Genomic DNA, 70,180 nt, shown 5'->3' on the forward strand with positions numbered 1-70,180 from the left:
TTCCCCTCCTGCCTCCACTATCAACAATTAAAATCAAGTTCCTAACCCCAACCAACACATGGCCACCATGTGAAGCCCATGTTGAAAAGAAAAGAAAAGGCAGTAGATGTAAATAGTCTCTGTGACTCAGAAGGGGCTGGAAGCAGGTGAATCATAAGCCACCCAAACAGCCCCGAATAATCCAAACCCCAGATGTTCATTCCCATAGCAAACAAGGAGTTGGGGAAAAGGATCTTAAATGGTGGCATATTTAGGATTGCGGATCTCTAGCAGCTGCTCAGTGGTGCTAATGCCACTCTTGCTGCTGTCTCTAGATAGCTGGATTAAGTCCCTGCTGGGGACCTTCTTTTCTTACACAGAGTCTCCTGTGAAACAAAAACCTAAGGAATTGATTCAGCCCTGCAGACTTGTAGCCAAGCTGAGAAATGATACCTTATTTGGACTGAGAAGTTAATAAGACCTACAGAGAAAACTGTGCATGTGATTGTGTGATGTTAATGAAAATCATTCAAATTTATACCAATTGAAATATCATTATAATCAATGGTAACATAACACTGAATAAAAAGCAGCAAAAATGCCTGCACTTTCTTCGGGAGTTTGCAGCCCTTGTCTTTCCTCCAGCATTGGCCCCAAAGAAAGCAGAAAATTAACAATATACTGTACAAAATTGTAAACCAGCTCCAAAACAAACATACAGTGCAGGAACCAGATGCACAAAGTCCACTGACTCAGCTGTGATGCTGTTTTTGACATTCCCTACTTTCTATACCTTCCACAACTCTGTGCCTGATCTAAAAGTTGGCACTCTTTGATCCTGAGTCGAGTGGACATGCCAGAAAACTGGGAGTATCTAAGGCGTTAGTGTTTCTCAAGCAACAGGAAACTGTTAGAGCTCAGTTACAGATGGGGGGGAAAACCTTTTTTTAAAAAAAAAACAGGTTTACAATGTTTCAAATCAAATTTTAAAGTGCTGACTACATAACACACAGTGAAGTGCAGATTTATTTTGACAGGATGCATGTAGCTGTGCCCTTAAATAGTTTATTTGTTTAAGACTTCCTTGTTCTAAACATGGGCTGTTTATATCTGCGTTTGCCTCAGGTATGTAACACTGAAAGATCTGTGTGCCTAGAAGGATAATGTAAGAGGAGAAGTATTTACCACATTGTATGATTGTTACATTGAGTGATATCAGCATTACTGTGAGCCACTCCTCGACAACAATGGAGAGTCACAGACAACAACAAATTTCCAATTGCAGATCACCACACCCTATATTATAATACATAAGAAAAGGGCACTGAAAAGGAGAGGGAAATATCAGAGTACAGAATTAGGGGACCAAGGCTGAGTCCATCTGCCCCTTTCTCCTCTCCCAGCCACTCAAGATAAGAATGGAAGGACTTCAGCCTTCCATATGTTGCTGGATTGAAATTCTTATCAACCTGAGCCAACATAGCCAATAGCGATGGATGACAGGAGTTGTAGTACAAACTGATGGAGAACTACATCTTCTCCAATCCTGACTTAAGAGGTATCATTAGATGCTTCTATCTGAAAATGAAAGTGGAGCTGTAGGACAGAGAGCATTCCTGGCTTCCCAGATCAGGGACAGGATAATTTCTCTTGGCCTGCTATGGCACATCAAACAGGCTTTTTCCTCCTTTCCCTCCCCACAATTCAGAAACAGTTCTTCAGTTCTTTATCACTGAACCTTGGAAAATATTCTAAACATTGCATTCTTCAGCATGATGGTGTCCGTGCTTATCTCAGTTTCTCTTGCTCTTAGTTGCTTTTGGATCTGTGTTTGTTCCTTTCCTCCTTTTTTCCCATCATGGAAGGATGAGAGATGAGTATCCAGGGGGCCATGAAACCCTGAGAAGGGGCACATAACAGTGATCAAGCGAAGACCGTGGTCAATGTACTCTTCCACTGAGTAATTTAATTAGTTAGGGCATTCCCCAGACATGACACATGTAGAACAGAAGAACACAAATCAAGATATGTACTTAGATTTCATAATGAGTCCTCTGAATCTTGGATCTATGTATGCCGTCAGTGTTATGGCTTAATGATATTTTTGTATTCTAGAATAAATGTTGCTGCACTGTTTTTATGCACAGAAAGTAATTAAACCAAGGAGCGAATGCTCATGGGAGGGGGTTTATGGGAACTGTAGCCCAAGAAAGAGCTAGCTGGATAGCTCAGGAGTTTAGGTACCTGGTTACGAACCCAGAAAGTTTGGGAATTTGATTCCCTGCTGTGCCTCCATTGGTAGAGAAATAGTGCAACAATCAATGTGCTTAATTTGTATAAAGTGAAAAATCTGCTGTAATTAGCACACTGTGGAAATTTGTATCAAATTGGACTTCTTACTTAACATCTCTTTTGAGATTTGTTCCAAAGATTTAGCTGAGCTTTCTGCAGGAATTCTCTCTGTTCAGGGTGAGTGAGGAAATCGAGCTCAGGAATATCTCACACATTACACAAGGCAGTTGAGAAGAAAGAACATTTAATCCTAGCTCAACAAAGTATGTCCAATGCATGCACTTACATGCACACATTTGTCCACACTTTTTGAAAGGTGGTTCTCCTTGTAAAAGAGAGGCACCTCATGTATGGATGGTCCGTTTTGTATATACAGTATTAATGCATTCTGGCCATGTCAGCTATACTTAGAGCTCACCACTAGTCTGTCCTAGTAGCTAGAATCCTACTGGTGTTCACCAAGATTTCTATAACTTGCTGTGACCAATGGCAGTGTACTGACAAAGTGCCACAGCACATCTCAGCACCTCATTTGGTCACATGACCAGGCATGGAACCAAGACATGTCCCACCACCTTATCAGTTAGCTGCTATTAGCTCTGGAGAAGTATGCAAACCATACATAAGCCCCCATAAGATTCTGGTTACTGTAGGGTGTAGTCAGGGTGTTAAACCAGGACTTGCAAAATCTGGGTTCTAGTCCCCACTGAACCCAGAGATTCACAGGGTACTACTGGGCCAGTCACTGTTCCTCAGACTGATCTACCTTCCAGGATTGTTGTGAGGGTGATGGGGGGAGGAGGAGAGCCATGTATACCACCTTGAGCACTTTGACAGAAAAGCAGGATATAAATAGCAAATAAATAATATGATCAGGACTCCAGCAAGCATAATGCTGCCAGACAGAAATTTGAGCATTTAGGGTCAGACAGTGTCCGACTCTGTCCACAAGCATTAGAGGCTATTTAGGTAAAGGCATTTGTTTAATAAACCCATGAGCTACACACACACAGAAAGAGAGAGAGAGACAGACACAGACAGACAGACAGACAGACAGACAGAGACAGACAGACAGACAGACAGACAGACACACACACACACACACACACACACCCCAAACTTCACATTTGACATAATTATTTGCAAATCACTTGCCTTAAACAGGACATAGTTTAGGGACTCAGCATCAAGACCGCCATCTCCCGGTGGTGCAGTATTCATTTGGCATGCAAAATGAATCCCAGTTTCGGTCCCTTTTTTTCCTCCAGCTAGTCCTGGGAAGTATTCTTGTCTGTGATCCACGACTGTAGTTGCCACACAGTGTTGAAACTAGTCCAATAATGCTCTGTGGGATGAATCCATGACATGAGTCACTGTAAGAGAGCTTCTTGAGCTTCTGGCTAAATGCAAAATTAATCCACAGGGTTCCCAAAGAAAGTATAGTAGGGTACTATAGAAGCCCATAGTACCATCTTCGGTCATCAGGTGTCAGGCTTTCCCAACCACAGCATAGGTTTGCAGTCAATTAAGTTTGAAGCCAAAAGGGAGATGACCAGGGGAAAGAGCTATATGGCTGGAATCAATTCTTTACTGTGGCCATCTCTCTTCGTAGGCATGGAGTAGGAAAACTTCTTCCTCAGAGGGCTATAGAGATGGGCCATTAACAGTGACAATACTATGGCAAGACTCTGTATCAGTTACAATATGTTATTTTCACTTGTATATAATTTAGAGATGGTTGAAGAATCTAAAATGTTTCCATCACTGTGGAAAATGTACTCATGCCACCATAACAGAAAGATAATCACCCCAGGTTCAGTTGGGTACAGTGTTTCTGGAAAGTAACTCGATTTCTGAAAAAAAATAACAAATGAAACTGACATTGTCATGGTAATGTCAATGCTGGATACAATTTATAGCATGCTCTTCTGGGTCACTTTATACCAAAACACCTTCTGGAGTCAGAAGTCCCAGTTTAGCTCAGAGTGTGTTCTCTCTTTTGTACTAAATATAGATCCGTGTAAAACACACACTTGCAGCCTGAGCCTTGACCATACAAGGGGAGAAAGATTACGTGTTACACCATTGCTGTGTTTTCTTTCTTGGTTAAAAAAAAAAAAAGCTAGACAACATTATAAATTGTTTTATGGCAAATGGCTGCAAACAGCACTGTTTCAAAATCTGTGCTGTGGAAAACTGTAAATATGTAGATAATCCCTTTTTCAAAGTATCTTTAAATTATATAGGATTTCTTAATTTTTTTAAAAAGATACATATGTAGAGTACTTTGTAAATAGTGTATCTCAAGGCATTTTCACATATTAAAAGAAACAGCTAGGGCTTTTTCTTTTTCTTTACTTTTTTTGAAAGATCAAAAAGATGAAACACAATTTTGTAGAAATACGCAGTTTAGTAGAATTTGGATATTTCCACATTGCATACTTGTTTGTTTGTTTATTTGTTTGTTTGTTTGTTTGTATAGGTAAAATATCTATATATCACCTTTAGATCATAAATCTCCCAGACAACCCAAACACTGAAACAACAATCCTATTTGCATTTGCATCAGGTTTGCTTAACCTTAAATAGCTAATTGCAGCTAAACTCCAAGGTGCCAGGGCATATTTCAGCTGCACAGCTGGGTACATGACCAGGCATACAACTAAGATGAACCCTGGCACTTCTTCAATTAGCTACGATTAGCCACAGCAGGTTTTGCAGATCTTAAATGAGCACCATAGAATTCTGGGCAATAATACAGTACATTTTTAAGGGAAAAAAGGAAAAAATCAAAAGTGTTTTAGATTTTGATTTCTTTCCTATATGGGGGAGGCATCTTTAGTGGGTCTTAAATGCCATCAATGCAGGTGCTTCCACAAAGTACATCATCTGTCTGATCTGCGTGTGAAGAGGAACCAGTTAATACAGTTAAGCCTGGAAGTGAGCATCCCCTCGGTCGTGTTTTGTCTACCATACCCATGATGATTGAGAACTTGACACTAGGGGGAGGTCAGACATGGGAGGGGGGGAGAGAAAAGGTGGGAAAGGGACAATTAGTAGTAGTTTCTAGATGACAGGAGGGACAGAGGAAGAGGGGGGAGACATTGGGGTTCGGAGCAGTGGACCAGTCTAGAGAGGGAAGAGAAGGAGGAGAGGAGCATGGGACAAAACTAGGAGAAAGTTTGCGACCCATCTTTCTGCCTTGCAAAATGGAGCACAAGACAGCTGACAATAAAATAAAATAAATGCACCTGCAGTGCAAAACAGATTGCTTAAAACATCAGGCATATCAAAATCAATTAAAACATATCAATAAAAAAATACAGCAGTCAGTTTAAAACTACTTTGCAGCAACCCCTCTGAGGCTGTGGTCACACCAGGGAAATGTTATCCACTTCCAACAATACTTTTCACACCTTTGTTGTAATGCATTGCAGTCATGTGGTTGTATATACTTGGTTGTACATCCTAATGTGTTTTAATGTCACTGATTCATTTTCTTCTATTAGAATCATTATGGTTGGGTACACCATATTACCAATTTATTTTCTATCTTGGTTTATGGGGCACTGCAGGCCATTAACTTTATTTTTTAAAAAAAAATTAATGCTACATCGATATGTCGAGTAGTGTTTCATGATGGGTAGAATTTCCTCTGTTACACTGGCACCTCTGGAAGCAATTCATTGCTCTCAATGGACCCAGTACCCGCACCCAGGGCTCTGTCACTTGCCAGACAGTAGGCGGATTCATGCAACACCTACCAATGTCTTTAAAGCTGTTGATATAAGTTTACCAACATAAGTTGACACTCCAGCTATATATAGAAGGGCAGCCACGCAGCAGTAATGGTGGCCACCTTCCCTGGTGAATTTGCTTCGAAAAAGTATCAAAACGATTGTCTACACATCCCATACTGCTAAGGAATATATCTAAAGGGCACTGGAACCAAACACACACACACACACACACACACACACACACACAGCTTCCCAGTGAGTGGGAATTAAATCACAGTTATACCACTAGTGGGTAAAATGAATCACTAATGGCCATGCAATATGTGACCACAAAATTAAACTACAATCTGACTTGGGCATAAGTAGGGAAAAATTCCATGGTGTGGCCGCACTCTTAATTATCATGGTGCCTGAATAAAGGCCGGACCTTGATAAAAAAAAAAAGTAAAGGTTCCCCTTGACAAATTGTCCAGTTGTGTCTGACTCTAGGCGGCGGTGCTCATCTCTGACTGGCAAAAGAACAAGAGGGAGGGGACCAAGCTAGCCTTCTTTGGTAATAAAAGCTTGAATGCACTCTCCCCTGTTGGCTGGAGAACTGACCGCAATGCATATTCCCCATCCAACTGTCAGGGATGTCTGTTTGCTCCCCAAACAAACATCCCATGCAAGCTTCGCCGTTTCCTTTCAGGAGTAAGTAGAGCAAATAGTGGCCACTCATTTACATGGGGCAGAGGAAACAATTTGACTTGGGGGGGGGTTGTGGGGGGGGTTGTGAATATACAGATGCTTTCATAGGGAAGCCGAGAGCAGACCTGTCAATAGTTCTTAAGAGAATTCCAAACAAACTGAAATGTACTTCCAGAATAGGCAGATCATTGTAACTGAATGGTGCAACTCCAACATCAACAGCACATTCTTTTTTTCCTTTTCTTTTAAAAAAGTTCTTTATTTTAGAAATCCGTTCAAAACCACATAACAGAACAATACCTATTGTATTACAGTAATAGTAAATTTCTTATTCATAAACTCTTATACATTCACATATACACACTGTTCACATTATCTCTTTATCTTTTCACATAATCTCTTCCTTGGCTCATTACTGCATTTTTTATGTCTAGCTAATACCACTTAGAATAACCAAAAGTCTAACTCATTATCCACTTGGTTTACTTTATTTTTTGATCTCTTGTTGGATTACAACAGGGGGAGCCATATCTCCATTAAGTTATTTTTTTAAATCACCCTTCTGCATAATCTGATTCCATTAGTCAATTTCTCCATCAGCTCCACTGCCCATATTTTATTCACATATCTATGCAAAGTAAGGTCCTGAGCATCTTTCCAACATCAGGCAATTTTGTTCTGCAAAACTATGAGTTGCCACCTATTCTTTATTTGATAAGTTTTCATTTCCTCCAGTGAATAGAGAGAGTAATAATAAAGTTTCATTTGGAACATTTTTTTTTATTTGTTATTTTTTTCTAGCCAATTAATTACCTCCTACCAGAATATCTCTACTTTTGGGCAATCTAACCACATGTTCTAACGTTCTTTTATGGCCACACTTTCTCCAACACAATTCTGATATTGCTCTATTAATTTTATATAGTTTGGTAGGACAGAAGTGCCACCTATGAACAATGTTTAACCGTTGGTCCAGATAGGCGGGATAAAAATCAAATAAATAAATAATTTATTTAGCCTTTCCTGATACCGATTTGTATGGTTGAGAATCCCATATTTTTCCCCAAATATTTTCTGGTCTGTTGGTGTTTAAATTTATTTCCCATGCTAACCTTGGTCCTATGCTGCTACCATATTCTTTGTCCAGGATGCTTTTATAAATTAATGAAATTAGTCCGTTTTTTCCTTTTATTATCCCTATCCATACAGTAATTTTCTAGCTCTGTCAATGATCTATTAGGTCCTGACTTCTTACAGAGTTGAGTTACAACATTTCTTATCTGTTCTAGTTGAAACCAGTTAGTTATTTCTGTGGCTTTTTCTTGTAACTCTCTGATTGTAATTAGTTTTCCTAGTACAAATAGATTTTTATTCTATAAATTCCTATTTCCTCCCAAAGTTTTTTTATTCTAGATTTAAGATATGGGTGTTCTAATCAAGGGCATATGGGACCAATATCAACAATACATGTGTAAGTAAAAGCTGCAACATTATTATGTAAAAGTGATGGCTCTAACAGCTTGCTAAATGTGGAACCTCAAAGGAAAATGATTGAATCCTGGCTTACTTATTCAATTATCAAAATAGTTACACCTATAGCTATAATGCAAAACAGCATTACTTTTGGAAGGGAATTTCCACCAGTTACATAATCAGCATAGATCTTTTGTCTGCAACAAATAACATATATGCTGATAGGCATCCTTCAGTCTCGAGAGACTATGGTAACATACTCTGAATAGAGGTCTTGGAACAGCATCTAGTGTGGCTAAGAAGGCCAATTTGAGAGTGACAATCCCTTCTATACTGAAGACAAATACAATCCGTCCCCTGTTCAGCTCCCTGATTTTGCTAGTTTCGGGTCTGCCTCTTTGCCTCGGCCTGCTGGACAAGGTTCTCTTCAAATTGGGAGAGGTCGTGCTGCACTGCCTGCCTCCAGGCTGAATGCTCAGATGTCAAGGCATATGCTGACTCTGCAGCTTACCACAGTTTAAAAGTTACAACATTCAGGCTGATGCAGAGATTTTTATTATTTATATAAAGGCACATAATTAAAATACATACATATATTTTGTATAACCAGTTACTAATGATTAGCTCATGCTACCAGAGCAGTGTAGGAAGAGCTTTAGCATAGCTGTCTCCCATCCCACTTTGGTAAGGCAGTTCAAAGCAACTGCATGTGCAAAACCGTAGAGGCTGTTCATTCCCCCATCAGGTGAAATACACCATCAACAGATGGTATTTGGGAAATTGGTCTTCCAGTGCTGAGACTTTTCCGTTGTTTAGAATTTAGCCACACTGGTTGTAGCTACAATTAACAGATTTTCTGGAAGCTCATGAGCTATTTGAACATAGTCAGGAAAAATGAATCACTTCTCAGACCTACTTTGTTCTGATAAGCATCCAGGACTACTGAAATCCTCAGAATTATGCCCCCCATATGATGGTTGAAACGGGGATTTTCTAAACTGAGTTCCTTGAACTAAATAGGAAATTCTTTATTGCTCTGACTTTCGGGAAGACACCAGAGGAATCTGTACACCTTTTAATGTCTGCCAAATTCATTCCACAGCTGGAATCTGTCACTAAGGGCCAAACTACACATTAATCAGGGACTTGCATGTAACTTCAGTTTAGTATAAGGATGGGAACAGCTGTCAGCCTGTCAGTTTGAGATTCCTCTTGTTCCTTTCATCCGAAATAGAAATTTCAGTAAATTCTTTGAAAAGAAACTGAACCAAAATTGTATTTGCAAAGGCTTTCATGGCCGGGATCTAATAGTTGTTGTGGGTTTTTCAGACTCTTTGGCTGTGTTCTGAAGGTTGTTCTTCCTAACGTTTCTCCAGTCTCTGTGGCCGGCATCTTCAGAGGACAGGACTCTGTCCAAAATTGTTCCTCCTCTGCAGGTGCCACACTGAAAAGGAGCTGCTGATGCTACTGGAAGCAAGAACCCATGTTGTGTGTGCTATACACACAGGTAATGAGATGCTTCTGAACAAAAAAATGTGGCAGCCTTAAAATAGCCACTAGCAAACAGCTTCAAGTACAGACTTTCAAAAGTTTTGCACCTAAAGCATTCTGTCTGGGTGGATGAAAATGTGTTTCAGTTTCTCAGAGGTGGGATTTCCTCAATCTTGATCTCTTTCCATTGTGAACAAATTTATACATGTGGGGAAATTATTCTTAAAAAAAAAAATTCTCCCTAATCACAAGTTTTTTTTTATATATGATCAGGGAGAGAAAGAGAGAGAGAATGCCATGTGGGGTGCAGAATTCAGTTTCCGAATAAACATGCATTCAAACACCTTGGGGAGGAAGGATCCAGAGCAAGAGGTATGTGGAAATTCAATTGTTTAGAGGTAAAGGTAAAGGTTCCCCTTGACAATTTTTGTCCAGTCGTGTTCGACTCTAGGGGGCGGTGCTCATCCCCGTTTCCAAGCCATAGAGCCAGCGTTTGTCCGAAGACAATCTTCCGTGGTCACATGGCCAGTGCAACTTAGACACAGAATGCTGTTACCTTCCCACCGAGGTGGTCCCTTTTTATCTACTTGCATTTGCATGTTTTCGAACCGCTAGGTTGGCGGGAGACAGAGTGCCTAATGATACCGTTCTGCCAAATGGCTGTCTTGCAAGGGCTTAAAATTATGCATTTGCATACAGTACTCTGCATACAACTTACACATACTCTGCCCAAGTATCTCTGCACATGATGTGATATTATCTTCTTAATTACAAAAATGACATGTGGACAAGCCTAAAGTTCTAGAAGCACTTCAGGTCTCTACAGCTCCCCTAAAGCAGACTTGCAGGTATTCTGCAAGTTGTAACACAGAAATATCTTGGAGTGTAAAGTCTACTTATTTCAGAAAATGACAATTTGTGGCCTCTGGGCCAAATGCATTTAATTGCACAGAGATCTGCCAGTTGCCAGTCCAGGAGCAAGGGGTTGTACAGACCAACCAGCCTACTGGTGTGGTAACAGTTGGTGTGGTGCGGTGGTTAGCAAAGTGGTACTGGCCAAGGAGATCTGGGTTCAAATCTCCTCTCATCCATGATGTAGCTCACTGTGCAATCTTGAGCCAAACCTTCTCTCTTAGGCTAAACCCAATCCCACGTTTCTTGTAAGAGTAATGAGGGTAGGGAAAGAAAAACAGCAACCTCTACTATGCCATCATGACCATCATGGATTAAAAGTGGGACAGAACCATTGTCAGTTAAAATGAAAATGGCGGCCGTACCTAGGGCCTTGAAAGAAGGCTATTTGAAAATGCAGTCATAGAATGCTTCACCCACCCACCCCCTTCAGAAAGGCACCAAAGACTTACTACAAAGTGCCAACATGAGCACAACATACTGAATTTTAATAAATTTCTACAAGGCATGTGGCTTAAATTAGCTAGATGTAAATGTTAGCATGTTCACATTATTATTATTTTATTTGTTAACATGTTCTTTAACATTTTGTGTTAATTACTGTTCATTTATTAATATGTTATTAACTGATATGTTACCGATCTGTAACTATTTGGTTGTTCATTGCAGAGATAATTACCTGTCCTTCTGTCCCGCCCCCCCACCGCCACCGGATTTTAAGGTGGCATGCAGAGGTCTTTTCAAATACTACACACACAGTTAATCCTAAAACAGATGCTAGGTTTGGTTACAAGAGAGGAGTTGCCTTAAAATTCACCAGTGAGCTCCATGGCTGAATGTGGGGATCAGAGTCTGAAGGATCTTCTAAATTCTAATCTAACAAGCCAACTCAGTCTCCCCTAAGCCCATCATCCCTTGATGAGGGAAGCTGTAGTCCATTCTACAGGGTGTTGGGATAGGGAAAGGCTGCTCTCACTTCCATGCTAACTGGCTTCCAAAGATTTTTATTTGTATAAGGCTCCACAATTTACAGCAACCTTTCTGTCCCTTCCCCTTCATGTTGCTCATGAAAGCACCCTACCCCTGTTCTAAACCTATTCTTAACAGGAAACCTTCTCCAGATGCTCTCCAGGACTTCACAGCTGACAGGGGAGGTTCTGTTATGGGGAGGGGGCAGGGCTTGGCAGAGATGGACGGGAAAGATACAAGCCTGTGAGTCTGTTTTAAAAACAGGGAGACTGCCCTCATTTGCTAGACATTAAGCACACAAGAGTATTTGATTCCTGCCTCTCTGCCATCAGTTCCAGCTGGGGGAAGATCCCTTTGGGGAGAAGGACTCTCCAGGCGCTGTATGCAGAGGATCCTGAGCAAGGAAAGGCTTCTGCAGCTATCAGGACCTAAATCAACCAGTCTTTGACTTGGAGAGTTTTCAAGGTAAAATCTATTTTAAAGCAGTGAATGTATTTTGCTGGCAAACCTCTTTTCAGTTTAATGCTTCCCACCCACCCCAAGGCCATCAGTTTCCATGAAATTTGACTTGAAAGAAGGTTCAGAAATGGCTTTGTTAGAGTGGGTATGGAGCACAAAATATTGAAAAGAATAAATCTTCAAATTCAGGTTTATGGGAGGCAACAGTGCTTTATTCTCAACTCACCACCCCAAGTACTTGCAAATATTTCTCTCTTTTCATGCAGTATTTATTTGTGTTTTTGTTTTGGATGGTGGGTCATTTTGTGAACTCGAAGTCTCATAGGAAAGCCCAATTGTCATACAGTAATATTTTAACATGAATATCTATGTCCCTGGAAGAACCGCAGTAAGCAGCCCAAACAGCTACTGTTTGATTCCAAGACTGTAGATGAAAGGACAAGAAGGGGGCATTGACAAATTAATGCAAAGATCCATCATCACACATTGCTTTCCCTACTTAAGCTACAATCGTACCTATTTACCTGAGAGTAAATCCCACAACTCAACCTCTTCTGAGCAGAATATGTTAGAGCAGCTGTCCAAATGTCCAAGATCAGTAATTTAATCGGTAACAATCAGTGCATTTACTCAGGAATAATAGCCGAAGGTGTGTATTTTCTCCCTTAAGAACACCTCTCTTTAACTAATAAAAGGAAAAGACCAGTAAAAGACATATTTCGTTTTGTTTTTAAGAGGTAAATGTTTTATATTTCGTGGGCTGTTTCTTTCGGGCTATGAGGAAACGGATCCCCTTCCAGCGCAGAAATTCCCCCGGCGGATCTCTTCACCTGTGTGTGGGGGTGGGGTTTTCCAGCGATTCCCGCTTTTTTGGGGGGGGGGTGCACTATATGCCGTTTGGAATTATCCCCTCGAGAGCCATGTGCCGAGAAAAGGTCCGGCGATCCCCCTGTTCCCAATCTAAACTTCCTAGCTATTGTTTGTTTTTTCCCTTCCTAAAGTTGGCCGCTCGCCCCACAAAGGGATCAAAGCCAGGGAGCGGGCCGGCTGGGCAAGGTTGACGGCGGAGCCACATCGGGTTTGGGCTCCGGACCTGCCTAATCGCTCTCTCAATCTCTCTCTCTCCCTCACTCCCTCCTTCCCTCCCCTTTGCCCCCCCACCCCCCATTCCTTTCTGGCTTTGCCCAACAGCGCGCCCGGACTGAGGCTCGGCAGACAGCGGCTCGCCTGGCTCAGGGCGGGAGGAGTGGGTCGCACGTGCGTCGCCTGGCTGAGGCCGGAGAAGACCGGGGCCCCCCTCCAACCCGGCGAATCGTCTCGGCCCCTTGCGTGTCCGGGGGCTCCCTCCCTCCCGTCCCCACCCCACCCCACCCCACCCTCCCCCGGTCCCGCTCGTCTCCGCTGCCTTAGATTCCAAGGGCGTTTGCGCGCCCTCCCGGTCCAGCCGCCGCGACCATGGGCGGGCGCCGCTTCGGGGAGGGCTGCCTGCTGGCGCTGGCGCTGAGCTGCTGCGCCGCCGCCGCCGCCGCGCTGGAGGAAAGGGACGCCCCGCCGCGCCAGGGAGAAGGGGCCGGCCCCGGGCACAGCCTGGCTCCCTCCTGGCCCAGCGTGGCCGCCGCCGCCGCCCCGACCGCGGGAGGACTCGGCGAGGAGGACGGGAAGGCTCCCAACGCCTCGCAGGGGGCGGGCGCGCCGGGCAGCCGAGGGGCTGGCCGGGCGCCGCCGCCGCCGCCCAAGTGCTCGGCGCGGACGGCCATCGCCCAGACCTTCAAATACATCAACACGGCCGTGGGGTGCCTGGTCTTCGTGCTGGGCATCATCGGGAACTCCACCTTGCTCCGGATCATCTACAAGAACAAATGCATGAGGAACGGGCCCAACATCCTCATCGCCAGCCTGGCGCTGGGCGACCTGCTGCTCATCATCATTGACATCCCCATCCACTTGTACAAGGTAAGAGCGGCCCTCGGGCGCCGAGCGCGGAGAAGGCGTGCGCGCTTTCTTCCCCCAAACCCCTTCTGCGCCCGGCCGAGCCTTTTCGGTGCCTCCGGCGATCATGACGATCCTACGGCCGCCCTTCTGAGCCTGTGCAAAAGGGATGGTGGTCACTCATTAACCACCGCCAACTTCAGTCGAGGCACACTTCCCGTTCAAGAAACATACCATTGTCCTGTTGGATCCCACTTTACTCATTTAAAACAAACTGGTCAAAATTGATTGAGTTAATGTAATATACAACTCCTTTAATGCAAGCACTACACTGGCCAGTTTAGTTTAAAATGAAAATCTCACAAGACCACATATAGCAGTACTGTACATTCAGTAGGATGGTTCACAGATATGGGTCTAAAACTCATACAAAAGAGAAAAAAAGAAGAATAGTAACAGTATCTGAGGGGTAAGTTATTGAAAGCAGCATTGTATATTTCTGTTTTCACTAATGTCCTGATCACCAAGAAAAAAAAATGTTCAGTTTGTAATGACCAACCTAAGTTCTGTGGGTCTGGTCTACTTAATTATAATGGAGTCAGGATCCAACCCAACATAGGAGTGTTGCAAGTGGGGGTTGAAAAGGAATGGAAGAGAGCTAGTGATTGTTACTCTTACTTAGAGTAAACTCACTAAAGCTAATGGAACTTTTTAGTGACAAGAATTTAAATGTGTCTGTTTTTGGCAAGATTAAGATTGGATTCGGCCTCTGTCATGGGAACTATTTTTGCCTATTCATTTTTATGTTGGGGGTGACTGCATTTAGCAGTAAAGAAACACTCTGCACATGTTCAAAGGCATTCTTTTCTTTATTGTCATGTATTTGGCTCTAAGCAGTGTTTGGAGAGATAAGAATCCAACCCCGGAAACCCCCTGGCATCATGGCCACTGGTTCCAAGTCTGAATCCTATATTTGAAAGCTACTTTCTGAATCCTGACAACAGTTACTTGCTTCTTTGCAGTCACAGTCCCAATGCTCAGTTCCTTGAGAGTAAGTCCCACTCAATCCAGTGCATTTTACTTCGGTGTAAACATGGATAGGAGTAGAGTATAGCTGGAACCAGAACATGTGGAATGAACCTTGCTTACACCAGACACAAACTGAGAGGAGAAAGCTGTACTTCTCACTATCACTGACCACAAAATCACAAATTCAGTTGGGAGGCATGTTGCCTAAACTAAAACCAAAGTGTTTTAAGGTGACTAGCTTGCACTGGTTTCTGTCCTGTACTAATCAGAATGGAAGAGTGTTGCATGGTTTTCCTGATATGATGGTAACTTTATTGAAAGGTACAATGTAAACCACTGAAAAGGCAGCCAGATATGTTATCTCACCAGCTTGAATCGATCAATAATGTTTGGAGCTACAGTTGCAACAGGTACTTGGGTGTAAACAGCTGAGATTGAACTCCTCATGTTAATTTCTTATGCATCAGGACAGGGGATTTTTGGCCTTCCAGATGTTTTGAACTACAATTCCCATAGGTCCTCGTAGACTGTTTCTGAAACATCTGAAAGAGTAGCATCCCCTCCCTGGCATATGTGTTGACACTAATTTGAAAGAACTACAGAGGGTGGTGGTTACATCATCCTAGGTCTGCTTAGGTGCAATTTGAGGGTTCAGGAAGAAAATACAGTAACTCGTTTCTTGGAAAGAGGCAGCAAGCCTTGAACTGCATGACTTAGGCTTGCTGATCTTAGCCATGGTTGAGTGAGTGGATGGGGAGCTGTCTTTGGATGACCCTGCTTTACAGGAAGAGAGCAGCATTTCATGAATTTCTCACCTCGTTGTATGATTTTTCTAAAGCCTTTGTAGCAATTTGTCATTGCTGAAGTACAGTATTCAGAACTGTCCAGTGTAGGGCATTCCATACTAACAGGTTATGCTGATCCATTGGCTTGACCATTATTCTCCCATGGAGTAACACAGGAGTAGGAAAACTTGTGCCCTCCAGATATCTTGGATTATAATCCACAGACATCAGAGGTGGACTATTGCTAATACATATTCCAGGATTGGTGCTCTGACATGGCTGGACTATAACTCCCATCATGTCTGACCATTGAATACATTGGCTGCAGATGATAGGAACTGTAGTCAAATGCCATCTTGAAAACCATTAGGAATAGATTGAGACATCCTAATGTTCTGCTTAAATCATTGGTAGCTCTTGAAATGTTTCTTATTTGTCGTGCAGCCTATGTGACTCTTGCTGACTCTCTAGGGCTATAAATGCAACCTCAGAATTCATGAAGAAGAGCATGCCCAGATGGTCTCAGAGACTGTTCTGGGCAAATCATTCAAAACCTGCCAGATAGATTCCTCGGTCCCATCTTCATCCTTCTACAGAGATTTCCTAGACACCCAGGAAAGTCCTAACTGCTGATTAGTTCTCTTTGCAAAAGCTTTCTATTTTCGTGTGTGTGTGTGTGTGTGTGTGTGTGTGTGTGTTTGTGTTTGTGTTTGTGTGTGTATGTGTGTGTGGTTTCATTTTGCAGTTGGATGCTCAGAATTTCGAGCCAGCTTTATGGTATGGTTCATGCTTACGGATGCTTTGTTAAATAACATTAACATCTGCATTGCTGCATAAGTAGGGGGTATCTGCCTGAGCCTGCTGTAAGACCTTGAGTGCTAGTGAAGCAGTGGGAGTGCTGGCTTGCTTATGAATTCCACCCCCCTGACCTTTGTTTGCAGCAAAAATCATTCAAAAGCAAAGCAAAAGTGGTGCCCCCATCCAGACATGCTCACTCTTATCTGCAGCTCCACCAGTCTATCAAGGGGGAGATTGTTTGCATCTCTCTCCAAGGGGTGCGTGGGATGAAAGAAGGGATGACCAGGGAACTTCCTTAGGCTAAATTGGGGGGGGGGCAGGGTGAGTGGATTGGCAGTCCAGATTAAGCTCACAGATCATGACTTCCTCTTCTACTATTGTACTTATCCCAGGCTCTGTGGAAATGTAGTAAAGATTCTCCCTGCTGCATGAAATGTTAAGCACCCTGATTAATTTGATGTGTTCTCAAAACCTCAAAAGAGTGTAGTGCCTCCTCCATTAGAAGTTTTGAAGCAAACATACCATACCATTAAAAGCCCTCCATCCTGCTTGATGGGATAGTACAGAGGAGCAAACTGGCTCAGTCCAATCTCATGCCTGGATAGCTTGATCATCAGGGGTACCATCATGCCTGGTTAATTGGGGGAGAAAATGATTGCCTGCAAGCAGCTGCATTTATTCAATCCTCCCCAAAACTTCTGTTTTATGAATGGGGAATATTGTGCTTTTATACTGTACCCACAACTCAGAAAGCCAGGAAATGGCCCAATATTGCTGCACAATACCATGTCTGCATTGCCAGCAGGAAAAAGGACGTTAAGCTTTACATTACAAAGGGCAGCCTGAATGTTGGCAGCACTAATGGTAGAAATCAAGATGATGTATAGAATCCCCTCTTGTACTCACTGCTATTCACAAATGTGGACCAGGGAAAATCCCAGAAGCTGACTCCTTGTTTTAATCAGTTAACCACTTCTTACCCAAACACAAAGCCATTGTCAGGGGTTGTTTTTCAACAAGTGTGAATAGCAGTGAGCACAGGAGGGTATCTTATCCTATACACTAAAAACTATTTCTGGGTAGGTATGCTTTGGGTGTCTAGTGCCTGCCACTAAGGGTGGGCAGAGCACTATTATTCATTTATTTTTTACTGTTGTTTGTACTGGCAAAAGCTGATGAGAGTCGCAGATCAACTACATCTGCACTTTGCACACCCCCGAGTTAGATGAAATGTGTTTTCCAGTTACCTCACAGATTATAGTAAAGTTGCATTTTAGCCATCTTTAGCAAAGGGACAGCCAGATCTTCTCATGAAAAACAGGAGAAAAATGAAAAAAAGGAAACTGTATGGTTTTTCTTCCTTCTATAGCTCCAGTTATGCCTTTATATTTTTTTCAGTGGACAACCAGTTATCTTTATGGATGGGTGACTGTTTTATCCACTCAAGGACAATGCTGGGGCATCCGGGAGCCTCTTGTTGTCCATTGGCTTTTATGATGTTTGCTCCTTTTTGATGTCTTTCTCCATTCCCCCTTCCCCCAATTTACAGACTCAGCCCAGCCTCAATGCAGTCATGATCACTTTCAACTGGAACATCTATCCTAAATTAATCACTTACCTGAGGAACATTTACCAGTGTTTCTTGCCTCTTCAGAGTAGACCTTTGGTCTAGATGGGCAGGCTAGAAATCCAATAAGTAAATAAATAAATTCATTTTGCTTGTTATGAAAAAATTCAGAGCTCCTATATGGCCAGATTTTCCTGCTTCCATTTCTCACGTTTCAGTTAATTAAAAATGCCTTTGCTAAATTCACATTCACTTCAAGCTGCTGGGGTCACGTCACAGTAGAAAAACTCAATACACATAAAAATTAAAAACAAAAACAGCAGAGACAACATAAAATATAAAACTGTGTTTCTTTCCCTAAGAATAAATTATATGGATAATTCATTGGTATGAGGATGATATTAAAAATTATCCAGAGAGAAAATGAGAGATTTCTGCTTCGACCCATATCTTTGGAATGGGGAGTTTATTCCTAAGGAGTATGAATTAGTGGCAAATTCCTGCTACAAGTACAGACATCGGGGAAGCGTATGTTTGAATTTTATAGCAGGTTTGTGGATCTTATCCTTGCTCTTAACTCTTTCAGGATTGTTACTCCACTCCACACAGGATTATCTGTTATCAGGCCCTTCCGTCTCTGGCTCTCTCCTTGCCTTTTGCCTTTAGCAGCCACCACCTTCTTCTCCTGCAGTCAAGACTCTTCCTTCTCCTCCAGAACCTTAGTATCTTCAGCAGGGCCACCTGAGCCTTGTCCTACCTAATACAGTATCGGAAAGCTGCCAAAGTTGTCTCTACTCCCATCACCACGAGTGGTTGGTCAGTTCCCAGTCTTAATCAGGTCCAACTCTGAGGCATAAGGGATGCACTGGGCAAAAGGCCTGTGGACACATGGACTTACCCATTGGGGCAAATAAAGGACCATATTTACACCCAGAACATGCCTCTAGTTTCCATTGGACCTGTTGAATGTCTAAGTCTTTGTGACCACTGACCACATCATTGTTAGGCATTTCAGGTTAGGGTGCAAGGCCATGTTTTCAAAGGGAAGTGGGAATGGCAGCATTGCAATAACTCTAGCTGCAGATCATCCCATTTTCTCCTATAACATTTCTGTGGCACCTACCTTAAAGCAAGGGATGAGTTTGTGCCAGTTACAATTGTTGAAATAAATGCAGCCTTGAACCCACACTTTAATGTGACGTCATCCCGCATGCTACATCCAATATAACGTGAGCAGACTTCCCCTTGTACAATGGGACGGCTTCTTTCCCTTCCCCTCTCCTACAGCTCCTGTGTCCCCCACATGTGCTTCAGAGGTTCAGGGGATGCTCTGGAGCAGATTTAAGAGTCACAAAGGGACAAGGGTCAGGACAATCCTGTGGCATTCATTCTGCTGGCAGATGAAACAGGGCTTTTCTTTCCTAAAAATGGGTGATAGTTTAGAATTCCATCAACATTTTGAAAAGGTTTCAGATAAAAAAAAATAGTAATATTTAATTTTTTTTAATGCAGTCAATTGGTAGATTATTAATCAAATAAGATTTTTTAAATTGGTTGACAGCTGTGATTAATCATATTTGATTCTTCTTCCAAGAAATGTGGGGGCACGTTGAAGGAATTATCCCTCTCTATTCTCTTTGTTGAGATTTAGCAGTTTAGGGTAGGGATGGGGGCCATTCCCATCACCACCAACTGTCATATGGCCCTGTTGCTGTACACCTCCAAAATTCAGTAGTAGAAGTACTGTACATATTTTTCCCCTAAAATAAGTCACATTGAGAGAGTTTGAAAGTTGAGATTCCTTGAACGAAATTCTTGTTTAAAGCAGTGCCTGCAGAAAGGCAGCTTTAAAGTTCTGTAGTGGCTCTGGAGGCAAAAAAAAAAAAAAATTAAAAAAAATGGAGGAGTCTTCATACAGTCCACATGCTGCATTGTATCCACCCTGGTCTTAGGCAAATATCCCAGATATTAGCGTGCAAGCAAAGTGCATCCTTGTTAACAAACATCCGATGATTTGTTTATCTTCCTGTTAATGGTTTAGGCCTTTTACGTCTTAGTTCTCCTTGCTTAGATTGTGCATGAGTAATTCATAGTCAAGTCACGCTGACATCAGCTGAATGAGGCTGGGCAAGTTTGCTTACTCAAACGGGGAACTTTCATAGCTGGAGTGCATTAGCACATCTGTACCATGTGCAGTGGTCCCCAGCCTTGAGCCTCCAGATGTTCTTGGACTTCAACTCCCAGAAATCTTGTCCAGCAGAGGTGGTGGTGAAGGCTTCTGGGAGTTGTAGTCCAAGAATATCTGGAGGCCCAAGGTTGGGGACCACTGGTGTATAGCATGTAGCCTGATGTGGACAGCAAGAACATAGATCCAAACACATGCAGGTCCAATTCACAGAAGTGTAAGCCTTTGAAAAGGGAAGAAGATTATGCATATTGAGTCAAGCTATTTGTATGCGCCATAGCCTTTAAGTCGCACACTGAGCAGTATTCTTTTGTTCAGCATAGAGCAAAACGGTTACTCCTTGGATGTAACCTCTCCCCACATGTTGTTCAACCACCTTGGAGTTGCCAGAGATCTTCCCATTCATAGTGATGGGGTTTTCTGCTTGCAAATTCACTTTTGTGTAAACCAGTGTCTCCAAGGCTAGGGATCGTGACCCTCAAAGGAGCACAAAATATTTTCTAAGGGGGTGGGTGGGTCATAGGTCACCTTATATGTGTTGTAGCCCTTCTTAAATAATTTCTTCCTTGACCTTTTGGAGCAGGACATTGAAGTTAGCATGTACAGTATGTGTATTTATGAGAAATAGGCTCTTGGTGGGGGGGAGAAGCCTCTATTTTCTGAGAAGGGGTGACTTTACCCCATTTAAAATGCCTTTTTATGCAAACATGGCAGGGGGGTTGCAGGTTAGTTGGCTATTATAAAAGGGGATCGCAACTTGAAAAAGATTGAGAACCACTGGTGTACATGGTGGGAAAGAAAACTACATGCAAAATAGGCTGTTCGCACATGAATCAGTACACATTCTCTTTCGGCACATATATAGGATTCATATATAGGAATTAGTAAGGCAGACCTCAGTCATGAGAGGCTTAAATGCAGTTGATTCTCATGCAATTCACTTTTTCCTGGTCTAAGCTGAATATATGCATTTGATTTTATCTTGCAAAAATGGTTTTTTTAAAAAAATATTCCAAAATAGCTTTCTCACAGTTCTTTGAGGGATTCTTGCTTGCCTGACTTCAGATCCCAGGATTAAATTTAGATACTCAGTGCTTAGTCAGCATGAATACTCTGAGGAGATTTGCTACACACAGTTGTTAACCACTTATTGTTTATTCTTTGCAGCTTCATGCAGAAAACTGGCCTTTTGGAGTTGAATTATGTAAACTGGTTCCCTTCATTCAAAAGACATCAGTGGGCATCACAGTGCTAAGTTTGTGCGCTCTCAGTATCGATAGGTGAGCTTTTGTTTTCTTTTTATCTCCTTTGCACATTTAGCATATGCAGTGTTTGACATACTAGATCCAGACAATTCTAAGGGTTTGTGTCAGAGAAGTAATTATCCAGGTGTGAGGAAGACAGACTGGAGGGAATTCCTCTCAAGCTGAGAAGGAAAGAGTGAAAATGAACATGTTGCAAGGTGGCTGGCAGACTTGCTTTTTCTAAGGAGGTGAAAAATTCTCACAAAATTATTCATTTTCAGTGAAACAAGCTATCATAGCACCTTGAAACGGGTTCTTGAAAAACTGCTTTCTGCCTGTGTCCTAACACTCTGCTCTATTGTCACTGCTCTGTTGTCGCTGAACAAGCATGAGATAAGCAATCTTTTCTTTTTCCATTCAGGCAACAATTGACGTAAAATGCCTCTGCACAAAACTAATTTCTTTTCCTTTTCTGAAGCAAAGCATATACACAAAGGAAGGCTGATTGATTTAAAATATACAAACACCCCATCCACTGCTTCTGATTTTTACAGTCAGTGCAGTAAGGCAGCAGCTGTCATAATTTTGCAAAGTTTATGCATGTTGCACAAAAATATTTCCACAAATGCCAGAGCTCCTGTTGATAGTAACAGGAGATATTTTCTTATCTGAGAGGTGAGGAGAAAGAAAATGGTGGCTTCTCGTTCTGGAGCAGGAGAACAAGATAAGTGAAGACTAGCATCTTATACATTCCCCTATCGGAAACAAATTATTAATCCCAGAAAAATCACAGAAACATCCTCATGACCATGGCACATCTTACCTGCAACTCTCATCATCCCCAGATAGCTAAAACTGCAAGTCTGTCCAGTTGCATTGAACTACAACTCCCATGATACTCTGCATGAGGAAGGCTACATTAATAAGCAGATAGACCTCATCATGCTGTGAGCAGCTATACCCTATCACAACACACAAGGAATGGGGCAGAAATAGGATATTGCTATTCCCATCCTCACACAGTTTTCCAGATCATAGGCAATGGCTGGAACAGTTTGCCCCACTTACCAGCTTCTTCCTTTCTCTATCAAGTGTCATGTTTCACAGCCACTTCTGTGAACATCCCATGCTTTGGTACCTTTTCCATCATTACCATAGCTAACACAGTCTCTTGGTTGTCCCTCCATAGCCTGCGATCTGGAAAACTGAAGATTGAACAGTGCTAGGACATAGGCAGATGTTTTTGGAGTCCTGGCTTGTTGCTCAGGCAATAAGAACATTCCCTGTGGCAAAAAGACCCACGTATCCAAGAAGAGATGGAAAGAGGCATTTGGGGAGCAGAGCTTGGAGTTTCCTCCTGGACAGGTTGAAGGCATCTTCATTCCCCTCTCACATGGACAAGCTCCTGTTCTGACTGTACCTTACAGATTACCCCAGCTAGCATGACCATTGACCATTCTTGGACTTGCTGTCCAAAGAATGGACAGCAAGAACTTTTTCCATCTCAGCCATCTCAAGGCAGCAGATCTCCTATTGGTAACCTTCTTGAGGATGTTGGAGCCCCAATTCACATGAGTAGCATTTATAATGGAACTTCTTCCCATGCCAATGCTGTCCCAAACTATCACAACAATATTGGCATGGGAGGGAACCATGTTACAAGCTCTACTTATAAGAGCAGAAGTCCGTGAGGATGACACACTTTATGACATCCCTTATTCAACTGACATAATATTATTATACATTTATTTAAAGCATTTTTCCTTACTCTGGAACCAAAAAAAGCTTCCAAAGTAGCTTACAAAAATTAGTAACAAGACAGCCCCTGCCTTCAAGTTTACAGTCTAAAAGATGGCACAAAAGGAAGGAAGATCGATCGATTGATCGATCGATCGATCACATCCCCTAATTCTTAGTTACAAACTTCTTACCAAGAGAAGCTGGGGCTGACATGATTCAAAGATAAGGGAAGCCTGCTTATCTGTTCCTCCCATTACCTTTTGGCTGCATCCTCTCTTTCCCTCTGGTGCAGGCTGATCGATATTGGATGATAGAAGAGAAGCAAAGCCTGATGGCGCCCTACTGCTTTTGACTTAGATTCAGAGGGAGGCAGAAGCTCCTGTCTCTGTTCCATTGCATATTGTCTTTTAAAACCACCATTTTCAGAGTCCTCAAGAACTTCTTCCGTGTTTGGAGAAAAGAAAGGTTTGCTCGGTGCTTCCATAGTGTTCAGATTTTTTTTAAACTCCTACCAACTCTAACCAGCATAGCCATTGCTCAAGGATGATAGGAACTGTGATGCTACCACTACCACTCTGGAGGAGGGTGAATCAATATTTCATTAGTATCTGTTTCTTACATTTAGGTATCGGGCAGTAGCTTCATGGAGCCGTATCAAGGGAATTGGCGTGCCAATGTGGACAACCGTTGAAATTGTATTGATCTGGGTCGTGTCTCTTGTTTTAGCTGTTCCTGAAGCTATTGGCTTTGACATGATTACTATGAATTACAGAGGAGAAAAATTTAAGGTTTGTCTACTGAATCCTCAGCAACAAACGTATTTTATGCAGGTAAGCTGCAACCTTTGCTGAGCCACCACTTCCTATGTTAAGTGTATTTACAAAGAGGAGGACAGGGGATACCTTTATTCAAGTGCTAAAAAACCAAATACAGTGGTGTCTCGCAGGACGATGTTAATTCGTTCCACGAAAATCGCTGTCTTGGAATGCATTGAAATCTATTTAATGCGTTCCATGGGGGGGGGGAAATCGTCTTGCGAAAATCGCCATAGAAAAACCGTTTTGCGAAGCACGGGCCCAGCTGTCAAAATCGCTGTCTTGCGAAAAACTGTCCCTAAAAAAATCGTTTTGCGAAGCGCGGACCCAGCCATCAAAATCGTCGTCTTGCAAAAAACCGTCCCGGAAAAAAAAAAGTCTTGCGAAGCACGGACTGAAACATCATCTAGCGAAAATCGCCCATAGGAAAAACTGTTTTGCAAAGTGCTATAGCGATCGCAAAAACCCATTGTCTTGCGAATTAACCATTTTGCGAGGTAATCGTCTAGCGAGCCACCACTGTAAACAACTAGCTTTTGAGATAAATCTGTTCTCCTGAAGCTGTGCACCAAAATATTAGGGAAGGGATCCCAAAAATACTTGGTGGTTGTCCGTGCCTGTTTGGTTCTCAAAGGTGAGTTCAGAAAGCAACTGCCAAACAAGACTGGGGGCAGAATTCAAACTCCACCCCATTGGTCATTGGTTGGATTTCACTTTCGAAGTTCTTAAACAAAGGGCCACCATTGTTTAGTTATTTAAATGAATGTACAATCTCCTTTAAAAAATGTTTTAGAAAAGTTCAAATGTGAATATAATATACATGATAATATGTTTGGGTGCCTGTGTCTATATCTGCGAGAGGTTTTTAAATGTTATGCTAGCCGAACCAAAGGTGATAGCAATAGTGATGGTGCCAGCATCCAATCTGGGACCTAGCATGCTGAGCAGCCCTGAATCAGAGTTAAATTAGATACCTTTAATCCAAAGTCTGCTGGAGCTTAATCTCAGGAGCTCTTTCTTCAGAGGCTCGACCCCATGTAGAATCAGCATGTAGCACACCATGGCCCCACATCCCTATGTTATCTCATCCATGCTGAGAACATGGATATATCCCTTTAAGGACCTCTACTTCTCCAGGAGAAGTTCAGGGCCTGAAAGAAACAATCTGGACTTAAGGCACAAAAACCATCAGTCATATTGCAAGAACTTGCTTACTGGGAACCCATCTTGCACCAGAGCACTCTACAGACTCCTCATCTGAATCAAGACTAGACACAAGACAAGCCTACAAGAAAGATGTAAGCCTCAAGGATTCTGCTTGCAAAGAATTCATCTCGCACCCAGGCTGATCTCCAGAGTCAAATATAGTTATTTATGATCTGCCCTGGGAATCTAGTCCCCACTCAGCCTCAAAATGTACAGGCAGGGGTGTCTATGGTGCAGTCTGCAGCATGACAACAGACACAGAGTGATTGTGGGGAGAAAGTGGGGAGAAAGAGCTACATCTTTACTACCTTGAACATATTTGAGGAGAGGTGGGATAGAAAGATAAATAAACAAAATGACTAGATAATGGGCATAGCTTAGGCTGTAGGAGAGTCGTCTAGTGGATTGGGCAGAAAAACCTCTGTAAATTGAAATCTTTCTGGCTGTCAGTGTGCCACAAATCACAGGTATAGACATGTGTGAGCAGAGAGACCAAAAAATATTTAAAGACCACTTTAGGCTGTCCATCAATAGGAGGCGAGGAGGAAAGAATGGTGGGTTCCTAGAGGCTGAGTATGGCCCTGGCCAAGTTCTGCTTTTCTACTTTGTTCCCTTACAGAGGTGGAATGGAAGAGAGGGTCTTCCTACATCCCTTCAGACATTTCCATAGTGTACCTTGAGAGAGTCACAGAAGAGTCATGGCCTCCGCTTTAAATACCAGCTGGCTCTGAAATGTCACTGCTTCCTTTCCTTCCTCTTAGAAGACATCTGCTCCCACTTTGCCACAGGGAGTCCCCCACCACCACCTTCCTAAAGGGACAACATTCTCCACAGTCTCCACCCTCCCTCCTCTCCATCTTCAGCTCTGTTTCTGGGGTAATGAGGGGGTGCTCCCTTTCTCCAGTAACTACTCAGGCAACAAATCCTAGAGGTGGGACCTTAAAAAATAATAATAGCATGATCAACTGCTTTCTTCAGGGTAGTGCTGTGTGTCAGCCAGTTAATTGTCATCTTCTATGCATGGTTAACATGCATGTTTCCTTAAGTGCTACTAGAAAAGGAGCTCATGAGCATTGTGATGATTTTTTTGTTTGTTTTTTCTCTCTTTCTCTTAGCTTTATAAGGAAGCCAAAGATTGGTGGCTCTTCAGTTTTTATTTCTGCTTGCCGCTGGCAGTCACTGCTCTTTTCTATACTTTGATGACCTGTGAGATGCTGAGAAAAAAGAGTGGGATGCAGATTGCTTTAAATGACCACTTAAAACAGGTAAAGATGCAAATGAGATCTCAACTCATCCTGAACAGGGTAAAATGTTGGCACCAGCAGGGGGCACATCATTATAGCTAAAATCCAGTAATCTGTTACAACTACTGCAAGTCATTGAATCAATAGGAGTTTGTTGAGTCAACTCCTCAAGTTCCGTTGATTTGATGGGCCTGCTCCACTCCCAACTTGCTACTGGATTTCAGCCTGTGTATATGAAGGGTGGGAAAGACGGGCACTGCAGTGGGCAGAGCTATGTCATTCCCACCAATCTAGACATACTCTTATCAAGCAAAGCTCGGTTGTGTCCGTATCTACACGGGGATAGATCTAATTCATTGGGGGACAGTGGGAACCCTGCCTATGGTTGCATTGCTTTATCAAGCACCTATGGATGGCACCAAATCCCAGAGATGTGGGATGTTTGTCCATCCAGATCATTTAACCACATCTGTAAGCCCCAGTTTACCTCTTTGCAAAATACTTGGGGGAAATGTTTCTTCAAGCTGTCAATAGCATAGAGGTGCGGTTTTGTGTTTCTCTGCAGTCTGGTGGCTGTGCTGATAATTTCCCTGTGACCAAAGTTAGCACCTTTCTCTGGATCAAAGTTATCTTGGGAGCAAAAGTTAATCCCATAAATCTCCTAGGACCAATACTTCCGGTCATAGAATATGTGCAACCAAGTGACATCAGATGTGTTTGGGTTAGCGTTTTTGTTTATGTTTGTGAAATCTTTCAGTAATAGAAGGTCTCTCCAGATGGTAGCAGTCTCATATCTATCCTTTGGTAGTTTGTTAGTTGGAATAATTTAAAGGAAATCAGAGAGCCATCCTTTACAAAACAGAAACAGATTTTTCCTTCTGAAGCAGTGATGAGATGGAATATTGATTGCCCTTCTCTCTCCAGCATCTAATTTTACCCAATCCTCTTGGCTTTTCAGAGCATTAATTCATAAACACAGGAGCATTCCAAAATATGTAGGATAAACACAAGGAATCCAGAGACTCTTGGGGACAATTTTCACGTGGGAAAGTCAAAGTATTTTGAATCTAATTCTCCAAATGGTGCTTCTTGCTTTCAGAGACGTGAAGTTGCCAAAACGGTGTTCTGTTTAGTGCTCGTTTTCGCATTGTGTTGGCTCCCACTTCATCTCAGTAGGATACTGAAGTTCGCCCTTTATGATGAACAAGACCCGAATCGATGTGAACTGTTGAGGTGAGACTGTCATGAGGAAATAACTCCATAGCTAGTTAGGAAGTGCTGCCACGCTGAGGTTTCTCTCTTAGAGGATGTGTTCCTGATGAAAAACACAGGGCAAGATCATTCAGCTGCCACTGAGCATGTGTTGTCTTTTCAAGCAGTGCCCACTCAGTCGTTAATCCTTGTCGCCGCATGGGCAACTCTCAATACCTGGTGCATCTCCATGCTCCTAATCAGGTCCTCACAGATGTTCTGAGACAGGACAGGGTGCATGCCCTAAGCTGTATAGCCTTTTGTGAGAAATTTACTAGCAGGCCAGGTTTAAAGTCCTGTTCTTAGTTGATACAGCCCAAAGGAACTCAGAACTTGCTTAGCTGAGAGACCACCTTATTTCTTAGAGACCTCGTTTTCAGGGTCATCCAAAGAGGCCTTTCTGGAGGTGCCACATGCTTCTCAGTTGTGCTCAACAAAGCAGAGCAGAACATTTAGCACAGTGGCGCCCACGGCATGCAGTACCCTTGCATCAAAAATTCTTCATGCTCCAGTTATTCATAATTTGAGATATATGTTCAGATACAGAAACTGTTTTCGCAAGTCTCATTTATGTTGTCAGCCTGCCATGTGTTTTCAGGTGGAATCCAGCTAAATATTGTGGTTTGTTTATTTCTTTCAAATTGTTGTATACAACAACATTGACATTTCCAGATCTAAGCAATATGTAAATATTGTTTAAATCAGTAAAGAAGGTTGAAATCTTGTTGATTATCAGAGGAAGTCAGACTGAATCAATGGGGATTTGGTGAATCAATTCCTCTATGCATTCCTTTGATTCAAGTGGGCCTACTCTAGTTGTGTTTTGCCATGCTAAAGTAAGTCACAGCTAGAATAGACCTATTTGAACCAATGGATCTTACAGAGAGGTTTACTCACCAAATCCCCACTGATGCAGTGGGCCTACTTTAGTGCAACTTACTATGCTAAGCAAGAGGATTTCGGGTTGTAATTGTTTATAATGTTAGTGGTGATCTGTTACCAGTGATACAGTGGTAAATGTTAAAATGCAGACATTGATCATGACAGCCACACCCCCAAGTTTGATGTGATGAACCATATATATTTGCCTACTTGCCTGTCTGTATTAGTGTGAGAACAAACACAAATATACTTATGCACACATAGACTCAATGAGCAGCGGCACAATATCCCATTTATAAAGTCCAGCTGTTAATGGAAGAAGAAAGCAACCAAACCACCCCCAAAATACATTGCATTAGATCTTGAATACTTATTGAGGCGAGGAGAATTCATCTTCCCCCAGCTACTTTCTGGACTGCAGCAAAGTTCAAAGACAACAAGGAAGACTGAGGGCAATGGGAGATAGCAATATTGTTCCTACTGATCAATAGATCCTGGAGTTTTGACCTTCTTAGCTCTGCCATCACTATAACCCTGCACCTGGCCAGTGCTGTCAGCATCTATCTGAAATGCATTCAGAAGCTGCCTTTGAGGTAGCAGTACAGTAGGGACCCCCATCCATGGGACACTATCCACTGATTCACTTATTCACTGCCTGAAAATACTAAATAAAACCCTCCAGAAATATATACCATATTTTTCCTTGTATACGACGCTACTTTTTCCTAAAATCATTACACGAAAAATTGAGGGACGTCTTTTACACAGAAGTAAGCTGAGATAGCTGAAGAGAGAACAAAAATGGCACATAACTTGCCTCTGTAAACAGGCTTCCTTCGGTCACAAGGCTTAACTTCCTACAGTCCAGTGACTTAGCTTCCTCCAATCATGAGCTTTATGGAACTGACATCAGCTGATCCTGAACAAACCAGTTGGAACACACCTCATTGGAGGTGGCGCCTGTAGGCTTAAGATTCAAGAGAGGCTCAAAATGTCTGATGTTCTGAGTCCAGAGGCTGAATCCTCAAAACTACGTTTTCTTAATTTTGGGGTTAGAAAAGTCGGGGGGGAGGTTGTCTTATAAACAGGGGGGGTGTTATAAATTGAAAAGTACAGTATTTATACATATTTCCAGGATGTATTTATCAGAACCTACCCCAAAAGGGAACCAGAGACCATGGAATGTATACCATTTGCAACTTCCACATTTTTTGGCATCCGTGGGAGTTTGTTCTCAGTTATCCCAGAGTAATAATGGCTTCAGGTTCCAGGAAACCAGATTTAAGTTGAATATCAGGGACTTCGTAACTTTTAGAGCAGTATGACAGTGAAACCAGTGACCTCGTGAGGTGGTAGTTGCACTGGAGGCATTCAAGAGAAAATGAGATGATTGTTTGTCAGATACATTTTGATTTGGATTCCTGCATTGAGCAGGGTTGGATTCAATGGCCTTATAGGCCCCTTCCAACTCCATTATTAGAGGATTCAGGGATACATTTGGATAAAAGTATGCACAAATTTCTATGCAGTAATTTTAAAAAACAGTCTTACAATCTGATGAGGAGCTTGGATGTTGATGAGATTCTAAGAAAGATGACAAACAGAATAGAATGTAATATTACTGCACTCTGGTAGCAACATGTGTTTTCTTTTTTTAAAAAAATTTCTTTTATTTTATAATGTGTTTTTTCTTCTTTTTTAACACAGCTTTTTGCTGGTATTGAACTACACTGGTCTGAACATGGCATCTCTGAATTCCTGCATTAACCCCATTGCCCTCTACTTGGTGAGCAAACGATTCAAAAACTGCTTTAAGGTAAGACAGTTTTGTTACATGTTTATTACTAGACTGAAGCAAACCATCAGATAAAATACCCACAACATGTACTTTACAATAGTGGTAGAAAGAGATTGCAAATAGTTTTGGAATAATTGGTTTGTCAAAACCCTGGGGGCATGAAAATGTTGTATTCTAAAAAGCAATGTAATTACCAATGGTGTAATTACTTCTTTAATGTTACAGGTAATATTTGCACATTAACCATACAATATTGCTTGAGGGAAATTTTTGTCCATTCTCATATTTAGGCATTTTAGGTTTCCAACCTTTTTTTAAAAAGGAGGGGATTAAAAAGGAACAAATTAATTACTCTTTTCAAAATAACAAGCACAAGTAACACTAATGAGTTACTTTGCAGCAAATAACAAAGACCTATGTGTGTTTTAAGAAGGGGTATTGTAAAGCTCTGTAGATTGTGCCCTGTGTATAGCTGTTTGCTCAGAGAACAACACCACAGACTACAGAAGATAAAAGCAAATGCAAGAAGATGAAAGGATGACTCTGCGGATGAATGATGGAGAAGCCCCTGCTGTGCCTGTGGAACTCACTGGCTGGATTGCAGCTGCTGTGTGAGAGTGAACTTGACTTGTGCTTAGCAAATATGTCCGAGACACACTAAACAGTTAAGCTGATCTCTTGTCAAGATGAAGAATTGCTCATTTTATGTGGTCCATGGGATGGCCCAGCAGGTTTCAGTGCACATTTTACAGTTCACAGCACATTGTGTACAATGTAGAAATAACACGATTAAGCATGAAATCTATACTTGGTTGTGTGCCATGGGGTGGAATTCGCAGGTGTTTTTATGATTTTTCTGCTAAAGCACAGCATTGAGCATAAGGACTGAAAAGGTTGCTCTTAAGGAAAGTCCGTGGAAAGTGCTTGAATGATGGAAGCATAGAGCCTTGACAACTGCGATCTCTAATGAAGAATTTATTGATACATTCAGAAAATGGGATCTCCTCAGCCCTTTGACAGAAACCAGACCGTTAGAACTTTTCTTAACACTTGCAATGCTTCTCCACCGCTTAAGCTAAAATCATGCGTGATATTTGTTGTTATGAGTTTCATATTTATATATCCTTTATTTGTGCACTTTTAATTGTTGTGAGCCACCTTTGGTCCCCTATGGGGAGAAGGGTGCCATGTAAATAATGGAAAGGAAAAGTATGGAACGGAACGGAACAGAACAACAGCATTCCTTTCCGTCTGGCTCCGCCAAAAGTTGAACAAAGGAAAATATCATGTGAAAACTACCTTGGAATAAGCTCAAAGGCTTAAGCGGGATATTCAGTAATGTGATGGGGCAGCATACTTTTCAGGTTGAACTACTCCATATTGTAAAAGAGGGATGTGTCACTTTTAAAATTGTCACTGTAGGGAGATGTCGAAACTAAAATGCTGCAAATGTGGTGATTTTCTGTTGCCACAAAATTGCTGATTTGGAAGAGTATTCACAAATAGGATCCCTCACCCATTGTCAGGAGTGGTAGAGAGAAAGAAGGGTTGTACCATGGGATTTTACTCACCATGTAGCTCAGGTCTAATGTACCATTTTACCAGCTGTATACAGCCAAAATCTAGCTAGTAATTTCCACTTCATGTTTATGTTTTTACCATCTTGAATAACTTGGCGCCAGGAAATATGACCATTCCGTTACTCCACAGCCCAATGAAGAAATTAAAAGCAACTCATCCCGATCTAGATTTTTTGGGTACTGCTTCTTAATTTATTTCTTTGCAAGAACTGCTGTTTAGTCCTACTCCCCATTTGCTGTAATTGAACCACTTACTTGTTCCCTGGCTGCCAAGATCTCTTATATATTTGATAACGCAATCCTTATATAAAGTTTTCCATTAATTCCCCACACACACATCCCGATTAGATCTTCAACTAACTGCCCAGGTTACCCATGGATTATTTTAAAAAACTAAGAGTCCACTGGCTATTTTTCAGTCCCCTGGTATGATAACTACAGTACTTCTAGTGACACAGTGCACATTTTTTGTTATCAGATGAAGAATCTGAGTTAAGTCAAGAGCCTTTGAATTGGCTAAATGCCATCAAACCTTGTATTGTTAATTTTAATTCATGACTCTGCCCACCCACAAAAAAGAAATTATGCGTCTCCATAATTGTTCTAGCATTCCTTAGTGCTGTTTTGTCATCTGCTGATTCCCCTGTCTACTTAGTTATTTAACTGACATACAATGGTGCCTCGCACAACGATGTTAATTGGTTCCAAAAAAAAACCCGTTCTGTGAAACATTGTTCTGTGAAACACCATTTCCCATAGGAATGCATTGAAAACCGGTTAATCCATTCCAATTGGAACGGATTGCTGTCCTTAAGCGAAAATCCCCATAGGAAACATCGTTGAGGGAAACGCAGTTCCCCAATTGAAATGCATTGAAGCCGACTCAATGCATTTGAATGGGTTTGCGAAGTCCCTTTTCGCTCCTGTAAAAGTGCCTTAAACCGTTTGGAACATGTTTTAAATGCTTGCAATCGTTAGCCGACCTCCTGAAACATATGCAAACTTAATTTGGTGTTGTTCTGAGGCGTCCTTAATTTTTGGTGATTTTTTGTTTTCTCCATTGAAAGCCATTGTATTTAGAGAAATGTTTTATTGTTGCTCTTTTAAAAATTGGCTTACCGTACCAATCTTTATTTTTTACAACAGAGTTTGTCCTCTCTTGGAAAGACTTCCAAAGCATTCTCAGCTTTCATACTTTTCCCTTGCCTCTGCTTTTTAACCATGCTGGCATCCTCTTAAATCCGATGCTATTTAGCGCGTTCTGTCTTAAATTACCATCCTTTTAATTACCTCTAAACTCATCCTTCCAATCTTATTTTAGCTAAGTAGCAACATGTAGGAAAAGACACCCAACCCCAAATGCTCAAAATAGCTTATTAATCTGTGGAAAGAAGAACTTCACCTAGCACCCAAATGTCATCATGGTAAGTACTAGCAAGTTTCACTGGGAAGAGAATTCAAGGGGAAAATGGACATCACAAGCAAGAAAGATCTCTCTCTCTTTTTCTGGTCATCTTTGCTTCACTTCACAGAGAGAGGTATCATTAGGAGATGAGCTCCGATAACCATCTCAGTGATCATGGGAGAAGATGGGCTAGTTTCTTCCATTTAGGACTTTGAAAGTGAACAATAGTACACGGACTAAGCACCAGCAAAGTTATTTCATTGGAGGTGACATATCATTCTGCAGGCTGTTCCTTAGTCTCTGCTATCAGTTTACCTGCTATATTGTGAACAACTGGTACCTTCCTGACTATCTTCAAAGGCAGCTCCAAATACAGTGCAGTCCAGTCATCTAGCCTGGAGATTACCAGAGCATATATAATGGCAAGCTCTGTTTTTCCAAAAATGGCCACAGCCAATAGAATGTGTAATAATGCTGGGCTTTTTCACAACTCTCCATTTTTACTTGTATATTGAACTTAACAGCGCTGTCATTGCATTTTGCCAAAGCTTACATCTTATATCGAAACTTGGTCAAGTCCAGGATCATCACTCCTGTTTATGGTTTCTTCCCCATTCTCATACCCATCCCCTGATATCATCTCATCCACCTGTTGCAGTGATTCCATTCTGCCTATTTCCTGCTTGTGGAAGGGGCTAATACTACCCCACCAGGGAATACTCCATCCTAGTAGCTCAGATTCCTACTCCTACCAATTTTTTTCATCCAGGATTCTGTGGCTACATTTTCCAGTGATGTTGGTGTTCATCTGCACCATGTCTAAGTCCTCCCCCACATGATGGGATTGACTTATATGATGTCTTCACATGCATTCCCTCGGCTAGCTTTCTTGGTTACAGCCAACCAGGGAGGGAGGGCCTTGTTACAAAAACGGATGTTTTTGCTTCATTCCTCCCCTCCCTGTCTGCTCTCCTGGACTCACCCATCTTTGCACTGGGATCCATCCTTAGCCTTCTCTGACCCCTTTGACCTTACTTGCCATTTTCACAGTATCTGGAGGAGAGATGGATTTTCCCAGGAACAGTATATTCTTGCAGGCTGTCCTGGTCATAATGAAAAGTATATGAGGGTTGTTAGGTCTTTATTGGGCAATTAAAAGCCATTAACTTTACCCCCCCCCAAAAAAAAAAACCTTATTTTTTTATACATGAACAGATCCAACTGCCTGCCTTTTTGCACGCTCCTTCTGTTTGAGGGAGGTGGCTAATGATGAGCACCTGGATTTCCAAATTCACCACTATACCGCCAGTACTAGTCTTCATTCCATAGAAACATTTCTTCTACAGTTTATGGCTCCTGGTTTGTAATTTACATAATAAATAACCATATTTGCTTAATTCTAGCAGGATTTAGGTATTGAGCCTGGAGCACTTCTCTCTTTTCATGCCATGCTCCAGATTTCCTAACAGAGGTTTTCTCTTCTCTTTCAACAGTCATGCCTGTGTTGCTGGTGCCAGTCCAAAGATATGCTGTCCCTGGAAGAGAAACAGTCCTGCTTAAAGTTCAGAGCTAATGATCATGGATATGACAATTTCCGCTCCAGCCACAAGTACAGCTCATCTTAAGCAAGAAAGTAAACCTTTTGCTCTTGAAATGATTTTTTAAGGGTATGGATGATCCAAATCTGTCATCCCAACAGATCCGGGGGTACAGAATTTGGGATTTGGACAAACGGTAATATCTCTTGCAGTCTGTACTGATCACACTCACCTGCAGAGTCCATAACAGAACACATGGAGGTTGCAGAGAGATACAATAAAGCGGACTCCCCCATCCAAAAAAATAACCTTGTCAGAGCACTTAAACTCTTCAGACTGAGCACTTCCAGATCATCCACAGATCCCATAAATGAAACAGCTGTGTATTCATAGAAGCAGTCCTGTGAACCTAAGTAATAATTTTCAGCATATATACTTTACTATGACTGTCATTGGGACAAAGCCAGCTTGATCGAGAAATCACTGCTGCTTTCATTTCTCCTTCTCTCACCCCCCCCACCCCTTTAAAGAAACACACAAGCAAGTCTGTCAGGCTGAACAATAATCCTCTGTCATATGTGTGGTTTGCTTTTTGGTGCCTCAAACAGGTTGCATCACGTTGCAGGGTTTCAAGACAAACTACACACAAATAGAAATCTTTATTATGAATTGTAGCTAGGCACAAAATCAGGAGGGCATGGACAGGGTTAGACTGGTAGTTCTCATCTACTATTCTGTAAGAAAATGTGAACAATAACTGCTGGGATGGGGCAATAGAGGAGGGGAATATACATTGGCAGAGCTTTGAAATATTCCTTTTCTTTTGGCTCTCCACTCCAAGAATCCCACAGGCAGCACATGCAGTGAGAGTAACTTTTCCCAGCCCTGCAGTTTTTTAAAAAAATACATGCAGTCCTTCTGCTGTGAACCTGTGAAGCATTAGCAAAAACTCTGCGACATTTCTCTGAAGGAAGGTTATAAATAGAACCAGTTCCTTATTAGAGGAATAGATTAGATTTGCCCCACTTGTGATCCTCAAAACCGAATGCAGTCCCCCAGGCAAATAGAAAAGCCAGGACTTAACAGGCTGCCGGGAAACTATTTCCCCTATATAGGATTCATCTGGAATAGTGTATTACAGGTTGGAAGAGCTGGATTTCATTGGGGTGAGAAGATTAATATCATTTTTATAGACAGTACTGTCAGTATACATGGCACAGTATAGAAAGAGCAGAATGACAGTGAATCTTCTTTTAGATTTAGAGATTTTAGATAGATGCATATGCTCAAGCTTTTAGGCTTTGTGAATATGAAGACAAATGTGGAGGTAATGTGTGCAGAAAAGCTCAGATGCCAGAAAGGCTTCTGAATAAGAATTGAGAGGCCAGCCACCAATTTGAATTCCTTTTTCCCCATCAAACGTTGATTGCCTGCAGATATGATTGTAGTTCTCTGCCCCTTGGTTTCTTTAAAAGCAGATAGGTAGTACCCAGCCCTGCGGATATCACCCTCCATGACCACCACTGTTTTTAAGATGTTAGCCATCTCTAATATGGATAAGAATATCACTGTTTTTGTCAGTGGTTTCTTGCATGCCTTAAGGGGCATCTTTGCTGTGGAAAAGAAGGCACTCCTCTAAAGAGCTTGAGAAAAGATACTCTGGAGGGATTCTTCCCCAGACGCTCCAAAGCAGCATTCAGCACTGGCTGGGGATCCTGGGAGCTGTAGTCCAGGACCTATTCCAACCTCTGTACCTCTGTTCACAGAGTTCTAGCTAAGCTACCATAGGGAGCCTCATGTCTGTGGTTCTTCTAAGGAGTATTTTGTTTTGCTTTTCGTATATATTCTGGTTGAGACATATGCAAAACTTGGGTAATAAGTAATAAAAATATGGGCAGGTCCCGCTATTATTGCCTGTACGAATTGCAGAGAGAGAGAGAGAGAGTAGAAATAATAAACATAATGTGCATTGCCAGGAGCAGATCATATTTTGCATGTGTGCATCACAAATGGAGGACTGGTTCATTTCAAAAATAAAACCACTTATTAACTTCAGTGTAAGCTTATTAGCAATGCTAAAAGCTGTTAAAATCATTCTAAGCTATACAGAATCAGAGTTTGAAGAGTTGTATAGCAATGTGTGCCCCTGCAGCCAGATACTGTTGGACTACAACTTCCATCCATTCAGGCAGCATGGGCACCAGTCAGAGATCATGGGAATTGCGGTCCCAGGACCAGAAGCTGCATTCCCGCTCTAAGGATCTTCAAAGCTGGTCAGTCTCCTTAACTGTGGCAATATTCTTATTAGCCGGCCCTGCCATGATGTGGCCTGGATCAGCTGCCTCAGATAAGCTGGATTTGGGCACAATTAAAAGATACCAAGTTGCTGAGTACAGTATTTGGAGTTTGCTTCTTGTGGGTAAGAGGTCTTAGGTTAATAAGAAGACTTCAACCTATAAAGTGCCTTTAAAATTCTGAGACTGGATCTGCTCACTGATTTTAATGGAGCAGTGCCAAATTATAAGCCTCTTGGAAGGTTAATTTAGGGCATGGTTCCTAAGCATACTAAACAAGCCCCTGTTGATCATGGTTGAGTATCCAGCTGCATAAAGCTGCATAAAGGCCCAGAGACCTTTGGGTAGTGTGGGCGGCATATAAATTAAATAAATAAATAAATTAAATAAATAAATAACAGTGCTGTGTTAAGAAATCATGGAGGCAGAATTTCTTTGCACAGAAGCTGCTACAGAACAGAATGTGAATTACAAGAACAGATATTCCCTATGGATTTTACTCTGTCTTGCCCTACACAGGAGGTTTGCACCCTAATAGCGTAGCCTTCTATATGTTGAGCCTGTCACTTAGTCTGTATGGCCACGTCAGGAATTAAAGGCCTTGTGTCCCAAATCTGGAGTTGGAAAATCTTTCCTTTTTTGGACTATAAAGGCCAGAATCCACCAGGTACCAGGGCCACGTGTTATGCTGGCTGGCAGTGGTCAAAAGCTCTATCCAGATCTGCCCACACATGTATAGAAGTGAATTTGCTCAATACCATTCGGAGGGGCTATATTAACACTTGAAGAGCTGCACATGGACACTCAGCACTGCTTTCACCTGGCTGTTATTCTGCTATTTAGCAGCTGATTGTTCAGCTGAGGAGGTGCTATTGATGCTAGCAATGTGGATTAGCTATCAGGTTCTGACCAGCTGTTTACCACTGCAAAGCAGATTAGCACTTTCCCCCTGTGATGCTAGTGGGCAACCAAAACATTTGTTCAAGTGAATCTGCTCAATATTACAGCTATGGTTTATATAGCGTTGTACTACTGTATGTATATGATATTTGTAATTCTATTTAAATTTTAGTTTTCCTAGTTAGGATGTTGTATGGGGGTATTTTTCTCCCTTTATGAATTGATTACCCTATGGAGATGTCATATATCATATATCCTTATATTCCTCTCTGGAAAACACAGTGGAGTATATTTTAGCCAAACATATATATGACAGAGACTGAACCTTTATGCTCCCTGTCTTTTAGATAATTGTGTATACTAAATACATAATTCGTACTTTTGGGGTTTTTTTCCTCCCAACATTAAAAAAGTTATATTTGTACTAACTTTAATTAAATTAAAAATAATTTAGGCTGATTTGAGTTGCCAGCTTTTTCACTAGGCCACGCTCCTGTGCCTTCAAATGCAGCTTAAGCTGTGAGCATGAGCAGTAGGTAATGGTTACTTTTATGCTGCCAGTAGCCTTCATTGTGGACTTCTGTATATGAAGCCAACCAGTCAGAACATTTTATTTCCTGGTCAGTTGGCAATCCTACATTGAACAGGAAGCAGAGAAACAAAACCAGCCTAGAAGTAAGCTTTTTAAAGACAACATAGCCATAATAAGAACTACCTCTACTCTTTTCATATCCATACAAGTATTTTCTCAGATGCTGCAAACATAAAGTAATGCTACAGCTGAATAAATATTAGAGACCTGTGACTTTTAAGCATTTTTCTCAGATGTCTTAACATGGGTTTCAGAGTTCTGCTCAAGCCTCTCTGGGAGTTTTATCTTTTCAGAGGTTATTTTGCGTCCTTCAATAAAATTGTCATGAACTGTAGTTTTTACATGCCACTGCTTTTTGAACTGCGTGTGTGTGTATTTTTAGTTGGAAAGTGTGTGTACGTGTGTGTACATGTGTATACGTGCAACTAAAAATAAACTCTTAGTCCATGGAATGTGAAGCCATAATGAATGTGTTAGTCTTTAAGCTCCCTGTATGCTGGTTTTGCTGCAACAGATTGATATGGCTGCCTCTTTCTGGAAACTATTTAGTTGGGGCCAGGCTTAATCATACTTAGAGATCAGGATGGCTTATCTTAGGCAGAGTCTGCTTCAGATGTTTGGCAATTTATAGTCCTCTGTATAATGGAGTGCAACTCCCATCTCGCTCACCATCAGCTGTGCTAACTAGAGCAGTCCAGCAGCATCTAGAAAGCCATAGATTGCCCTGGCCCACAGTCTCAGTATGACTAAATTTGGATTCAGCTCCTAATTCCTGAGCTTCTTCAGGCTAAACTGTGGCCTATATGCTTAGTGCAACCAACACTGGTTGCATGAATAGTGTAACATAAAGTGTGAAGCAGTTCTACTTCAAAGCACATTTTACCTTTCTATTAAATCACAGGCACAAAGGGGGTTAAATTGTACTACAACAATATGGCTGTTTGTTTGAAATGAAATCCTATGTCTTCATCTCCATGGACTAGGATGCGTTTGCAGGATAGGTTTGTACTGCCTGTCAGAACAGTATTAGCTTCAATTTGCTGCTCAAGCCAAGGTAAACTAAGAAGAGGCAAATCAAGCAGTTTATTACAACAGAAGTATTCTTTATGATACAGTTTTATGAACTTGTAAAGTCTTTGTATGTTTCTTTTTTTTTATGGATCACATAAAAGTGGTAATTAGGATTACCACAGTCTTAGCAAACTGAATTCTCAATAAAGATATTTGTATACAGTTTCCTTACATGAAGAATCCCTAGTGCGTTTTTCCCCTTCTGTATCCCTTATAAAGCAGCTTTATGCTCAAAATCAATTCAATGTAATACATTATAGATAAGACTCTACACCAGATTTAGACAAGTGCCAAAATGCTAAAGGGAATCATGGCCCAACTTGGGTCTTCCACAGATTGGCGCAAAGGGCCCAGGGATGGTCACAATGTGGATCTGAAGGCAAAAGATTTATAGAGTTCTGGAGAAAAGCCAGTGTTAAGTTAAACCTGGTTAACTCGGGGGAGGAGAGATAATTTACGGGAAGTTTCATTGTCAATGTTCTTCCTCTCTCTCTCTCTCTCTCTCTCTCTCTCTCTCTCTCTCTCTCTCTCTCATTCTTCTTTATATTTGTCTTTTGTATCAGTGTATAATTTTTAAAAAACTAATAAAAATATACAGATCTGAAATCATAGGCTATAGTATTCACGTAAGCAAGGCAACTTTCATCTTGACACCAGATCTGGAATCATAATAAAATTCTCCCTTGCCTTGTAAAAGAATCAAGCCAGAACTGACATATCAACCATAATAGGGCTTTCAAGGTAAGTGAGATATTTAAAGAATAGCTCTACCAGTTCCACCCACCCTAGTGAGTTTCCAGGACCAAGTGAAGATTTGAACCCTGTTCTCCAGAGTCCTAGTCCATCACTCTACACTACACTGGATATCAAGGCAGCCTTATGAAAGCCTAATTCAGGATTCATCTTATTTCAAACACCTTGATAACTGGGACTTTTCTTGGCTGTTAATATGAAGTTCATTTTATTTTCACTTAATATTCTTAAATCCTGCCTTTCTGTTCCTCAAGTGTCCATGGCTGAAGCTCTCTTATTTTTTGTGTATCCTTCCCCACCTCCTCCTTTGTGAGTATTGTATGGATGGCACATGATTTGGGTGCAGAATTTGGAAACACTGGTATTAATAATAACAAGTTAGCATTAAAATACTAAGGAAGTTGACAAAATGAGTTAAACTGAGTGAATTGTGTATTAATCAGTTACTGTGTAATATTAAAATAATTCAGAATTACTAGAAATGGCCAGTAATGGATTAAAAAACCATTATTCAAAATAATGTTGACATTTAAAGATTTCAACAAATGCCAGCATTGTCACAAAAGTTAGCACTTCGGGGATATTTTGAACCAATTATTTTCAAGATTTGCTGAAGGGTCTATGGAGTTAGGAGTTTGCTTTCTCTCTCTCTGGCTCCTTCATTTCATTAGCCTTCATATCTGGGCAGATTTTAAGATCCTCCTCGAAAGGGTCAAGAGACCTTGGAGGGCCATTCATTTAGGCCTTGGGCAGGGTTTGTGTCTACAGATAAAATCCCAGTGTCTGTTACCACTCAAATAGTTGATGGGGGGGGGGGGGTCAGAGGCTCAGAAATTTACTTAAAGTCTACTTTCTAAGGGAAAAGAAGATTTTTCAGCCAACTGCTTTGTCAGCAAATGTTGGTCTTCCCACCACTGGTGGGAGGGAGAGCTTTTTCTCCTAAACTCATCAAATTAAAAACTGGTGATATATTTAAATCCATGGGGTTGTTTGATGAATATGAAAACAACATTGTTCTCAGACAATGTTAGAATCATGTTGACCAAAACACATTTGAAAGTATAAACAGAACCACAGAAACTATTTCCCAATAGTAAGCAAATTGCATCCCCATCACCCTGGGCTTGTATGCACTGGTCCTTGTAAGCACTTGGTTCCACCTGAAATGGGTTAACTGGTACCATGAGCATTGCCACAGATGTAGACGGAGGCTCTTTGGTGGCCCTTCGAAGGTGTAGGCTGCTTAGGTAAATGTCCACAACTTAGAGGTCTGTGTGTGTGAAGACCTTCTGCCGCAACAACACAAGTAAGCAGGTCCAGCTCTACCACTGAGAGAGGCAAGTCATTCAAGCAGCAGGTTCTGAGGGAGAGCAGACTGTGGCAAGACAGAACGGTGTGCCTTGGTGCCCTTGCTATAGGTAGCAAAATGTCTTGGGCCAGCTCTGCAAGGGAGAGATCTCGCCTGGAAAAATGCTCCACATCTCTCCCCGTTCACCTCAGAGATGGATGTTTAAAAAAAATGGGGAAGAGAAGTGCAATAAAGCTCTTCCTTTACTCTGCCCGAAAATTGCTCAAGTATATGGGAATGACAGAAACCCTCAAACAGAACACAGCTTTGTTTATCAGGAAGAGATGATGCTCCCACCACTATCAGCCCAGCAATCTACAGTAAAAGATTTACCTCAGTGTCTGTATTTGCTATCTACACCCGCCTGCTGTAAGCGGTTAGACAAATGTCTCAGTCGCTTTCCAAAAGTCTGGTGAGGGAGGGAGGGGCAGGGAGTTCCTGGACATGACATAGTGCACACAGGAGCAATACAAGGGCTTGTAATCTGTTGCGAGATCAATTGCCATAATTTCAAAAAAAAAAATCAGTCAAAATTAAACAGCAAAAATTGAGATAAGCTTTTAAATCAATTCCTGCATCTCACAAATAATTTGATAGGTTCTCCCCTCCTCCTCTTCCTTTAAAGAGAGTTCAACAGGTGTATTGATGAATGTAAGAAGAATGGATCCTTACCCAGGTCAACTTTAATCTTATTTACATATACATGAAAAGATTAGTACGTTTCATTTCTTGAAAATACACTATGCATGAATGAACAAAAATGTGTCAGAGGTTGGGAGCTCTTTTGCTTTAAAAAAGTGTGTTGTCTAGCCAAAATGAAATACTGTAACTTAGAGCTAGAGTAGTATACTCAGTTACCTGTGAGTAAGTCCCATTGAGCTCAGTATGGCTTACTTCTGAGTAGTCATGATGAGAACTACACTGGGAGTCCCTTTTGTTTCAATAGGGCAAATAGTTGTGTTCCATCTTCTGTTGTTTAAATCACTGTGGTTAAAAAGTGCCTTATCTTAGCTGGACCGCACCCAGAAATAGTTAGCAATTGCAATGGCCAAACAAACAACTGTGTGTTGACAGAGACAATAAACAGATAGGTTATCCGCACATGACTCCTAAGGGACCCCAGTATAGTAGACAAACCAAACATAGAAAGAGAAATTATCCAAGTAAAAAAGAAGCTTCCTGTTTTGGGGGTTTACAGCTACTATTGTAATGTCTTCTCTCATCATACCATCTATGCCAGAGGTGGGGAACCTGCAGTCCATCCAGGTGTTGTCATCTGTAACTCCAATCAGCCTCAGCCAAAGGTTGTCCAAAATAAAAGTTGGGGGGCGTCAGAGTGCCTATGCCTACCCTAGTGCTATCCTCTCCAGCATAGTTTATTTATGAGTTTCCAGCTATCATGGGTGGCATTGCCTAATTCAGGTTGGGCCAATAGGTTAACTACGCTAGATAAGCTGGGTCAAGACCAACTTATATGTGCATACTATTTGGGATCAAGACTGCCAGATACATACTCACTTTTTCAATATACTTGTCCTTCACCAAACAAATAGGGATTGTCTCATCCTTCCCAACATTCAGAAATTCCCAAACATGTACAGGTGCTAATGGGGAAAAATGGACTATAGTTCATGAAACCTTACACCCAATAAAACTGGTTGATCCTTAAGGTGATGTATAAGACTGTTTCTTAGTTTTTCTCAATTTTTAGTTTAGGTTTTGGGCAAGGACTGAAGGCATGCATAAAAGGGCAAAACATTCTGGAGGGTATACAGTCCACTCACGTCACCTCCAGAGGTGGCCCCGGGCTTTTTATTGTCTGAAGCAAAAGACGAGGTGTTCCTTTCCACCTACAGGAAAGAAAAAAAACAGAATGGCTGGTGAATCTCACCCTCTACCTCACCCTTGGGCATTTAGTCTAGCCATTTCTGCAATGAAGTGCCCCATCTTTTCCCTACTAGCCTCTGTGGCATTCTGTTGCCTCTGAGAAATAAGAAACAAGAGAATAAATTTTAAGAAATTACAATTTGCAATAGTAAAAATGGTTTTAGGGCCTTGGAACCATAACTGTAACTAATCACTTTTTTAAAGTAACTTTCCAAGCTATCCTAAACAAATACAGGATTTTTTCAGTAGATTGTCCCAGATGTAACTATTCTTGCTTTCCAGGGAGCAGTTGTAGGTTCAAAGTGTGTCTGTCACACGTCAGGCATTTAATGTGATTTAAACATTAACAAGCATATACAGAAGCAAGTTGCAATGCAATTGATCTCCATTTTATACAACGAAAAGCCAGTGTTTTAGTCTCTGAAGCATTTATTTCAAGTAAGATTAATAAAACATAAAGAGATCTAAAAATTTGTGATTGGTCAGTGATACCAATTTAGGGCAGTTCTGATATAGTGCCACTGCTTTCTGAATAACAGCAGTGTGTTGCAGGAACAACAATACCTAATGGTTTGGATCCAGCCTAAAGCTACAATTCTTTACCAGCTTATCTTGGAAAAAGCCACGTCTTACTCACTGGACTAACTTCAACTGCTATAGGCCTAACTAGAGTAGACCCATTGAATCAATTGCTGAATAAGAAATCAGTACTTACGGTACATAAACCATGTGGATTCAATAGGTCTGCACCAGTTGAGAATATCAATAAGATTTAGTGAAATGGGACACACTTTGCGGTCAAGATGTACAGGCTCACACTGTTTTATTTAGCTTCCCTTTGTTTCTATCACAATATCAAAAGCTAGCTATGGTAACCTTAATCTCATTGAGTTTTATGGAGCCCAAGTACAACGTGGAGCCAACCCTGTATCTCTAAAACTGAAAATATTCATGATTAATAGTAGGCAGCCTGATGCAAACAAATAAGTAAAGTTCCTTATTGGAACACTAAATAAAAAAAAAGCAAAGCTGGTCAAATTCAGCATGCACAGTCATTTCAGTTGTGCTCTGATGTTCAAAAATAAACAAATGACCCTTCCTTTGTCTGACGTTCCATAATTGCTTTAACACACACCCCGGTCCTTTGCCTAATGGAAATACCCTTTGCTTTTGCTCTGTGTCCAAACATCCTTTTTCGCAGAACTTAGAAAGAACCGCACCTAGCTGCTAAATCCAAACATGCCGGAGTTATCACGACATCCTCCATGATGTTTTTCCTTCCACCCCACTCCCTCTTCTCCTGCTATCACATACACACAAATTTCCTTTCATGGCAGGTGGTACAGCGTTACCGGGTTTACTGTCAGCCAGTGTGTAGTTTACTTCAATGGGAAAAAGATATTGCATCGGCAGCATTCAAGCCTGCCTTTTTTTCCCCTGGCCTTTTCATCTAGTAGTCCTTGAACACATTGTTCTCAATTTTGGTACACAGTTCTGACACTGTAATATTAATTTGGCCATTTAAAGGCACACATAATTCCATACACACATAGGGTTGCATTCTCACTTAAGCCCAGACTAGATAGCAATGAATTAGTAGCAAAGTTCCATAAGGTAAGAAAAGGCATCTGAGTGTCCCAGCAGTAGCTTATCTCTTTTGCAAATTAGTGTGCTATTGCTTCATGATTGGTCATCCAGAGGTCAGCATGGGCTTCATTTGCAAGTATAATTATACTGTATGCCTAAAGGGGAAATAGTGTAATAGAAGGTAACATATATTTCCCTTAATGTTCCATTTAATCTTAATTATATCTAATAAAAAAATCCACATCAACCAATGAGATTTTAGTAATGACTGATTTAAATCCCTTATTACAAGTGGTCCCCTCTGCATATAACTAAATTTGGGCCCAACCCAGAGTGCATGCAGCCACTGTCATAGCAGCTACGCAACACAACTATGAGGAAACAAAGAATCTAATCACCTCCCCACATGACAGAATCTCATTCGGGTCTCGTTGCCATCTGCTCTGATTATTTTTGCTTGACAATGAGAACCAGTAAACAAAGTATGTGTTTTGGGTCCACATATTGCCAGGTGATATCCAAAGGCTGCACTTCCAAATTATGTTTGGGCCTGCAAACGTCTCAGGTGAATGATGACATTTCACTAACTGCTGATCTGCAAGACTAGGTTTTCTCACTCACTTCAGTCAGGAAGCCCCACCACCAACATGTGCCTAAATTCTCACATTAACTCTCCTGTTTTCCGGGGTGGGGGTGGAAGTAGGGTGATTGGATGTGAAGGAGAAGGATGTTGTGGCGTTTACCCTGTGTCTCCTGCTTATTTCACCAAACACAGGACTCAAACGAGTATCCCAACACACCTTTTTCCTCGCTGCCCCCAGTTGATCTCTTTATCAACCTATATTTCCTATGAAAGACTGAGGTCCCTTCAGTACTGAACTTTTAAACAGAAACAGGGTTATTGATTATAAGTTGTTTTAGGAATAGTTCTTAAGCACATTCTTAAAGTTACACAAAGCTTCAGTATTTTACTTTAACATCTTCTATCTTAATTAATACAGGTCACACTCTGAATAATCACTCCTTAAACACTCTCTGCCTCAAACCCAAATTGTTTCTCTCTTCTCTAGCTCTTTCTGAACTACAGTGGTGCCTTGACTTACGAACTTAATCCGTCTCAGAAGATGTTCATAAGTCAAAACGTTCATAAGTCAAACCAGCATTTCCCATAGGAATGCACTGAAGCCCAATTAATCCGTTCCTGCTGTTTTTTGTTCTTATGTCAAGGCACGGTTTGTAAGTCGAAGCATTAGTTCCCATAGGAGCTAATGTAAAACTGGTTAGGGAGGGAGGGAACATTCGGGAAAAGAGGAAAGAAAGAAAAAAGGTCATCACTGGGCCACACAGACCACTCAGACAAAGGTTTGTGCTTTTAAGCACAAAAAGACAGAAGACAGAGAGAGTGTCGTGAGTTCAGCCGAAGATCCGGAACCTGAGGGTTTTACTACAGCTGAGGAGAATGCTGAGCGATTAGAAGCAGCTGAATCGCCACCAGATTCTCCTCGCCTAGTAGCCAGGGTAAGGGCTAGACTTCAGCCAAGACTTATGACGCAAAGGTCAGAGGATCGCTTGAATGCTGCCCACAGAAACATCCAGTCAGCTAGTCCTTTGACAAGATGAAAGGCTTCCAGGAGTTCAATGACTGTTTTTCTATATAATCAGCTACCCAGACGGCTGGGAAGCTCGTGGAAGCAACAAGTCAAATCTCTGGCTCGCATCCACGCTCCTGACTACCTTGAACCTTGTTCTCTGGACCCTTGGCTTTGGACTCTGACCCTGGACTATATTGTGTGAATTGGCTTTGGACCCTGACCTCGGATTACGGTTTGTGATTTGACTTTGGCATTTTGGTATCGGCTCTGCATTCTCTGAACTTCTGGTATTGGACTGGCTTATCAGACTTTGCTGTTGAAACCCCCGGGAACATGACAGAGAGAGAATACAATGGGGGCAGGGAGAAAGAGAGGAGTCTAAAATCCATTTTAGAGGCCATCAGCCAGATAGACCTTTGCAAACAGTTTTCTGATTTTAAAACCAAAAGACTAAAATGCATTTTAGAGGCCATCAGCCAGACAGGCCTTTGCAAACAGTTTTCTGATTTTAAAACCAACAGCCAGCACAGAAACATAACCCCCCACCTAGCCGTCTAGCCCAACCCCAAGCTGCAAAACCCCTGTACAGTAAATACAGTGTACTCACCCAGAACAGGCAGTCACTCTGTTTTAAAAAAGAAAGAAATTGAAAAATAAAAAATAAAAAAGCAAAAAAAAAAAAAAATACAGTCCATATAGTACAGTACCAGGCAGTACCAGGCAGTAGGCAGTCTGAAGTGTCTCTCCGTATTCACACTCTCTAACCGCTGGGGCGAGCGAGGAAGCAGACAAGCAGCCTCTTTGCTGGCCAACGGTTAACTGAAAGTTCAAATTTCCCACCTTCCCCGTGTTTTTTTTTCGTTCGTAAGTCGAAGCTCCGTTCGCAAGTCAAAGCAAAATTTTGCGAACTGAGTTGTTCGTAACTCGAAATGTTCATAGGTTGGGACGTTTGTAAGTCAAGGCACCACGGTAACTAGACTTTGACTCACATCTCCCTTCTAGTTTCTCTGCCTCCGCCTCCCAATAGCTCTCATTGGTACATGCCAATAATCATCTACCTGAGCCAAAGCAGAGTGATTGCTACAAGTGTTCTTCTACATTTAGTAGCACTGCAGAAGAGGACATTTCAGCAGAAAGTACTAATCTCAACCCAAGCACATTCCATCTTCCACAGAACCATTTAAGGAAGTGATAGGAACTCTGCCCCCCCGCCTCCAGCAACTGATCTCCTTTACTTTAGGGGACAATATAGGTTTCAAAGAAGGAAATTCTTCCCTGGAAGCTGGAGCAAGCCTCCATACAACAATGGCTAATGTACAACTCATTATGATGATGATGATGATGATGATGATGATGATGATGATGATGATGATGATGATGATGATGATGATGGTGGTGGTGGTGGTGGTGGTGGTGGTGGTGGTGGTGGTGGTGGTGATGATGACGATGTTTTGCCCTGGCAGAAACCCAAAAAAATGAACCATGAAACAGTTTATTGGTGGTGGTGGTGATAATTCAGGATTCATGGCTACCCACGAACCACTAGTTTTCTAGTTAATTCCTATCTCTAGAAGAAAGGAAAGACTTGGAGGGGGGCAAAGAGAAGAGGTTGGTTGAGGAGGAGGAGAAGGTGGTGGGACCCAAAAGCAGAGGAAGGAAGGCATGGCTGGGCGGACTGGTGGCTGGGAATCAGCTGTTTGGCATGCTGCCCGCTTTTTCAGCGAGTGAACACAATGCTTTTATTTATTTATTTTCAATTCCTTTAATCTGGTAAAACAACAAAAACAACAAAAACAACATGGCAGGGGCATTCACATACGCTGAATTCATTCCTGTGAATTGATTCCACACGAACCTTAAAATAAAAAGGCTTACATGCTATAAAGACTGGGCAATATGCCTAGGCCATTTTAAACAGGCCAGTGTGCCATACGAGTGCAAATATTGTTTCAATAATCCTTTGCAGAAATAGTGGTCAGAGGTCATGCATTGCTCTTTCTATGAGATGCCACATCTGGTACATGGTTTTTCTGGTTTGTTTTGGACCATCCTCACAGTGTCTCTTCCCCTCTTGTTCAGCAGCCAGCAACCCTGACCATGAACTCACCTTCAGAGACAGCGAAGAGCTGTTTGACTGCACTACGAAAACAGTGATCAATGTTATGCACCAAGATGGCCAAAAATGCTGCAAGAAGAAAAGAATTCTGCAGGTTGAAAAATGTGATTCTTCTTGTCCTAAATAATGACTCTGCTTTTTGCTGCTGGTGCTGCTTCTGTTTAACAAGCAATTTGTGCATAACTTGCTCTGCTTCTGCAAGCCAGGGGATGGTCAAGAGCTCAAGAACATGTCTAGACTCTAGAAACCATTGCAAGAACAGGTGATGTCAGACAAATGTTCTGCTAACTCAGGACCTGGCATAAAAACTGTTGAGGCCAAAACATTAGGTGGCATGACCATACTTTAGCTGACCTGATGATCTGCATAAATAGGACCCGATGACTGCCTTCTACTTTGCTTCCAGTATGGATTAGTCCAGCAGACAATGTGGAGAATGCTAAATCTCCTATTCTTCTCCCGGGCCAATGAGGTCCCATCAATTCAGTTATTCAGAAGTCATAGCACAGTGTCATTCAGATAAACTGATCTACCATTGCTTTGAGATAGCAATGCAAATTCCTGTCCCTACCACTGAAGCACAACTGTTGGAAGAGAAACAGGTCTAAACGTAATTTATTTTTTGCATCGTAGTACACACACCCAGGGGCCATGTTTCTTCCTTCCTTCCTTCCCTCTCCTTTCCTCCAGGGAGACAAAGGTTGCTCTCCACTTCCCCACTTTTATCTCCACAACAACATTCTGAGGGAGCTGTTCCCACAGCTATAAATACTCAACTATCCAACAAACAGCAACAGAGCATGGACAGAGTTCCTACTCCAGTTCTCAGGAAGAACAACCTTCAGAACACGGCCAAAGAGCCCGAAAAACCCACAACAACCATCAGATCCCAGCCGTGAAAGCCTTTGAGAATACATTCTGAGGGAGGTCAGGCTGGAAAGCAGTCAGCTGTCCAAAGGAACCCAGTTGCTCTCACATGGCAGTTCTCCCAAACTTCAGTCCTTCACTCATGCAGATTTCTTTAAAAAGACTGTCACACAGCGTGCACGCACACAGTCAAAGACTGACGGAGGGAACACGAGCGTCTGTCAAGTCCTACTCTGACACTTCCCTGTAGAAGTGTGCCAAGGCCTTTGTAGCACTGATCAGTCCCTTGGTCCTATGAAAAGCAATGGTGCAAGTTCTTCCAACCTGCCTAGGTAGTGTAATGACTCCACGTAGTTGCCTAAGCAAACATTCAAAAATACATTCCTCCTATCCACACATGACTTTGGTCTGCAATCATCTATGCACTTCACACTCATGAGAATCAGCTTCTTACTCAATCGCTGCCACCATCACGTGCTGATCAAATCAATTTTGACTTATGGAGACCCTTTTTCAGGGTTTTTCTGGTAAAGAAGACTCAGAAGTGGTTTACTATTCCCTTCTTCTGGGGGCACCCTGGGACTGTGCAGCTTCCCCAAGACAACGCTCCACAGCCAGATATTTAAACCACTGAGCTAGCCAGCCAGCTTCTAATTTCAGATACAGTGGGGTCTTGACTTGAGAACTTAATCCGTATTGGAAGGCGGTTCTCAAGTCAAAAAGTCTGTAAGTCAAGTCTCCATTGACCTACAGTGCATTGAAAACCGATTAATCCCGTAACAGGCCGTTTTTGTTCCATTTTGGTTTTTTTCTGGTCTGTAAGTCAAATCTCAGTCTGCAAGTCAAACCTAAATTTTGCGGCCAGAGAAGTCTGTAACTCAAAAAGTCTGTAAGTCAAGCCGTCTGTAAGTCAAGGGTCCACTGGTATATGTATAGTAAAAAATTTATGCTAAAAACATTAAGAAAAAAATACAACAAAAACAACAAATCTGCTAGCATTTAGATTTTATTATGGTAGATACCTAAAACATATTTTAACAACAGCTGGAAAGGACACATATGAATGTGTATCATGTCAGCTGCACTTGCATCTTTTGTAACCCCATTTACATTGAAGGATTGCTGACAATTGAAAAAAATATCAAGACAGAGGGAATCCCATAGCATCATATTTCTGGGGCTGAATGGATAAAAATGTTTATGTCAAAATAAATGCTGCCAGCAGCTGATGTTATAAAGTCTTGTCTATGCATAACATAGCAAGATAGCAATTGAAGTCCAAAGGCTTTTCTTTATTCTGGCTCTTTGTAATTCTTCTATTTTGTTTTATTATTACAATTTGTTTAATTTTATTATAAATTGTTTAATTTAAATTATGTTTAAAAGTTGACATACTCAGTGGCTAAAACTCAGTTTCTTAGCATCATAAGTTGCACTAGAATAGATCCACTCAGTCAGTGGAGATTTAGTGAATCGCCCCTCCATTAATTCCATTGGTTCTAATGAGCCTCCTCCAGTCATAACTTACTTTAGCACTGTAAGCTGCAGTGGAGTAGGCCCATTTGAATCAATGGAACTTACAGAGCAGTTGACTCGCCAAATCCCCAGTGAGTCAATTGATCTACCCTAGTGTGACTTACTGTGCTAAGCAACAGGATTCCAGATGTTAAGTGTTTAGCTGTATCATTGTTTAATGTTACTGTGAGCCACTATGAATCCCAGTTTGGGAGAAAGATAGACAATTGTATGCAAGAACAATTCATTTCTAAAATCCAAGCCATTAAAAAACACTTTTAAAAAAATCTACTGAGAACAGTAGTAACTCTGCTAAATCTGCCTGCTTCAGAAAATCTGTTCATTTCAGGTCTACAAACCAAGTCAATCAGAAACAACCTTAAACACACACACACACACACACACACACACACACACACACACACACACACACACACACACACAGAGAGAGAGAGAGAGAGAGAGAGAGAGAGAGAGAGAGAGAGAGGGAGGGAGGGAGGGAGGGAGGGAGAGCGGTAGTAACACTGCCAGAAACTTCCCTTGCTAATAATGTCACCCCAGTGCTTCGAACATTTGCTAGATGTCACCCTGGTAGAAGACGTGCCTTGTCTGTTGTCCTTACAATGCTTCCTTTTGTGGGATGCCCATAAATGTTTGACAGTCATGAGAAAGTTATCCATGAAAAGACTTCCCAGTATCCTCATGTTAGGCTTAACACTGTTCTTTTTCACTAATTGACTGTGTGTTCTCTAAAGAATGGTCTCTTTAATGCCGCATCCCTCCCAGCTCTTTGACAAAAGACCACTGAAGACTTTTTGTTGTTAGCTCTTCACACATTAACAGCTGTCAGATGGTTAACAGGGGAAAAAAGAGTCTATTAAATCGCTTATCATTTGTCTTCTTTTTCCTCCCCTCTTCTTTCAGAATTTTGTCAAGTTCAGCCAACAAGATTGATGAACAAAAATGATACATTGTCCCTTCCTAGTTGGGGAATTAATTAATTTTTTTCAAGCTATAAATACAAATTATGACTTGCAACAATAAACCAACCAGCAATGACTTGACAGTTCCTACCAGTGAAAAGCAGCTAAACATTTGCTACAATAAGCAAAGAAATAACTGGACAAACTTCTTGTGTCTCTTGGAATCCTTCACTATTGGTGAAGAGATACTTCTGTGTGTAGTGCAATTTTCCATGAATGTAAAAGGTCCGTTCCCATCTGCCCACCACACCTGGGGTGTGAATTAACCTCGGTTTATTTCCCTTAAATATAAACATCTCTCCCTCTCTCTCACCTCTACTCTATCTACCCTCTCCAATTTGTCCTAAGGGGAATAGGAATGGCATCAGGAACCATTTAAACCAGTTGTTTGCAACACCCCAATGAAGCCTAAAGGGAGTAGTCAAGGTTTAACAGACTATTCTCTGTTAACTCTCTAGCCTAAATCCAGTTGTTAGTGCCAAATAGAACAAACCCATCGAATCAATGGGATTAACACATTGGAATAATGATCAAAAGCCCATTAGCCAGGGATGTTGGCAAATCTTTGAGTCCAAGGTCCCGTTCCAAGTCTTTGGTACCAAGTCCCAAACCCCAAGTCCAAGTCCCTATTAAAAATAAGCTCCCGCCCCCCTGGAAAAAAGAAAGGGATGGGTGGGAGGGTTCTGAGCAGGGGAGGTCTGAGGCTTGTAAACCAGCTTCTTCTGGGTTCATGGTGTCCTTCATGAAAAGAATAGGGACTTAGAAATGCAACTTCGAAAAATGGATCTGAGTCGTGGGTGGCATCCGAGTCATTGGAAAAAGGGAAAAAAATGATCAAGTCTGAGTTGAGTTGCTGGTGCAACTGAAGTCCAACTCTACAATGAGTCCCACGACTTGAGTTCCCATTCCTGCCACTAATTCAGTGGTCTTACTCCAGCTGAGCCTAACTGATTGGATTTAGTTCTTTTTATTTGAGGGCTATGTTGCTGAGGCTAATTCTACCCAGTATGGCTAATTTTACCCAGATACTACTGCCCCCTTCCCTGATGGAACAGAAATTCTTGAAAACCCCTTTTGGTATCTTTTCTGATGCTAATAAATACTCTGGGTGGGTGTATGAATCGAGACACAGCTGACCCAGATGAACCGAAGAAACGGGGAAGGGTAGGGGGTTTGCTGTTTACCTCTCCTGCTGTGCAAATGTGTAGAGGTAAATGATGACAAATTTAACAATTGTGAATGAAAATTCTAATTGAGCAGGGAGTTAATACTGAGGAGATGCTGAATTTGGAAAACCAAGGGCAAACGTCTTGTTAGTGTTTAATTAGTGTGATCGGTGGATCCTTAGTTCCCCCACAGGCCTCATCCGTGAGTTCTGAATTTGGAGGTGATCTTAATGTCTGTATTCTGTTACCTTTACTTTTGCTTTCCTCATATAACTTAATTACAATATATGAAACCTTTAACTCTGCTAGAAGTCTAAGCACCCACATGGGGATAAACTGTATGGATAAAATTACAAGCAAACGCCATCTAATCAGGCTGCCTGTATGGTACACCAGATCAAGACAAATCTGGTGGCTTTTAAGTTCATTGGAAACACCACTTTTGACAGGACTGCCAAGTCTTGGGGAACCGGCTGAAGTCTTGGGAAATTGCTATGCTTTCCTGGGTCTCATTCTCCTCCCCACCGCAGATGGTTTTAAAGCCTGGGCTCCCAAGCTTTAAAGGGGACAGGCAGTGATAGGGACATTGATGAGGAAGAAGAGCACCTTTCAGCTCACCCCAGGCAATGAGAGAGCTGAAGATGCTGCTCTCCTGACAGAGGTTATCTGTCTTTTCATCCTCCTAACTGAGGCCGCCAGAGGATTCTGCATCTCATTGGATTCCAAATATGAAACACAAGTTTAGGTTGGTTCCTTCTGGGAAGTGGGGGATAGCTCTCATGCAAGTTCCAAAGGGATACCCCTAACTATATACCTTTTAAACGTCAACTGTATTATTTACCTTATTAAAGTTTAGCACAATAGCTTCAGCATCCAAGTCACTATTGTTATCTGTAACAGGCCTAAAGTCAGAGGAAGAGAATTTGCTGTAATAGTACTGAGTCATAAGTTTGTCAGGCAGATCCTGTTTATCTCAGCTTCCTGAACTGTGAAAGTATAATGAGAAGCCACTTAAAACAATTCAGTAATTTAAAGTATACAGTGGTGCCTCGCATAGGGATCACTCTGTATAGCGATGAAATCGCTTTGCGATGGACTTTTTGCCATCGCAAGAGTGATCGCTTTGCAATGGCCCCTATGGGGAAAATTCACTTTGCGATGATCGCGGGGAAGCGATCCATTTTCGGCCAGCTGATTGGCGGTTCCAAAATGGCCACCGGGTAAACAAAATGGCCGCCTGCTGTTTTGCCTCGCTTTAGAGGCACCGAAAATGGCCACTACAATGGAGGATTTTCACTTAAGGTTAGTTTGGAAGCCCATAGGAATGCATTAAATGTGTTTTAATGCGTTTCTATGGGCTTTTTAAAATCGCCTAGCGATGAAATCACTTAGCAGCGATTTTTGCTGCACCGATTAACATCGCTAAGCAAGGCACCACTGTATGTATAAATGTGACAGGAAAGGGGTTCCTGTCTCAGCTGCACACATTTCTGAATAAGTAACAAAGAGCACAGTCTCTGAACATCCTGACAATTCCACTGGCCATGCTGGAGGGGATGATGGGAGTTAAAGTCCATCATATTGGGAGGATACCCATGTGGGAAGGCTACATACGAAGGTGTTTTCATTATGCCAATAGTTCATAAAATAAATGTGATCCTTCAGCCATGCCAAGTTCTCCTCCAGCTTATACACGTTTCACACCTACAGCCCAAAACAATATACTGGAAAGCTTGGACCAAGGGGGAATGATGTAATTGTCCCAAAATAATCTCCACACAATCCAGTGAGGTACAGCAATTAGAGTGCTGGATGAAGACACTGGAGATCCAGGTTCAAATTCCCACTGGGCAAAAGTAGACAGGAGATAAATCTTAACAAAAAAGCAATCCAGTCAGCATGCAAAATTAGGTTGCAGTAAGTGAGGCAAAAAAGAGGACATGAATATAAAGACTTTATATTATAATTCATCCAGACACTCCAAGTCTAATGTCACTCCACTGACTGGCCAATTGCTCTCTCTCATTATGACCTACCTCCTGGAGTGTTGTGAGGATAAAGTGGGTAGAAGGAAGTCATGCATGCCACCTTGACCTCATAAGAAAAATAGTGAGATATGCAGTAAATATAATAAATAAATAAACTGGACTCTTCCAAATATTTCCACAATCTACCACCATTTGCAGCTAAGCAACGCCGGCTACATTAAAATGTGGCAAATGCATCTGTAGTGACAGCAGTTTTTTCAGAATATGTTCATTGTAGAAAAAAAAAATTGGATTTTGTAGCAACACAAAGAATGCAATATTCCAGGACTTAGGTTAGAGAGGGAAATTAATTTCTTATCCTCTCCCCCCGCCCCCATGGAAAACCTATCTTTTTTTTTTAAAGCAAAGTCCTTCCTGTCCCTTCTGATGTAATGCTTTTGGGTCAGTTTGCACTATTTGCTGCCAGTCCTCAAGCACACAACTTATCATTAGATACAGATAACTCTTGGTTTACAAATGTTTTGTTATCTAGATCTGAGGTTCTAAGGAGCTAACTTTGAAAAGACTGTTGCAAATGTGTTTACAAATGTTCTAAGTTTGCATTTTAAAAAATAGATAAAGGACAAACATATCTGGACATATCACTTCTTTTACTCGTGGTGGAGTTTTTGTAATTACCTCTTGAACCTGGAGCTCATTGTGGTTCTGATCATCAACTTCTCATAGCAAAATTCAAGCTTAAACTGAAGAAAGGAGGAAAAACCACTGGGCTAGTCAGGTATAATCTAAACCAGATCCCTTATGAATACACAGTGGAAGTGAATAACAGATTTAAGGAACTAGATTTGGTGGACAGAGTGCCTGAAGAACTTTGGATAGAGGCTCATAACATTGTACAGGAGGCAGCAACAAAAACCATCCCAAAGAAAAGGACATGCAAGAAAGCAAAGTGGCTGTCCAACGAGGCCTTACAAATAGCAGAGAAGAGAAGGGAAACAAAATGCAGGGGGCATAGGGAAAGTTACAGAAAATTGAATGCAGACTTCCAAAGAATAGTAACGAGAGACAAGAGGGCCTTCTTAAATGAACAATGCAAAGAAATAGAGGAAAATAATAGAAAAGGAAAAACCAGAGATCTGTTCAGGAAAATCGGAGATATTAAAGGAATATTTTGTGCAAAGATGAACACGATAAAGGACAAAAAAATGGGAGGGACCTAACGGAAGCAGAAGACATCAAGAAGAGGTGGCAAGAATACACAAAGGAATTATGCCAGAAAGATTTGGATGTCCCGGACAACCCAGATAGTGTGGTTGCTGACCTTGAGCCAGACATTCTGGAGAGTGAAGTCAAGTGGGTCTTAGAAAACATGGCTAACAACAAGACCAGTGGAGGTGATGGCATTCCAGTTGAACTATTTAAAATCTTAAAAGATGACGCTGTTAAGGTGCTACATTCAATATGCCAGCAAGTTTGGAAAACTCAACAGTGGCCAGAGGACTGGAAAAGATCAATTTACATCCCAATCCCAAAGAAGGACAGTGCCAAAGAATGCTCCAACTACCGTACAATTGCACTCATTTCACATGCTAGCAAGGTTATGCTCAAAATCCTACAAGGCAGGCTTCAGCAGTATGTGGACTGAGAACTCCCAGAACTACAAGCTGGATTTCGAAGGAGCAGAGGAACTAGAGACCAAATTGCTAACATGTGCTGGATTGTGGAAAAAGCCAGAGAGTTCCAGAAAAACATCTTCTTCTGCTTCATTGACTACGCAAAAGCCTTTGACTGTGTGGACCACAGCAAACTAGGGCAAGTCCTTAAAGAAATGGGAGTGCCTTATCACCTTATCTGTCTCCTGAGAAACCTATACGTGGGATAGGAAGCAACAGTTAGAACTGGATATGGAACAACTGATTGGTTCAAAATTGGGAAAGGAGTACGACAAGGCTGTATATTGTCCCCCAGCTTATTTAATTTATATGTAGAATACATCATGCAAAAGGCCAGACTGGAGGAATCCCAAACCAGAATTAAGATTGCTGGAAGAAATGTCAACAACCTCCGATATGCAGATGATACCACTCTGATGGCAGAAAGTGAGAAGGAAATAAGGAACCTTGCAATGAGGGTGAAAGAGGAGAGTGCAAAAAACGGTCTGAAACTCAACATAAAAAAAAAAATAAGATCTTGGCCACTGGTCCCATCACCTCCTGGGAAATAGAAGGGGAAGATATGGAGGCAGTGACAGATTTTATTTTCTTGGGCTCCATCATCACTACAGATGGGGACAGCAGCCATGAAATTAAAAGATGCCTGCTTCTTGGGAGGAAAGCGATGACAAACCTCGACAGTATCTTAAAAAGCAGAGACAGCACTTTGCCATCAAAAGTCCGAATAGTCAAAGCTATGGTTTTTCCTGTAGTGATGTACGGAAGTGAGAGCTGGACCATAAAGGAGGCTGACCACCGAAGAATTGATGCTTTTGAACTGTGGTGCTGGAGGAGCCTTTTGAGAGTCCCCTGGACTGCAAGGAGAATAAACCTATCCATTTTGAAGGAAATCAACCCTGAGTGCTCACTGGAAGGACAGATCCTGAAGCTGAGGCTCCAATACTTTGGCCATCTCATGAGAAGAGAAGACTCCCTGGGAAATAAATAAAATAAAATAAATAAAAGACCCTGGTGTTAGGAAAGTGTGAAGGCAGGAGGAGAAGGGGACAACAGAGCAGGGACGAGATGGTTGGACAGTGTCATCGAAGCCACCAATATGAATTTGACCCAACTCCAGGAGGCAGTGGAAGACAGGAGGGCCTGGCATGCTCTTGTCCATGGGGTCACAAAGAGTCAGACATGACTAAACGATTAACAACAACAACTTGAACTTACATAGGTTTGTAAAAGAGAGGACAATACTTTTTTTAAAAAATACTGACCAAAATCCTATTACTTAGTGTAGTAAATCACACTAGATTTGGCCCATTAAATCAATGGGGACTTAGTGACTCAATTGCTACATTAAGTTCCACTGATTCAATTAGATCTACCCTAACTGCAATTTATTATGCTAAAGAAAGACACAGTTAGAGTAGGCCTATTTGAATCAATGGAATGTACAGAATAGTTGATTTACCAAGTCCTTATTGATTTGATAATCCTACCCTAATATGATTTGCTATACTATACAACAGGATTTTGGCCACTGTATATTTGAGTTTGATGTGCATTATGTAAATATACATCAAAACAAATATACACATATTTACTCAAACTAAAATACAAGCACTGGACTAAATTATCATTGTTTGTTACAGTTACAATGTACCTATTAAAGCAATGATAAATGAACAAGTGTTGATTTAACATGGTCCATTCATTCAGTGCATCTACTTGAGTTGAGATTAATAATTAGACTTAGTCCTAAATCAGCAACATGATCTTAACACTCCTACGATGAACTCATCTAAATTCTATTAGGTATAAAGGAAAGTCTGCTTAACAAGAAATTATGACTATCTTAATTTTAATGTGTCAAATCCTTGGAACTCATAGATCTCAGAAAATAAGGAATCCCATACAAATTAGACTACAATCATAATAGGCCATTTACGATTGGTCTAGCACATTAAAGCACAATTCTGATTGTGTAAAGAGGATACACTGGCTGTTCCTGTCATACAGTTTGCCCTTGCCTTGTGCCCCCAGCAGACGGAATGGAGGCCCCAAGGGCAGGGCATCAGCAGAGCAGAGAAAGGAAGGCCAAGGTCCCAGGTGGGCAGAAGAAGCTGGAAGCAGATGAGGCACATTTGCATAAGGCGGTAGAGACCAGGCCAAGGTGGAAGGTGCCAAGCTTAAAGGAGGAGGGGGGACTCATTGCAGAGGCAGAGGAGGAGGAGGAGGAAGAGACAGGGGAGAGCTGGATCTCATAGTTTGTTTCTTGGAGGAGGACAGCATGAAGACTATGGAGAACCCCTATATTGAAATATGGGTCCCAATTCAGATTGCTAAAGGATGAGGGCATAGGGGAGGCACACTGACCTTTGGTTCACCATTGACACTAACTCTCTCACCAGTGCCCTGGAGGCATAGAAACCAACCAGGCACCTGGGCCCTGCCTTAACCCAGCAGAGGTGTTTGTTGGAGGAGGAAGGACCAAAAAGGAGCACCTGTGATGAAGGTATGAAAGACTTGGGAGACACAGAGGCCTGTCAGTCTGGCCGTGCAAGTTGTCCCAAAAATGTTAGCTGGCTGGGATCTGTCTGGAAGAACCAATCCCAGCCATCAACGTGGCATGCAGCGAGTAAGTTAACTCATCCCCCCTGCAAACTGTCAGAATAGGTTGCACCAAGCATTCAGTCTCTCCTTAAATCCTCTTCCCCTACTTTAATAAAGTCCAATTCCAGTAGCACTGAGAGTCTTTACTTTATCGAGCCATGGCCAAAGACAGCCTGCCTACCACCCACCCCAGTCATGGGCAGGGATAGTAGTTACAGCATGGTGGGATGATTTCAGAAGTGAATGATTCATCATCACATAAATAACTGCCACACCATCACTGTCATTTTAACATGTCAACATAGTACATGACTTTTGATTAGCATGTGAAATGCCTGATTATTTTTTAATTATTATTTATTATTTTATTTATTATTTTATTTATTTATTCAATTTATATACCACCCATTTAGACCGAAGTCTACTCTGGGCGGCTAACAACACTCCAAGTACAGTAATAATAAAATAAAATAAAACAACATTAATACAATTGAAGATAGCCAATAAATTAGGTATTGACAGGGAAGGCCTGCCTAAAGAGCCAGGTCTTGAGTTGGCTCTTAAAAACACCCAATGAGGGAGCCAGACAAATTTCTGGGGGGAGATTGTTCCAGAAGCGAGGGGCGACTGCCGAGAAGGCCTGCTTTCTTGTTCTTTCTCTTTGGGCCTCCCTTGGCGTTAGGCCCCTCAGCCACCCGTCTTGACTAAAGCAAGTGATTCAGGTAGAGCTAGATGAGAGGAGGCATCCCACCAGATCTTGAGGTCCTCAACTGTTTAGGGCTTTATATGTCATCATTAGTACTTTGAAATCAATGCAGAAATGAACGTGCTGTCAATGCAGGGCAGCCAGAGTAGGGGAGATATGTTGATGTTTTCTCACCCCAGTAAGAAGTCTGGCTGCTGCGTTCTGCACCATTTGAAGCTTCCACATCAGTCTCAAAGGTAGCCCCACATAGAGCACATTACAGTAGTCTAATCCCGAGACTACAAGCATATGGACTAGAGAGGTGAGGGCCCCCACATCAAGATAGGAACTCAGCTGGGCAATCCACCAAAGATGGAAATTGGTGGTATGGACCACTGATGCTACCTGGATCTCCATCGTAAGTGCCGGGTCAAGATGGACCCCCAGACTGCAAACTGAATTCTTTGTGGTGAGAGTCACTCCCCCCCCCCCAAAAAAATAGAGGGAGTTTCCCAAACCACTGACATTGGGACCACCCACCCTCAGGACCTCCGTCTTGTCTGGGTTCAGCCTCAGACCTTTCACCTGCATCCATTTCAATATGGCCTCCAGACAGCACTGAAGGGACAAAACGGCATCCACTGATGTTGGAGTAAAAGGAGATGTAGAGGTGGGTGTTATCAGCGTACTGATAACACAAAGCCCCACACCCCCTGATGACCTGACCCAGCAGCCTCATGGAGATATTAAACAGCATTGGGGAGATAATTGAGCCCTGCAAAAACCCACAATTAAGATTCCATGGATCTGATACACTCTCACCAAGCAGTACTCTCTGGGGACAGTCCTCCAAGAAGGATCGGAGCCCGGCTAGCACCAGATCGTCGATTCCCAGTTCGGAGAGCCTCCCCAAGAGGATACTGTGGTTGATGGTACCGAAGGCAGCTGAGATATCAAGAAGGACCAACAGAGACATTTTGCGCCTGTCTGCCTCCCTCAGCAGGTCATTAAACAGGGTGATCAATGCCATTTCTGTACCATGGTGCAGCCTGAAGCTCAACTGAAATGGATCCAGGGCATTGGTTTCATCCAAAAGGGCCTGGAGCTGGTCAGCCACCACCCTCTCTACCACTTTGCTGAGGAAAGAAACATTGGCAACGGGCCTATAATTGCCAATGTCATCCGCCGCCAAACTTGGTTTCTTCCTAATGGGCCTAATGAGTGTCTCCTTGAGGGCAAGGGGAATCTTGCCATGCCAGAGAAACCCATTAATGATTGCAGTGACCCAATTATTAAATTATATCATAGTCAATTGCCAATACTTTGCCTTCATCTGACAGCCAACATGGAGTAGCACAAAGTGAAGCAGCATGCAGCTCCTGTGGGCACCTCTGTACCCCCAAAAGAAATTTCTTTTTCAGGAGTGGTTGTTATTATTATTAAAAAATACCAGGCACAGTCAAAATTATAAAAACATTGACTGGTATTATATAACAGATACAAGTTTTAACCAAACACCTAAGTATCTGTTAAATATCGATGTAGTATATATGCTGTTCCTAATATTGCCATTTTTTGTAGCTCTGATGATGCTGTGATTTCTGAGATCTGCAACTGCTTATAGTACTGTGTGAAATTTCTTGAGATTGTTCCCAAAGCCCCAATGACTACAGGGACCACTAAAGTGTGTTTCTTCCAGAGGTGAGATGTTTCGATTGCCATGTCTCTGTACTTTGTTAGTTTTTCAATTCTTTATTTTTAGCTCTGGCATCTCTTGGAATTGCAATGTCAATGATCCATACATTTCTTCATTCTATTACTACTATATCTGGTGTGTTGTGTTCAAGATATCTATCCTTTTGGATTCGGAAATCCAACAAAATCTTGACTTCCTCATTTTCCGACATGTTCTCTACCTGAGGTTCCCATGGGTTTTTGGAGGCCGGCAAGTTATATTTTTTGCATATTGACCAGCGCACTATTTTGCTACTCTATCATGTTTAATATCATCATCATCATCATCATTATCGAGGACCTTGAAGAACGTCCACTAATTAGTAATTAGATGGTTGGCCTGTTAATTGAATCCAGGTTCACTTCCCCATGAAATTCAGGCACAAAAATGCACTGGACAACTTTGGGCTCTTCACTTTGCCAGCTTAATCTATTTCACAAAGTTGTTGGGCTAAAGAGGGGAAGATAATAATCATGTAGCTTATGAGGTAATTAGAGGGAGAGGTGGTACATATATATAATTAACAAATAAACAATAATACTGCATCACATTCCCTTCTGAAAATTAATTCTGGAATTAATTGTTACATGTAGAGAAGGATGTGGTGGCAGTGCATTGTTTAATGTTTACAGATTGATGGGATAAATGGGCAGGATACATGATTTGCAACAGAATGCAAATAATAAAAAATGATCATGTATGTATGTATGTATGTATGTATGTATGTATGTACGTAGGTACGTAGGTAGGTAGGTAGGTAGGTAGGTAGGTAGGTAGGTAGGTAGGTAGGTAGGTAGGTAGGTAGGTAGGTAGGTAGGTATATGTGTGTACTAGAATTTCTTCTGAAGAAACTGCCATGGCAAACTGTTCACACTAGGTTTTCCAAATTACTTCTATAGCATTTCCCCCCGGTCTCATTCTGTGGCACCTGACCTTGATTTCAGAATGATTAGAGAAATAATGATAGAACAGCTCTGTCCCTGCCAGCAGCTCAAAATAAAAAAGCTGAAGTGCCACTTGGAATACAATTTGGCACTAATGTTCAAAAACCATGTCCTCAGGGTAATTTCCTGTTTGACTCGCGTGCTTTTTTGTCAGCATCTGATAAAAGTTGTTTAAACTGTAGAAGCACAATGCTGGAAAGCTTGTTTGATGAACTGTTTGGACATCTCAGTTGAAGAATTCAGAGAAATCCACTTTACTCTTAGCTGAGTAGCTGTTACGCCTTCCAAAATAAATTCTCTTTCCTTTTAATTCCCCCCCCCCAATCCATGAGTAACATGCCCTGCAAAAAGCTTTTCCAAGAAGGTGAAATTTCAGAGAAATTCTCATGCATGGAAAACCAATGCAGTCAATGAACGGGATACGTTATTCGTGCTCACCTTACTTATGAGATGGCCAGGGATTCTGTGAATGGTCATTGTAGGTTTTCCGGGCTGTTTGGCCATGTTCCAGAACATGGCCAAACAGCTCTGAAAACCTACAACAACTATCGGAACCCTGGCCGTGAAAGCCTTCGAGAACAGATTGTGCGAATGCCCTCTCTGTCACGGCATGTTTTTCTCTATAAGCAGCCAAAGCCTTCCCGACTGCTCACACTTTGATTAAAGCCCAAGGGAAGGCATCATTATGTGACTCCTTTTACTTCGTGAAGCGTGACCAGTTGGGAAGCTGCAGGCCGAGCAAGAGCTATGCAATGGAAAGAGAAGGCAAACGCAGCACCTCCGGTCACCTTGGTGATATTATGGAAAGCTCAAGGAATCGGAAAGGGTCCTGAAAACAAGACAGAAAAATTGAATCCTTCTTCCAGGGAGAAATAAACCTTTGTTTTGTTGGAGGAACAATTGGTGGCACAGCATTAAGATCCTAGAACTAAAAGCGACACTGCCCTTCCTACATCTCTGCTATAGTGTTTACAAGGGATGAGCTGCATTACAAGGGTCTATGGTAGAGTCAACAGGTACCTACTCTGACCTCTGAAAGCAACAGAGTGGCTGAACTCCAGCAGTAAGCGGTAACTAGAGCAGACCCACTGAATCAGTGGGGATGTGATCAGTCAACTCCTCCATAGATGAGCCTGCTCTAGTTTTTACTGTTGGATTACAGCCAATATTTGAAAGACATGGAAAAGTTTCTGAAGGACAATTAGTGCTGAGCCAAAATTTCCCAGTAAACATTCTTCTCAAAACCTGTGTCCACTGACACAGTGTCTTCATAGTGAAGCTGAGAGGACATACAAGTGGATCTTACTTTAGCAGCCATGACGAGATAGCATCCTCCAGTATGCCTGAGGGCAGAAAGTCAGCATGCGTGATATACACCATTCTGCCTTCCGTTAACATGCCGCTGCTTTGCACACCCGAATTTGCCACCTAGTGACTGCCTCATCTGCCTTATCACAGAGCTGACCCTGCAGATGCATGCCGAATAGGAGTGGAATATTCCAGGTAGAAATTAATGTAGAACTGATTCAAAGGTGTGTGTTCATCACTAATGTCAGCTCAGTTCTTTCTTTAGCCTTAATGCCTTGGAATAGGGGAAATCTGAAAGAAAAACTGGCATGAGGTGAATGTTTAAACCTGCACCCCTCACATATACCTGTCCTGAAACAGGTCAGGGCAAGGGTGCCCAGGGCAAAGGGGGCATCACCCCCAAAAATCTGGAGCAAGGTGCCTCCCACCCTGGCCCACAAGATGCCCCTGCTTGAAGAGTTAAAGAGAAGGAGGAAATAAATGGCATGTTATGTACTTAATAGAGTTTATAGTCTTGTTATAACACAGTTAGCAGCAATAGGAGACAACCCTTTCTGCGCGACCAGTTGTGTATCAACACCAATCTTCTGTTACAATGCCCAGCTACTAGGTTTGTCCAACGTGCATTATCACTTAATATGGAAGAACAAGAAGTCCCAAGACTGGCCAGTACTACTGACGTGTTTAGCATCCATCATTAAATAAATCTCCTGACGTGTGTAGAAGTTCAATCACAGGCATGTTAGTGGTGGAAGGAATTTGCTAAAGACTATCTAGTTCCCTAAAATATTTTCCCTGGCCTTAAAATACTCCTGCAAATGTTCAGTCTAGGCATCAACTGGTTATTTGATTGCTTCTGACAACATAGAGCAAAAAATCTACTGTTTGTTTCCAGATACAGGTCAGCTCCAAGCATGCCCCCTTTTTAACTTCAGAAAGCTTTATATCACACACACAGAGCACCATCTAGTGTTCTAGAGCCATATCAAACCATTAAATCAGAAAGGCGATAGCAGTTGTTGGCATCTGTTTCTTAGTTTTTAAACCTATAACAGAAGTCAGGAAGTGTGCAGTAGTGCCACCCAGTGAGCTTAAGGCTCATTACTTCAAACAACAAAATAGGTGGCGGGGGGGGGGAGAGAATTACATGGAAAGTGAATATTGTGGATTTATAGTATGTGAGCAATATTCTCACTGAAGCACTAAAATAGATTGTGCAGATAAGATCCACATTTTCTCCTTGTGAGTGGTCTACTGTACAACAAAAACATGGCAAAAGGAGACAAATCCTCAAACTGGAGCTCTAGAGTGAAATGTTATTATTGGGTTGAGGGGATGGACAATTTACAGGTAATAATCAATTCAGCACCAGCTTGTGATGTCATCTTTTCTTACGGTCTTGTGTTGCCCTTCCCTTTGTCCTAGCCTGACCTGAACTCGGTGCTCAAAAATTATCAGCTGTTCATATAACCACAAGCAGTCTAGCCTGAAAGAAGCGTCACTACCAAATTATGGAACTCCATTCCTCTGAAGTTTCGATTGTTCCCTTCCCTCTTTTCCTTCTGCCAGCGATGGAAGAGCTGCTTCTTTAGAGAGGCTTTGGGGGAGTCAGCAGGTAATCGAGAGGGAGAGGTTTCATGCAATTTTAAAACTTTGTTTTATAGTTTTCAAATAATGTTTCAAAATATTGGCATGCTAGAGCTTTAAACCTTTAAATTGACTGATTGACTGACTGACTGATTGACTGAATTTGTGATTTTAAAATATTTTCTGTAAAACTGCTTTGGGTCTCCACAAGGCAAGTGGAGAAAGAGAGGATAGAAACTAAAAACAAACAAACATATGAAATACCTGCAATTGTGGGGAAGGCTACACATGCATGGTGGCAATACACATAAGCCCCTGTCCCAGCCATGTCCCCATGAAAATGCCAACAAGACCTTCCTATGTTAAGGATGATTTTCCTCCCCCTGCAAGTCAGTAAGACTTTCAACACGAGTGAAGGTCTGAAGCATGTTCTGCTCAATGTGCTTACAGCACTTCCATGATCAGTAGCCTAGTCATGGGGAGAGAGGCAGGCCTTCCCCCTCACTGAGGGGGAGGGCGACTTCCAGGTGAGGAAGAGATGGGAGTGCGGCACACATACTGTATATCCCCACCACCACTAAAAGCCCTCGCTACGTTTTGATACATAATGTCTGAATAGATCTAGCAGCGCTCCCTATCACAGAAGTGCTATAAGTGTGTTTAACTGAATGTGCTTTAAATAGGCTCCTTCTGTGTTGTGCATCAGGTGCACAAAAGTCTCCAGGAGGGAAGGTGACTTACGAACGGCTCGACATACGAACGTTTCAACTTACAAACTGCTCTCATAGGAATATATGGACTCGACTTACGAACTTAGATTCGAGTTACAAACTCTTTTTTTCCTTTTTTTAAAGCTAAGTCATCTTCGGTTAAAAGGAAAAAAGGAAAAAATATCCCCCTCTAGTGGCAGAAGGCGGAATAGCAGCTTCCCATTAGTTTCTATGGATGAAAAGAGCAGATACGGATTAAATGGTTTTCAATGCATTCCTATGGGAAATGCAGATTCGACTTAAGAACTTTTTGACCTGAGAACTGCCTTCCAATACGGATTAAGTTCGTAAGTCGAGACCCCACTGTATATGGGACTTATATGTGTCCCTACTATCATTACTGTCCTGCTCTGTAGTTACAGCCTCAATGTTACACCCTCAGAGTCCTTTACATTTCAGGCTATAATGCTTGAATAGGGCTAAAGTGCCATCTAAAACTAGAAATTGTGGTTTCATAAACAATCGGTGTGGATTAACATAGTTAATGCAGTGGTCATTTTTTTTCCAAGCATCTAAATGTACATTATCTCCTGATTCAGCCATTACTCACATATGGGGGGGGGGGACTGCTGCTGTTATTGAAGCTGATTTAAGATTCTGCATGATCCCATCTTGCTCACATCTTGTAACAGATTTGGGTTTAAATCCCCATTCAGCCATGGAAATGCCTTATGGATGGCAGTTGTAAGCCACTCCTCGAGCATTTCACATACCTCAAGTACGCTGTTAGTGTCACCATGTTGTGATTTGACGGCATATAACAAAAATATATATACATATACACACATACATATATACATACATATATACATACATATACATATACATATACATATACACACATACATATATACATACATACATATACATATACATATACATATACATACATACATACATACACACACACACACACACACACACACACACATATACATATACATGTACATATACATATATATACACACACAAAGATTGTTTTGTGAATCTACCATAGTACAGTTGTATAGAACAGTTCAAGGGAAACTTGTAAAATATGCTGTACATTTCCTACATTACCTTTTTTCAAAAAAATGCCCACGTGTTGATATGTTAACAGTTCAGAGTTAATTTACTTTGTACAGCAGAGTTGCATGCATTCAGCAAGAGCAGTCTTCCATAACTAACATCACAGCTTGAAAGTTTATTGTAACAGCTTAAATGAACTCTTTGCTTTCTGTTTCTCAAAGGCAATTAAATCTGAATGCTGCCACATGAGGGCAAAAGAAGTCAGTGCTTGGTCCGTATGAGATTTCTCCAGTACCGTTTAGTGAGGTTCCTGACCGTAAAGGGGATAATAAACAATTTTTCCAACATCACTGCTGATTCTCCCCCACCAATTTATAGTTGATTTTATGTGGCAGGGAGCAGGGCCTATGTCACTTTTATTACAGCAATTCTATATCCGCTTATTAGAAAACAAGCTCCACTTAATTCTATGAAATTCACTTTTAAGGAGAAATGTATAGGAATTTGTGGTTTGTCTAATTTATTTGCAGATGAATGTACAGAATTTCACATGTATGACATTAATCAAAATACAGAGAGAGAGGAGGGAGAGGGAGATGGAGAAGGAGAGAAAGAGTGTGTGTCTATTATTCAAGGAAAAGATACGTTGGGTTTATTTATTTATTTATTTATTTGATTTGATTTGATTTTTACCCCGCCCCTCTAGACCATGTCTACTCGGGGCGGCTTACAAAATAAAATAAAACAGTATAAAAACATATAAAATCAGGTTTCTGTTCCTGTGCTCAACTGATCCATATATTTTGAAGTGACATGTATAATACACATTTATGCAAATTCTGCATTGCCGATTTGTACTCCTCATACATATGAGGATTCCCACATATTGATCTTTGGGAGTGATTATCAGTTAACTACAACAGTAGTTAAAGCAGCAGAAGAGGTTTATAAAGTACTGTATAATAGCTGGAGTTATCAGACAATTATTAGAATTACATGTTTCAGAGATTATTCCATAGTTTACCAAAGAGCCCATATGTTCTGAGACAACTAATACCTGTTCCAGAGTCAGCAACTGAGATGTGGTTTAAGGAGAGAAAAATTATCATCTATTTCTTACCACTTTACAATAAAAAGGAAGTTTCTGGAAAAAACAAATTTTCAAACAGGAGTTTCAGCCAAATGTTTTCAACTAGGCCCCCTATTCTCCGTCTCATTTGGCTTGTTGATTATAGAGATGCCATAGAAGAGATAACCATGGATGACTCTATAACTTATCTTAGTTCAATTTTTTGTTAGTTTGTTAGCCTGTTAGTTCATTAGTTCATTTATTCGTTCGTCCATCCGTCCTGTATTGGATAGCTATACCACCCAATTAGTGAAAAACACTACTCTGGGCAATGTACGTGATAAAATGATGAAACCCCATTCTCCACTCCTAACTTAAATGAATCAAAATTAAAGTAGCCAGTTCCAATATTCAGTGTGTGAACATTAAAAAAAATCAGGTACCCACATTAACATTCATCTGAAAAATATATATGATCCACTCACAAGCTCTAAATATAGTTCTGATAACTCCTGGGGAGAGTTGTATGCACTGATTTAACAATTTGATACAATAACCATAATACTGCTGGGAGATCTAAACACCTGCATTGGCTCAAATGAAGAGTGCCTTTTGAATATTTCTGATCTGCATAATTTATAATCTCAACTTTCTCCTATAAATGCAGGCAGGGAATCTAGGGATAAAGTAATTAATGCTTTCAGCCTAGCTTTCTATAGTTTAATTATGAAATACAACCTCTATATTCTTAATGGTAAGAACTCAAATGACAAGCCTGACTTTCCCCCCACATACACACTTGAAGGGGCAGTATCACTGATTATGCAGGTGTATCAAATGACTTAATGTCATATATCAGCATGTTTTAATTATATTGAATCTCTGAGAGTGATCACATTCCTATTTGCTGTACACTCACCATAAAGGTGCTTTTGTCAGAGGATAACATAAAGAATAAGACATTTTAATCCCAGTGGGGGAAAAATAGGTGGTCAAAATCAAATGGAACATGAAATGCTGGGAATACTTTGTGATGAGAAAGGTTTACAGATACTTAGTAAAAATGTATTCATTTTTGGAACACAAGAATCTTATTATATAATTTTCTGAGATCGTACAGTCGCTATAGCCCTTGCTTAAGAA

The 70,180-nt window shown here is 41.5% G+C and overlaps 1 protein-coding gene across 1 annotated transcript; it reads left to right on the forward strand.

The window, feature by feature from the left end:
* Window positions 1–13,364: 13,364 nt before the first annotated feature.
* Window positions 13,365–40,026, forward strand: EDNRB (endothelin receptor type B). Its single transcript, XM_020810846.3, has 7 exons — window positions 13,365–13,955; window positions 21,463–21,575; window positions 23,905–24,109; window positions 26,416–26,565; window positions 27,644–27,777; window positions 30,385–30,493; window positions 34,954–40,026. Exons 1-7 carry the CDS (start codon window positions 13,458–13,460, stop codon window positions 35,083–35,085), a joined length of 1,341 nt encoding a protein of 446 aa, XP_020666505.3. The 5' UTR covers window positions 13,365–13,457; the 3' UTR covers window positions 35,086–40,026.
* Window positions 40,027–70,180: the final 30,154 nt, after the last annotated feature.

The sequence above is a fragment of the Pogona vitticeps genome, chromosome 3 (genome assembly GCF_051106095.1).
Source record: "Pogona vitticeps strain Pit_001003342236 chromosome 3, PviZW2.1, whole genome shotgun sequence".
Taxonomy (NCBI): domain Eukaryota; kingdom Metazoa; phylum Chordata; class Lepidosauria; order Squamata; family Agamidae; genus Pogona; species Pogona vitticeps.

Excerpts from the sequence above, each read along its gene's own strand:
- EDNRB (XM_020810846.3), top strand. The coding sequence starts at position 13,458 with ATGGGCGGGCGCCGCTTCGGGGAGGGCTGCCTGCTGGCGCTGGCGCTG. Across the intron at positions 24,110-26,415 it reads AACAAACGTATTTTATGCAG|CTTTATAAGGAAGCCAAAGA; the intron begins GTAAGCTGCAAC and ends TCTTTCTCTTAG. Across the intron at positions 26,566-27,643 it reads TAAATGACCACTTAAAACAG|AGACGTGAAGTTGCCAAAAC; the intron begins GTAAAGATGCAA and ends TCTTGCTTTCAG.